This window comes from Leucopleurus acutus (genome assembly GCF_964270905.1).
Source record: "Leucopleurus acutus genome assembly, chromosome: 12".
Lineage (NCBI taxonomy): Eukaryota > Metazoa > Chordata > Mammalia > Artiodactyla > Delphinidae > Leucopleurus > Leucopleurus acutus.
The window spans coordinates 9356-81444 of record NC_139154.1 but is presented as its reverse complement, the minus strand read 5'-3'; the positions used below and the strand labels follow the sequence as shown (position 1 = coordinate 81444).

At 37.3% G+C, this 72089-nt stretch overlaps 1 protein-coding gene across 3 annotated transcripts; it reads right to left on the bottom strand.

Moving 5' to 3' along the window:
- Positions 1-22355: 22355 nt before the first annotated feature.
- Positions 22356-62765, bottom strand: LOC309969710 (uncharacterized protein). 3 transcript variants are annotated; one of them, XM_082851578.1, is made up of 4 exons: positions 60744-62765; positions 59006-59105; positions 37813-37956; positions 22356-23320 (listed from the first exon to the last, which is right to left on the bottom strand). In XM_082851578.1, exons 1-3 carry the CDS (start codon positions 60939-60941, stop codon positions 37859-37861), a joined length of 396 nt encoding a protein of 131 aa, XP_082707704.1. In that variant the 5' UTR covers positions 60942-62765; the 3' UTR covers positions 22356-23320; positions 37813-37858. The 3 variants fall into 3 exon arrangements, with proteins under 3 accessions (XP_082707704.1, XP_082707705.1, XP_082707703.1); XM_082851579.1 differs by lacking the exon at positions 37813-37956; XM_082851577.1 differs by lacking the exon at positions 22356-23320 and having other exon boundaries at positions 37568-37956.
- Between the last annotated feature and the right edge of the window lie 9324 nt (positions 62766-72089).

Sequence of the window (72089 nt, the reverse complement as noted above, 5' to 3'; positions counted from 1 at the left end):
GAGCCTCAGCCAAGAAAGCACAAATATGCCAACAACAGGTCAGTTACCTGGGGTATCTATTAAAAGGGGGACAAAGATGGCTCACGGAGAGCAGAAAGGATACGGTGGCCCAAATTCCGGCTCCCAAAAGCGCCAGGCAGGTTAGAGAATTTTTGGGGACGGCCAGATTCTGTAGACTATGGATTTCAGGGTTTGCTGAGCTGGCAGCCCCATTGTACCCCCTAACCAAAAACAGCACACCTTCCGTTTGGGGCGATAAGGAACAACGGGCTTTTGACCAAATCAAACGAGCTTTACTTTCAGCTCCAGCCCTAGGACTGCCAGATGTAACCAAACCTTTTCATTTATATGTGGCCGAAAATAAGGGCATTGCAAAAGGAGTATTGACTCAGAAATTGGGTCCCTGGAATCGCCCAGTTGCTTATTTGTCAAAAAAATTGGACCCTGTGGCATCAGGATGGCCCACCTGTTTAAAGATAATCGCTGCAGTGGCCGTTCTAGTCAAAGATGCTGACAAACTAACTTTAGGACAAAATCTAACGATAACAGCTCCTCATGCCCTGGAAAATGTAGTCCGTCAACCACCGGATAGGTGGCTAACTAATGCCAGGATGACCCATTACCAAACCCTGTTGCTAAACTCAGATCGCATCAAGTTTGCTCCAGCCACAGGACTCAATCCAGCCACCTTGCTACCTGATCCTGACTTGGAAGGCTCCACCATCATACATGATTGTCAGGAAGTACTGGCCGCAGCACACGGCAGTAGGCCAGATCTGATGGACCTGCCCCTCCCTGATGCTGATTTCACCTGGTTCACGGATGGGAGCAGTTTCCTGGAGGAAGGTAAGCGTCGAACTGGGGCAGCCGTGGTAGACGGAAAACAAGTCATATGGGCAGCGGCGCTACCACAAGCGACCTCAGCCCAACGAGCTGAATTAATTGCCCTGACGAGGGCATTAGAGATGGCAGAGAATAAAAAAGTAAACATCTACACAGACAGTAGATATACGTTTGCTACCGCTCATATCCACGGTGCCATTTACCAACAGAGAGGGCTACTAACTTCAGGTGGCAAAGAAATTAAAAACAAAGACGAAATCATGGCTTTGTTGACTGCACTCATGCTTCCTACTAAAGTCAGTATCATCCACTGCCCTGGACATCAAAAAGGAAATACCCCAATAATTAGGGGAAATAATATGGCTGACCAAGTGGCCCGAGAAATAGCATCGGGAGAAGTCATTCTAGGACTGTCAGATAAAGTTCCTGAAAAACCAGGCCGCGATGAAGAAATCATCCCGGCCACAACAAAAGGAACTTTGTCCCCTCAGCAAGCAGAATCCATGTTACAACAGATGCACAGATGGACACATTTGGGGACTAAAAAGATGGTAGCCTTGTTACAAAAAGTCGGGTACGAAACCCCTGGAATGACAAAATTAGCTGGACAAATTGTGCAGGAATGCGTCCCATGTCAACAGGTAAATACTCACAAAGGGAAACTTGAAACTGGAAAGAGACTCAGGGGGGACCGCCCAGGAACTTACTGGGAGGTGGACTTGACCGAAGTGCGTCCTGGAAGGTACGGTAATAAATACCTTTTAGTTTTTGTAGACACTTTTTCAGGATGGATAGAGGCTTTCCCAACAAAGAAAGAAACGGCTGCTGTAGTAGCCAAGAAGATTTTAGAAGAAATTTTTCCTCGATTTGGAGCACCAAAGATAATAGGGTCCGATAATGGTCCAGCCTTCGTCGCCCAGGTAAGTCAGGATGTGGCCAGATATTTGGGGACTGATTGGAAATTACATTGTGCCTATAGACCCCAAAGTTCAGGTCAGGTAGAAAGAATGAATAGGACTCTAAAAGAGACCCTAACTAAATTGTCCTTGGAGACTGGCGGTACCGATTGGACGGTGCTCCTTCCTTTGGCCCTGTTCCGGGTTAGAAATACACCTTCCCGATACCATCTTACTCTTTTTGAAATATTATATGGTGCCCCGCCTCCCCTCCTCACTTTAGGAAAAGAAATAAAACCTGATTGTCAAAATAACACTGACTTATATGCTAGGCTACTGGGACTCCAATTGGTCCAGAAAGAAATATGGTCCCAACTCGCCGAGGCCTACCAACCAGGAACACCGGGAGAAACTCATCCTTTCCAAGTCGGAGACTCCGTATACGTCCGTCGGCATCGAACCCAGACGTTGAAACCTCGATGGAAAGGACCATACACCGTCCTCCTCACCACCCCAACGGCCATAAAAGTGGACGGCATCGCTGCCTGGATCCATGCTTCACATGTGAAGGCTGCACCAACGACGACATCATCAGGATGGCGGGCCCAAAGGACCGACAACCCGCTCAAACTCAAGCTTCTACGAACCTAAGACTTATAATTTTGGTTTTACTACCTTTACTGACTGTAAGTGATTTTAGCCCTCACCTCCCCCAACGTTTAACTTGGCAGGTAATTTCTCAGACTGGAGATGTAACCTGGTCCATTAGTCATACTGCACCCCCCTGGACCTGGTGGCCAGTTCTTTTTCCTGATGTTTGTAAATTGTCAATAGGAGCACCTTATTGGGGTACAGAAGATTCTCATGATATGAACACTGCCCCTTCCAAAGTTTCGGAAACTGATTGGTTTGGGCCGGGTTGCAAAAATGCAGGCAAAAGAATGATGCTTGGTATCCTCACTTTCTACGTATGCCCCGGGTTCCACCGCCCTCGATCTCTGAATTATAAATGTGGTGGAACTGAAAACTTTTATTGCAAAAGCTGGGGATGTGAAACTACCGGGGATACTAATTGGAAACCCACCTCAACTTGGGATTTTATTACTGTAACGGCTAATTATTCTCATAATGAGGATACTGGACACTGGAGTAAATGTTCAGGATGGTGTCATCCCCTTAAAATTTCCTTTAGTAATCCCGGAAAAAGAGATAAAAAATGGATAAATGATCATTCTTGGGGCGTTAGATTTTACATGAGGGGATATGATTTAGGAATATTAATGACCCTTAAGCTAAAGATTGAGACTCCTGCTCCTATATCAATAGGCCCAAATCCCGTACTTGGCCCCCCTTTGCTTCCCCCGGCCCCTTTAGCTACGTCAACAAAGAATGAGACTAATGAAACCTCTGGATCCAAAGAACCCACAGTTAAGCCTGGGACTCCTCAGGATAGGATGCTTTCTTTGGTGCAGGCAGCCTTTACGGTTCTCAATGCTACAAACCCAGAGGCTACAAAATCATGTTGGCTTTGCTATGCTGCCCCTCCCCCTTATTATGATGCTATAGGATATAGCTCCAACTATACTAATTCTACCTCCTCAGACCAATGTCGATGGAAGCAAGAAGGGAACAGTAAATTAACCCTGTCTTCGGTTTTTGGAAATGGTACTTGTATAGGAACACCTCCCCAGTCCCATAGACACCTTTGTCATGATTTCAGCCTCCCTTCAGGCTCGGGATATCTTGTACCTCCTCAAGATGGATGGTGGGCATGTAACACGGGGCTCACCCCTTGTGTCTCTTTAGAGGTTCTTAATACTTCAGCTGACTTTTGTGTGTTAGTGTAATTAGTCCCTAGACTTATTTACCATTCAGACTCATCCTTTTAAATGAATATGTAGGAAAAACAAAAAACAAAAGAGAACCTGTAACCCTCACATTGGCTGTCCTTCTAGGACTAGGAATATCTGCCGGGATAGGAACAGGAACCACAGCCCTCATACAACAACCCCAGTATTATGCAAGTATTATGCTCGACCTTCGAGCATTAGAAAGTTCCATAACTCAACTAAAGAAATCACTCACCTCACTTTCAGAAATGGTGTTGCAGAATAGAAGAGGCCTAGATTTGCTGTTTCTTAAAGAAGGGGGATTATGCGCCGCTCTAAAAGAAGAATATTGCTTTTATATTGATCATTCAGGAACCATTACCAAAACCATGGATAAACTCAGGGAACGCTTAGATAAAAGGCAAAGGGAGAGAGAAAACGAAAAAGGATGGTTTCAATCATGGTTTGATAAATCCCCCTGGTTTACCACCTTAATCTCTACTCTGTTGGGACCTCTTATTGTTGATTTTAACTTTTGGAACATGTGTTCTAAATCGCTTGATAGCATTTATTAGAGAACGTATCAGTACTGTACAAGTTCTAATGTTAAGACAACAGTACCAAAGTTTACGAACAGAAGGTTGAGATTCCATGATTGGAATCAATAGTCACAAGAAAAAGGGAGGAATGTGGGACTCGAGGGACATTGTTCCAGCTAATGATTAAGAACTCTCCAGACAATAGGGGCTTCTTAGACAATGGGTGAATTTCCAGGATGTCCGGCCCCCTTCCGAGAAGGAGGGAGATAACAAAATGTAAAAAAGGTGTCTGTCAAAGACCAATCAGGCAGCTGGGGACAAGTTCCCTCTCTGGTCCGAGCCTAAGCCGGACCAATCAGCAGGAGAACACAACCAAATCTATAATTTACATACGGGGAAGTGGGTACCTATAAAACTGACATTCGCGCCCAAAAGGGTTCCTTCTTCGACCTCCTACGTGAGGACCAAGGAACCCCGGTGCACCGCCCTTCAATAAACCTCTTGCGTTTTGCATCGGCTTCCGACTCTTGTTTCCTGGGCGAGTCGAAACTCCTAGGAGACCGCGCAGGTCTAACAGATTATCCTAAATGCCATCACATGTATCCCTATAAAAGGGACTCAGATTTTACACAGATGGGGGAGAAGGCAACGTGAAGACGGAGCAGAGAGATACTTAAAGACACTGGAATGATGGGGCCACATTTGATGGGATGCCTGCAGCCACCAGAAACTGGAAAAGTCAAGGAAAAAATTCTCCTATAGAGCCTCTGGGGGGGCCATGACCCTGCCACCACTATGACTCAGATTAAGTAATACTGACAGAACTGTGAGAGAATAAATGCAACACATTTTGCTTGTTTTAAGCCAAGTATCTGCTGAATTGTTACAGAAACTTTTTATGACTTTGAAAAATTATTCTCATGTTATCTTCTTGATTGAGGGCTTACTAATTTATTTCTTGGTTTTTAGTTAGTTCTTGAAACATCAATGTCTTTCTGAGAACTATTTTTATCATATTATATATTCATCAGCCCATAATCCATATGGTTGCCATTTAAGCAAATTTAGTGAGATTTTTCTTAGTGCCCATATTCTATGTCTGTAAAACATTATAGATGTTTGAATAGATTGAATGTTATTCATATCGTAGACACATATATTATAGGTTAATATATAGAGGGGTATGGATAGATACTTTTTAATATCAAGTAAAACCAAGTTTTATTATGATATAAATCCTTCTTTGTTTTCTCCTCTTAGTTTTTTGCTTGCTTTGCTATATTTGAACAAAACTGTTTTCTACTGACTTATTACTTACACATGTCATACAGTTTGTAATGATTTCCTGTGAATTTAAAACATACATTGTTATATCTTTAATTAATAGACCTTTAGTTAACCAGTTTCTACCTATAGGTGATATGTTGTTTCACCTGTCATATAAGGTCTTTAAAACTGGCCTTAAAATGCCCTAAGGCCAACATTGTCACTGTTTTTTTAGCTAAAGACTTTTGTCTTGTGGTGGAAATAAAGGGGAAGCATCAGGATGCATATACTTGTCCCACCCACATGGCTGTGTTCCCCTCTCCAGTCTGCACCACTAATAAGCATTTCTAGTTGATCTTTCAGACCTTTACTGTGAGAGACCAATGGATTTAATGAAGAAAGAGTCCTCCAGGGCACGCAGACTCCCCCAGTTTCTTCAGTGCAGGGTTGTTTCACATGGCATTCCCAGCCTGTAATTAACCTTCCTCAAATGTCTGTCCTTCTAACTAAATTCTTCTTACCAGCTTCCTGCTGTGTCTACCAATTTTGTTTACTTTTGTGTTGTTTTAAGAACTTGTTTTATCTGTATGTAACAGTACTATTGTAACAGTGAAGAGCTAAATTGGACTCCAGGTTAGATCTGTTTCTTTGAATTTAACCTTTGTTTTTCGTTGCTTTTATTATTATATCATACATAATGGCCTGCCTCAAGGAACACTGCCCCTCTGCCTGAATGTTAAACTAAACTGCCTTTGTTCAGCTCACAGGGAGCCGATCTGACCCTGCCCACTTGTGAATGGCTGCAGATAAAGAAGAAATTAACACATCTCCTCCTATTTTGCAAGATAAATGGCCTTTTGTACTTTACTTCTTCACCTTCTCTCCCTCTCTGTTCTGTACAAGAAACTGGCATCCAGACCCCGATAAGATGGTTTTTCTGGAAACCCTAGTGCGACATCTTCTCGGTCTGCCGGCTTTCTGAATGAAATCGCTCTTCCTTGCCTCACCACTTCCTGTCCCGATTTATTGGCCTGTCGTGCCGCGAGCAGAGCGAGCTTGGACTCGGTAACACTAGTGCATTATTTGGAACATTAGTTACCTCTTAGATGTCATTTTCTAAGAAAGACAGCGTCACATCTGACTCTAACAAATTGTAAATTCTTAAGTATGTCTTAACTGCTAGAATTTTCTATTTTCTATTTCTTATTCCACTTTTTAGAGTATTTCCCTCATTCACAAGTGTGTTATATTGTGCAAGTTTTACACACTTGTGATGTTTCTCTGTTCTTGTTTATCATAATTTTTACGGAGATAAAGCAAACCCCTTGATTTTTAAAGCATTTTTACCGTAAATTCTATTTTGACTGAGATTTACATTGAAAATCTTGTTTTAATCTTGCTTAAAATTTCCAGGTCTATAAATGGAGATACTTTTAAATGTCTTAAATTTTGGTTTTGATTTGTCTACTATAGATAATATAGTGATAGAATTTTAAGTAGTCAGTCTAGGAAAATTTGTCTTTTAATGCAAGCTTTATATCAATTCACAATTATTATGATCCATAATATACTTCATCTTATGTCTGGTTTTCATTGACATTCTTTTGCTTTTTCCCTTGTTTCTGCATTTTCTTGTATTCCAATTTAAAAACTTTTCTAGAAATAGTTTGTATTTTATATTTATGGTTCTTATTTTTCTCTAATACTTAAAAATGTCTATCCTCTCTTTATAAATGGTACATGTGAAACCGAGCAGGGCCCTTTTGAGGCTCCCGGGCACGGAGGTGTCTTTTTTGTCCCCTATTTCTTGTCGGCGAGACTCCAGCCTCCTTGACCTTCCCTGAGTTCCAAAGGGCAGATTCAAACAGTTGCTAATCAAGGGAGGAGGAGCCAAAAAACCACTTGAGGCAAGATTAAAGGGAGCAGAGAAGCTCATCTAGATTAGGAGACCCGCCACTGAGACCCTGCACACACCCTAATCTTGTCAGCAACCCCACCCTTGGGAAGCATTGTTATAAAACTCCTTATCAAATCCTCCTGGGTGGGGACACACAGTTTTTTGAGGCAGAAAGCCCCCTGTGTCGCCCTTTGCCTGGCAAAGTTATAAAGCTATCCTCTTCTATCTTATCCAAAGCTCTGTCTCCGAGGTTTGATTCGGCACTGGTGTACAGAGAAGCTGAGCTTTCGACATCACAGGTAACTGAAATGACCGTATCTAAATGTAAAACAACTTTAACTGCAGCATGAACATCTATGTATATATCCCTGGTAAAACAAACAAATAACAAAAATATCACTATGCATAACTTCTCCTATAACATAGCAATACATTTTGCATGGAATTTCTTGATCCTTCTCCCCTCCCTACCTCTAAACCCAAGGGTTGGTCCTACCATCTAAAATATCTCTTCTTGTTTATAAGTTTTTATATATACAAACAAAAACAGCAAACAACATGAACGTTCTTAAATGGTAAAAATGCGGAATAAATGATAGTACATATAAATACAGAAATATTACTGTTTTTATATGTGACTTGTATGTCCGTCCTCACACGATATCTTGATTGATGTTTAAGTGGGAAATGCGGGTTTCAGAGTACTGTGCATAGTTTGCTTCCATTCTTTATAGAAGTAAACAGCAAACACATCTATATATGTGTTTGTGTGTATGTATGTTTTTGTATGGGTGCGTGGTATTGAAGCCGAATCCAGCCTCTGTACCCTGACACCGAATTGAATCTCAGAGACAGAGTTTTGGGTGAAGTAGAAAAGAATAGCTTTATTACTTTGCCAGGCAAAGGGGGACACAGCGATATAATGTCCTCAAAACTGTGTGTCCAAAAAGGGAGGGGGTGTTGTGAAGAGTCTTATAGTCAAGGGGGCAGGGTTGCTGATAAGGATCCGGCTGTGCATTCCTTCAATCCAAATATCATCTGGCATCAGGTGGTGATGGGCAAACTGTTACCTTCTCTGGAATGAGGTGCTTCATCAAGCAGTTAACATCTTCCATTTGGTGAGGGTTTTAGTTCTGCAGAAGAGCTCAAAGATATTGTTATGAATATCCTTTGCGGGGGGGGGGGGGGGACCAGGACCCTGCCCTCAAGGCTGTACTATTGTTTCTAGACTGCTCCTCCTTTGTCTCTGCATCCCCCACCCCCTCTCCTGATTAGCAACTGTTTGAACCTGGCCTTTGGAACTCAGAGAAGGGGATACAGAAAGGCTTTTGTGCCCAGGAGCCCCATAGGGTCCTGCTGGGTTTCAGTATCTTTTTAAATTCATGAGGAAAGATGCAATAAGTTATATATAAAAAAAAACTCATTGCTTGAAGGAGCTAGAAAATGTTTTATGTCTGTGATTGCATTGAACTTGTATTATTTTGCAATACAAATATTTCGTACTTAAATTGCATTACATTCCAAAGTAGTGTTGTCAAAAAGTATTTATGTTTTAGTCAGTTTTCTCCAGAAAAACAGAGCCTGCAGCAGATATAAAGATATGCAGAGAGAATTTTTTTATGAAGGTGACGTGATTATGGAGGCTGAGAAGTTCCGCGATCTGCAGTTGGCTTGCTGGAGGCCCAGAACACTGGTGACGTAGTTCCTCTTCAAACCCAAAGGCTAAGTGGAGGGGAGCCAATGGCGTAGGTCCCAGTCTGAGTCTGAAGGCCTGAGAACCGAAAGCATTGATATCTAAGGGCAGAAGAGGGACCTCCTGGCTCCAACAGAGAGTAAATTCACACTTCCTCTGCCTTCTTGTTCTATTCAGACCCTCAGTGGATTGCGTGATGCCCCCCTCCATTGGTGAGGGCCATCTTCTTGACTCAGCCTACTGATTCAGATGCTAATCTCTTCCAGAAACACCCTCACAGACATACCCAGAAATAATGTTTCACAAGGTATCTGGGCATCCCTCAGCCCAGTCAAGCAAGTTGACACATAAAATTATCTATCACAATTTAACATAAGCTGTGTTTTGCTATTTACATATATATGTACATACATATATAGTTTTTTTATATATAAATTTATTTTCAGTTTTACTGACCTTATCTGTGTGATTAATTTTCTTTTTCTGAAAAAAATATGTATGTACTTTATTTTTTAATTTTTATATTTCTTCAATATATTTGTTTTTTTATACTTACATAATTAGTTACAGAGTTGTTTTTGCAATATCTTTTTTTTGACCACACTTGCACACGTCGCTATATTGTTTTGGAGAATGGGGTCATCTCTCAATACATGTTTTATTACCTCATCAGATAATAAAGAAAATGTGACTTTTAAAGTGTAAATATTCCTTTTCTCTAGGAGTTTGTAGCAATTTATTATTATTTTGTTTGTTCATTAATTTTGTCTGAATGTTTCAGATGAAAGCATCATCAATCTTAACAGGGTTTTTGGGGTTGTTTTTAATTCAGTGATATGTTGTACTATTTATTTATCTAAATACCTTTTTCTCTTATATTCTCTCTATCCCTTAGTAGGATATATGTTACTGAGGTTGCATATGCACTTATTTTAAATTCCTAAGCTCCCTTAAAGAAAAGTTTCATATTCATATTTTGCAGGAATGCTATCTTCTCAAACATTACTAAGCATATTTATTAAGTTATTTGTGTTTATTTTCCCATTAATTTCTTTCCTTAATAGATAGTTCTTTCATTAGCTCCAGTTCTTTCATTAGCTCAACTATGTCCAAGTGTTCCTCTTCTATGTTCCCCTCAGATATTTGGTCATTATGGATTTTTCTGTGTAAATTTATAACAGTAGTTAGCATTGATCAATAGTAGTTGTTTAAGTGGCTTCTTTTTTTTCACTCAGCACAACACTAAACATTTTTCTTTTCCAAACAGCAGATGCACTTTTACTTTATGTGATTTCTAGCTGTGGTTGTAATTATGAACTTGAGTCTGGTCTGGTTTTTCTGTTGAACAGGAAGAAATAGCCTTTTCTATGGTGATGACCAGAAGTTTTCCTCAGCACACCTCTCAGCTTCTCCTTCCAGCTTCAACACTTTGGGAACCTGCCATACTTGATCTCTTTGGAGACGTATTCTGGGACAAATCCTCTAGATACAGAAAATGTTAAGAGGTAACTGGCATAGAATTAACAGTTAACAGAACTAACAGGACAGTCTTCTCTAGTTTCCCATATATTTCTTGACCTGATGCATTTAAGGACGTTTGAAATCACATTATTTTGAAGTGTCTTAATTTTGCTTATATTGGGTTGTGGAAGTTTCAGATTAGGTTTATCCTCTCAAGGCAATCTGATCTTGTTGGCTCTGTATCCTTCAGAAATAACTGAACAATTGATTCTTACTAGGGACTTTTCTTGGTTTTCAGGACCTCCAAGTCTTTAACTGTTTATTTACTATATTTTGTGATTTCTATAATCTCAATGGGATTTTTGAAGGAAGAAGAGATTAAAACATGCCCTTAGTCAGCCATTTTGAAACCCCAAGTGTCTCTTTTTTTTTAGGTAATATCACAGTGAGGGAACAGAAAAAACAGTTAATAACAATCAGAGTTTAATACAGAGTACGGTTCTATGAGTTATACATGGACATATAAACAGCAGTTGAAATCTAATCCCTATTAGAAGGAAATGCACATTCTTAAATGTGATTATTTTAACTTCATTATGATTAATTTTAATGAAATTACATACAGTTTTCTGGAATCCAGTTTATCATTAATTAAAATGAAAGGTATGATTAATACATCCACATTAAAAGTGTTTTTAAAAATTAAGCAAGAAAAAATACACTAATAAAGTAAATGTGAATTTTATTAGTAAATAAGGAAAGTTAATTGGTTTGAAATAATTAGAAATAGACATATCCTAGATTTAAATTGGGTATAGAATAGAAATCCCACAGAGAATGTAAATTTAATTCAAAAGGTAATACAGTGAGTTTTACAAATCATAACTTGAGTGTGGGTGGAAAATCACCTCAGTTTCTTTTTTTGTTTTTGTTCTTTTTTTGCGGTACACGGACCTCTCACTGTTGTGGCCTCTCCCGTTGCGGAGCACAGGCTCTGGACGTGCAGGCTCAGCGGCCATGGCTCACGGGCCCAGCCGCTCCACGGCATGTGGGATCTTCCCGGACCAGGGCACGAACCCGTGTCCCCTGCATCGGCAGGCGGGCTGTCAACCACTGCGCCACCAGGGAAGCCCTCGGTTTCTTTTTAAAGTGTGCATTCCTGGTGCTCATTTCCAAATATCCTAATGAGATTCACAAGAAACTAAATTCTTAACAAGAATCCCCAGGTAATTCTAATGAGAGACACTGTTCCAAGAGAGTATGTACTCATTTTACCACTCAATAAAAGAGCTCAACAGAAATAGTTAATCAGATTTGATAATGCTGCAGCAATGCTAACTATGAGAGTAATAGTAATAATAACAATTACAAGAGCAAACAAATAGCTTTATAGTTGTCGGTCTGCTATGAACTTTCTTTTAATGGTTTCTACTAATCCTTATAAAAATCTGAGTTCCAAAAAAAAAAAAAAATCTGAGTTCCTACAAATTAAGTTTATACTTCTGATAAAGAATTTAGTCTAAGAAAAGAGAAGCTATTTGTCTCTGTCCTGTAAGAAGCAAGCATTAGCACTCTCTGACAGCAGAGACTTCTCCCATAATCCTCCCTGCTAGACACTTCTATTTAAAATCATAATTTTAATAGTGCAAGTTGAAAACAACATATATTTATATAATTACTATGTACCATGTTAATGTATCACATGACTAATAGAAAGACACCTTTCTGATGTTGATTCTTCCCATACAAGAACAAGGTATTTACTTCCATTAGTCATATCTTTTTTGAAGACTCTCCATAATGCTTCACTATTTTATCTATTGAATTTCTAAAATGTATTGAATGAATTATTTCTAAATACGTAAACTTTTGTTCTATTGCAACAGAGTTTTTTTTTTTCTTTCTATGATGTTTCTTATCAATTTTTATTAGGAGAAGTAATTTTGGTATATGATTAGATCACCAATTTAACACATTGCTTATTTTAATTTTTTGTTACATTACTAAAATTTTCTAGGTAATGTATCTGTAAATTGTTAAAATTTTATACCACTTATGCCTCTCATATAATCATACGATAATTGAAAAAATGTATATTAATCAAGAACTGTGTCAAGCACTGCATTGAGTGTTGGAGTGAAAAAAACAAAAAGCAAAACCTTGCCTCATTAAACTTACAATTTACTGGTAATCTCAGGCATTTGCCAAATAATCATACAGAAATATAATTCCAAATTGGATAGGTTCCATTAAGAAAATACAGAAAGTTTTTTTTTCAATAAATTTATTATTTTATTTATTTATTTTTGGCTGCATTGGTATTCGTTGCTGCACACAGGCTTTCTCTAGTTGCACACAGGCTTTCTGTAGTTGTGGCGAGCGGGGACTACTCTTTGTTGCGGTGCGAGGGCTTCTCATTGCAGTGGCTTCTCTTGTTGTGGGGCACAGGCTCTAGGAACGCGGGCTTCAGTAGTTGTGGCTTGCGGGCTCTAGAACGCAGGCTCAGTAGTTGTGGTCCACAGGTTTATTTGCTCCGCATGTGGGGTCTTCCCGAACCAGGGCTCAAACCCGTGTCCCCTGTATTGGCAGGCAGACTCTTAACCACTGTGCCACCAGGGAAGCCCAAGAAAATACAGAAAGCTTTTAATGTATGCCACGGGGCATGTGATTAGCAGTTCAGATTTTAGAGAAATGCTGCAGTTAACTAGAAGTGTTACGGAATATTATTTTACATGGGTGGCACTATTTGAAAGCTCCAGGCATGAGGGAAAACAGGGCACAATGGAGAGCCTAGGGCCTGGTGACTGAGGCAGAGACCACAAAGGGGAATGAGATAGGAGAGTGTATTATCTACTGCTGTGTAAGAAATTACCTAATTTTAATGGTTTCTAACAATAAAAATGTATTTTCTAACAGTTTTTGGGAGTCAGGGATCAGAGTGTGACTTAGTTAAGTGCCTTTGTCTAACATCAATACTGAAATTATAGTCCGTAGGCCACCTGGGGCTCTGATCACACCTATAGACTCAAAGTGAGGAGGGATAAATCCAGTTACAAGTCCATTCATGTGGTTGTTGGCAAGTCTCTGTCCCTCGACACATGAGCCTCCTACAGGGCTGCTCGACAAGGTGGCCTAACATGGTGATCAAATCCAAGAAAGCAGGAGAGAAAGCAGCCAAGATGGAAGCCAGTCTTTTTACAGCCTAATCTTGGAAATGACAAGTCACCCCTTCTGCTATTCTATGTTACAAAGGACTCCATAAGTCCAGCCTCCACCACCTACAGCCCCTCCCTCCACGACCCACACCACCACACACACACATGCACGCTCCATCCTTCCAATCTTCTCCATCTCACTGTCTATTGTTTCTGTTCCCAGGGTGACCATAAACTGGGGCTGAACCATAAAAATCTTCACGTACGCACAAGCTGACAGTGCTTTGCAAAACGCCCATACTGTGCCCCTCTTACTCCCTGTCTGACGACTTCTTTGTTTGAGCTCTTACAGGACTTCTTTTGGCACATTCCTTTGCACAACCTGAAAGTATGTGGGAGTTAATGTCCCAAGGGATAAACTTTGAACAGTAGGATTCAGTAATTTGTGGGTAAATTCAGTCTTATTTATCCCTTCCAATAGAAGGACCCAAAATGAAGCTAGTATGGATTTTTGAGAGTAATCATGGTATTCTGCAATTTGTCTTACTTAGTGGTAGGCAGTTCAATAATCTATACTTGTATCATCTCTCCCTTCCTCCTTGCCACTTTGTCTTTCACTTCTGCTCCCTAGAAATGAACATAACTCCTCTGCCTCAGGCTCAGCTTTCTGGAAAGACTAAGCTACCAGTTTGTACTTAGAATGCTAATCTTCAAGGTGGAATTTCGGAACTGAATTTTACCCTCAACTGAAAGCAATAAGAACACCACAATCACTAAAGATTTTATGTGTCATTTGGATGAGGTATAGGTGGAAGGTGAAGAGTTCAGATTTATAATGGCTAAGGCACTTGAGCAGTATGACAGCAAAAAATAATTATAAGAACTGTGAAGTGGGTTGGCTTTTTATAAACTGTTAACCATAAGAATGTACTGTAAACCGTTGTTATTTTTAACCCAAATTTTAGTATAAAAATATGTGACCTTCAAAAATTAGAAGTTTGCATTCCTATATCCCTTACCTAGAGTTTCCAGGTTTCATTATTTGCTATATATCCTTTATCTCTCACCCTCGGTCTACCTAAACATACACTCACAACAATACACATTTTGATTACATATTTATCAATTATTTAAAACTAAGTTTCTGATACTTCACACAAATATTTTAGCTTGTATTTCATTTTTTTAAAGATATTTTATCTAATTGTAATGTAATTATCACATCCAGAAAATTTAAGCCTGATATACAAAATGTTCTTTAATATTTATGTCATGTGTTCAATATAACAATTTTCCCCAAATATGCCACTGAATATTTTTCTAGTTGTTTTTATTTCTTAGTTCTGATCCAAGATCTAATAAAAGATCACATATTGAATTTTCTGGTCATCTAGAACAACCCATATTCCTTTTATTTTTATAACGACGTTTTCACAGTTGTGACTGAGAATTTTCTTCACTTACTTCCAAATACCAGGAATGAACTTGACTAAGGGCTCCAAATCCACCACTCTGAATTCCAACTCTGTGATAACACTGAGGTCACAGGCTATCTACGGGACTCCTCTTAGAGCCGATGTTGCCAGTAACAATGTCCCTTTATTTTCCATTCTTGATATTGAAATTTTTCATTCTTATAGGAAGCTCTTCTCCCTTTTTTCTTGGTCACTGTAACTAGAAGTTTGTCAATTTTATTGAACTTTTCAAAGAATATGCTTTTATTTGCATTGATTTTTTTTATTTTTCTATTTTCAATTTCATTAATTTCTTCTCCATTCTTTATTACTTCTTTCTACTTGCTTTGGGTTTAGTTTTCTCTATTTTTCTTTAAAAATTTCTTAAGATGGGGCTTCCCTGGTGGCGCAGTGGTTGAGAGTCTGCCTGCCGATGCAGGGCACACGGGTTCGTTCCCTGGTCCGGGAAGATCCCACATGCCGCGGAGCGGCTGGGCCCGTGAGCCATGGCCACTGAGCCTGAGCGTCCAGAGCCTGTGCTCTGCAACGGGAGAGGCCACAACAGTGAGAGGCCCGCGTACCACAAAAAAAAAAAGAAAAAATTTCTTAAGATGAAAAATTAAATTATTGATCTGAGTCATTTCTTCTTTCCTAATATAAGTATTCAATACTATAAATGACCCTGAAAGCACTGTTATAGCTGTATCCCTCATATTTTGATGTGTTGTATTTTTATCTGTATTTCATACAGACTGTTTTTTCATTGGTTTTAGACTTCCCCTTTAACCCTGGGTTATTTAGAAATGGGATGTTTAATATCTAAATATTTGAGAATTTTTTAGATTTATTCCTATTTGACTTATAGCTAAATTCTATTATGCTATTAAAATGTAGCTATGATTTCTACTCTTTTAAATTGTTTGAGATATTTTTATTGGCTTATTATATGGTCTATCTTGTTGAGTATTCATATGTCTTTGAAAATAATGTGTATTCTACTGTTGGGTGAATTTTTCTATAAATGTCAATTAGGACTATTTTTGTTGATAGTGTTCAAATCTTCTATACTCTTACTGTCTTTCTGCCTATTTGTTCTATCAATTACTGGGAAAGGATTTTTGATGTCTCAATTATAATTTTAGAACTGCCAACTTGTTTTACTAACTTCCATTTTTGTCTCATTTATTTTGATGCTCTGTTATCAGTAATATATATATATATATATTTATGGTCATTATGTCTTATTGGAGAATTGACCCTTAATGATGATATACTGTCCCATTTTACTCTGGATCGTATTCCTTGTTCCAAAGCTGGCTTTTTCTGATATTAACATAGCTATTCAAGGTTTTGGGGACTATTTTCTTGGCATATCTTTCTCCATCTTTTTACTTTTAACTTATCTTTATCAGTATATATTAACTGCATTTCTAATAGACACAGTAGAATTGGATCTTGCTGTCTGATCCAATCTGACAATTGCATTCTTAAGAAAGTTATATTTAAGCCATTCATAAGTAACGTGATTATGGATGTCGTTGGATAAAAACTTTACTAAATTGCTAGCTGTTTTGTATTTATTTAATTTATTATACACTCTTGCTCTGCCTTCTTTTGCATTAAATAAACATTATATAGTATATCATTTTACCTCCACTATTGACTTATTACTTATACATCTCTTATAAAGTTTGTAGTAATTTCCTGCTAATTTAAAATATACATTGTTATATTTTTAATGAATATACCTTTAATTAATCAGGTTCTACCCTCAAATGATTGTTTCACCTATCATGTAAGCTCGTTAAAACTGGCCTTAATATACCCTAAGGCCAGTAGTGTCACTGTTCTTTCTGATTAAAACTTTTGTCTTGTGGAAATAAAGAGGAAGCATCAGGATGCAGATACTTGTCCCACCCACATGACTGTGTTCCCCTCTCCAGTCTGTATCACCATAGGCACTTCTTAGTTGATTTTTCAGACCCTTTGCTGTGAGAGGCCAATGGGGTTCATGAAGAAAGAGTCCTTCAGGGCATGCAGACTCCTCCAGTTTCTTCAGTGCAGTGTTGTTTCACATGGCATTGCCAGCCTGCAGTCATCCTTCTTCAAGTATCTGCCCTTCTAGCATCCTACCAATTTTGTTTTGTTTTGTGTTGTTTTAAGAACGTGTTTTTTTTCTGTATATAGCAGTACTATTGTATTATTTGGAACATTAGTCTTCTCTTAGATGTCGCTTTCTAAGAAAGACAACTTCACATCTGACTCTGACAAACTGTAAATTCTTAAGTATGTATTACCTGCTTGAATTGTCACGTAATAGTAAATGTTACACTGAAAATATTTTATGATGAAAGACCTTTGGAATAAAATACCCTTGGAATATTGTAAACAAAGTTTTAACATATTAAACAGGGAAATTTTTAAACAGAAGTACTTAGTAAGTTTCTCACAACTTGACATAACCTTAAATACATACCTTACTTAGAATGATTGCTTCTATCATAGAACAGTCCTATGCTGAGAGCTATACCATTATTGAAATAGCTGAAAATCAATGTGTTATTGGGAGATATATAGCCAGGTGTATATTCACATTGTCAGTATGCTTTATAATAAATGCTCAAGGACTTAAAATTATTATAGCTAAGTGATTTGCCCTTGACATTCAGGGATTACTGTTATGTATTTTGATTCTTGCATTTTATATAATAGTAAGTTCATTTGGTTCAGAGCCCTAAATGTTTCCAAATGACTACAATTTTTTCAATGCCAGCAGTTTGGAAAATAATTGCTTTGAATCTCATTTTTTTTTTATTACCCATCATCTACACTATGCCACCCAGACAAGAGAACAGTGAAGTAAAAACACATTGTTGATTTTTTTGTTACATTACAAAGTCTTCCCATTAACGTATATTGATATGGAGTTTTTTTAAGTGCAAAGACTAAGATCACTGAAAGTACAAAATAACATGCCTTAAATTTTGTTGTTTCTGGTAGATAGGCTCTGCTATAGAAATGCTGATTTGAAGGATAGTCACAAAAAGTCACAAAATCAGATATGTAAATTTTACATGGATTAGAATATATTAGCTCAAATTTAACTTAATCCTAATTTTAGAAAAGCTACAGAACTTAACAGATAGTCAAGTTAAAAGCTTATTATAATTTGTGATAAGACAAAAGATCATATATTCATACCATTCCACACTTCACAATATATAGGGCATGGAATTTCTAACACCCTTGATGTCTTTGGCTTAATCCCATAAAGTTAATATTAAAAACTTCAATATTTTTTGAGAAAGATTAACAATTTAAACAAATATTACATATGGTTTAGGATTTACTAAATGAAAATTGAAATTCCATTCTGAAATTTAGTGATTATTGGTTTCTTCAATCCACATAAAATTAATTTCAGGACACCAAGGCACAGTTCAGTCAGATGAGCACAAATTTCCTTATTTTCTCTGTTCAATGTTAGACAAGAAATATTCAAATATAAACCATACTATCCTCTGTCTGATGATAGTGTGTCAGATACAATGGTGTTCATCAACCCAATCTATTCAGCCCCACTGTTTTCCTAGTCTTCTTTCATCTAAGGAAAGCAATGTAGCATGGTTCCAACAATTAGATGGAAACAAGTCACTGAGTTGAGCTTTGGGGAATGTTTTGAAGAATGGTGAGGCTCCATAGGCAGGCAGTTATGCTTTTGCCCTTAGGCACTTTATGTTTTTTCCACCCTTCTTCTTTATGCTTGGAATAATGGCAGGTTGTTAGAAGATTATCAACCATACTATGAATGGGAGAATGGAATCCACATGCTAAAAATGGCGAAGCAGGAAGATAGAATGTACCTGGGCCTTCAATGGCATTGGTCAGAAGCTGCATGTTTAAGAAAAACTTATAACAGCAACAAAACAACTAAGAGAGAAGAGGAGGATGAGAGAGAATGAGAGAGAGAGAGAGAGAGAGACTCAGAATGAAGAATGTTCTTTTATGTTTTTCTCCCTTGTTTGTACTCTTTCTTTGAAAAAGAAAACCATCATAGGATAAAGTGCTAAAAAAGTTCTCACTATTTACTTAGTTAACTTATTCAATATGCTTTCCAGAAGAAAAAAAATCATTACATGAAATGGTTGACAGAATTGTAAAAATATCTCCCCAAGATTTTTTGTTTCCTAGCTGTTCAGTAAAGCAGTGATACAGGTACTGCTGAGAAGAGTCCTTCACATGGAATTAAGGTTACTAATCAATTGCTTTATATTAGGAAGGTTATCCTGGATTACCTGAGTGGACCTAATGTAATCATATGAGCCCTTAAAAGCTAAAGAGGAAGACAGAATCATCAGTCAAAGAGATGAAGCTTGAGTGACTTGAGGCATGAAAGGGACTTGACCCACTCTTGGTTTGAAGATGGAGGAATGGGGCCAGGAGCCAAGGAAGGCTAGCAGCCTCTAGAAGCTGAGAAAATCCCTGATGTCTAGCCAACCGGCAATACCAGCAAGAAAACAGGGACCTTAGCCTTACAACCACAAGGAAGTGAATCCTACCAATCACTCACACAAGCCAGGATGTGGATTCTGCCTTAAAGCATCAAGAAAGGAACACAGCCATGTAGACACCTTGATTTTAGCCTTCTGAGACCCAAGGAAGCTAGACTTCAGACTGTGAAGGCGCTGTGAGATAATGCCTGTGTTAAGTCTCTGAATTTGTGGCAATTTGTTATGGCAACATTATGAAACTAATAATCATAGTAATACAAGAGAACCTGTTTAGGACATTTGCAAAAAATGTCCTGACATATTAACCTTTCAAAAATTACTTTCATCAAATTATAAGGCACAGATCAGAGATCAAAACCCTGAAAAATTACTACTCAGAAATCAGTGTTTTAGTGGAGGCAGGGAAGTAAGGATCATGAGATGCAATCAGGGTAGATAGTGTGTGGCTCTGTGGATGGTCCTTTGTGATTGAGTTTCCAATTGGAAGTTTGAAAAATAAATGCCAAAAAACTACACTACTTCAGAGTTTTCACTAGTGTCAGTTTCTAAAAAATCTTACATGAATTACTGTAATTTCAACAAAACATTGATTTTACTATCATTTTATACTGTTGTAACTCTAAGATTTGAACAATGTTTACTGTGAAATATAGGAAATTTATAATTATGTGTTTTTAAATTTTTTGCATGTAAAAAGTAGGTTGATTGAGACTATGCAATCCCATCTATTCACTCTTTTTGTGATTATACTGAAGTGCCATTCTCTTCAAAAAAGAAAATATAGAGAGCTCAGCTGAAATGAAAGGATTATAGTAGTATGAATTACTCATTCATATTAGTGATATATTCAACCAATCCAAAATATTAATTGAATAACCATTATATCCAATGCTTTTTATACATAAATTTACCTATATTGCCACAACACAATGCATATTTTGAATGCATTTAAATTATTTTACACACATATACAAAATAAGACTGCTGATGGTTAAATTTCACCTCGAAGTATCTTATTAGGTGATTAAATAGTAGGTGGCACAGAGTACAGTGAATAGTACCAACTATTATTTCATCACTCACTTATAATAAGAAAACATTGAATAAAGAGTCAGTGTTGTATTTATCTGAGTTTCCCAAGCAAACAACAAAATACCTAATACGTAGGAACATAAAAATGCTGTTGGAGTGAACTGTATGTTAATAGTTACACGATTTAAGCAAGAACATGACCAAGGATAAATGTATAACTGAATAGTTATGTTCTGTCATTTTGATAAAAAATTTCAAAATAACACAAAAAAATCAAGTTTTATTCTCAATTATTTGCTATCGTTCATTCTCTAAACAAATATTACATGAGTACTTGCCATGTAGCAAGTATCCAAGACATTTAGGGAATGGAAACGAACAAAGAGAGTCTCTGGCTTTAAGAATTTCCTGGACATGTTAGAATGTTTGCCACATGCGATACCTGAAGATGTTTATCAGAGCTTTATTCGGCATACAGCAAAGGGCAGAGGAGGAAGTGTTTAACTCAAGGTAAGTTGTTTATCTGCTGGGGGAAAATCAGTGAAATCAGCTGAGAAAAACTGTCATGTGATATTATGGTTGAGTTATTCTGAAATGGGAAATAAAAGAATATTTTATACAGAAATATTAAATTATTTTATGGTGTGCAAATTAAATTCTTTGCATTGAGGTTTTTTAAAATGGCAATGTTAATCATGAACTTAAGAAAAAATATAGGCGAAAAAAGAGAAATGAGTTATATTTTTCAGGATTGGGCTGAGGGGAATATATTCCAGGCAGTGGCAACAGAAGATGCAACTTGCAGGGCTGTGAAAACTCATGGAACTTTTGAATGATGACAGGGAGTTCAGAGCCAGAGCAGAGAGGTTTTGTAGGCAGACAGGGATGAGTCTGAGAAGCAAGCAGGAGTAAGATCAAAATAGTTCTCAAATATATTGCCAACAAGTATTTGACTTCAAGCTAGGCTCTGGGAACTCAATGACAGATGTGAATTGCAGAGGAATGACCATATTTCCATTTCAGAACAATCACACTGGCAACAATGTGGAGAGTCAGAAGGGAGGCCGGAATGTGAGCACTCAAATGAAGAAAAAATGAGCATGAGCCCAATGCCAGCAGAAATAGGGTGGAGGAGAGGGCTTCAAGAAAGGTTTAGGACGTAGAGTCTGTAAGACTTTCTGATTGATTTGAAATGAAGGGGAGGAACTGCCAAAGGAAGATTCAAGGACCACCCCAATTTACTGGTTAGCAAAACTTAACTTATCACACATACTTGTGATAACTATAAACTGAGATTTTAAAAAATCTTATTTATACTTGAATTTCAGAGTTAACCTAAACATTTCCTAATAAAACTTGCCTATAATTATGATTCCTTCTATTTTTTTCCTAATACTCAAAAGCAGTGATTTTACATTTCATGTAATCATGGTATAAGTGGCATGAGAAATACTAATTGCAGAATATTTACTTCAATAAGCCTTTTTCTCATGTGTTTGAATATTTCAAAACATAGTTTGTGACATTAAAGATATAGTTAATTCTAAAAGGCACCATGAAATGCAAAAGTGCAACCTATACTTAAAAAAAAATGAAAACATTGAGTATTTGTCCACATACACTGCCCACTGATTTGCAGCAGCAGTAATTCATGTAAAAGCTATCATGTAATATACATGAGGTTGCTTTTCTACAACCTTGCAGAAAGGATACTTGGAAGTATCATTTTGTACCAAAACTGGAATCATTTTTCTGATGATAGGGTAAAGTAAGGTGAAGCTTTGCATTTCATGAGTAGTCAGTAAATGTAGGTGGGTGAAATCATTTATTCCTTTCAAACAGATCACAAAATGTGTTATTCTTGATGATTTCCAACAATATTATAAGTCCTTGAAGTAGCACATGTATTTGCAGAAAAAAAATAATATACACATAAGCAAAGCAGGGTGAAAGAAACAAAAATTTACCCATGATCCCAATAGCGATTATATATATATCTGAAAGAGAGAGAGAGAGGATGCTAGATAACTGACTAGGTAATCAGACTCCCTAAGCAAAGTCTACCATTACAGGGATTCTAGGAATCTAGGGGTGGGCAGGAATATAGTGATTCTAGTACGTCATAGTGCTTAGTCACTGGGGAAGCAGTCTGGCAAGAACACATTGGCCAATCTTGGGGCAGCTGGAGGCTGTCAACCAGCTATCCTTCCTGCAGAAGTCTTCCTTGAATAGAGATGTAAGCAAGACACCTCCCATCCATCCCTTGCTTCATACAGATTCTCTTCTCTGTGCATGAGGTTTGGAAAACAGCTCCTTCATCATTTTCTTTTTAAGCTTTGTATATGCATTTTTCTTTTGAACCAGAATCATTTTTTAAATTAATTTTTAAAAATTTTTGGCCGTGTCCAGTCTTTGTTGCTGTGTGCAGGCTTTCTCTAGATGCGGCGAGTGGGGGCTGCTCTTCATTGTGATGAGCGGGCTTCTCATTGCAGTGGCTTCTCTTGTTGTGGAGCACAGACTCTAGGCACACGGGCTTCAGTAGTTGAGGCATGAGGGCTCAGTAGCTGTCCCTCACGGGCTCTAGAATGCAGGCTCAGTAGTTGTGGCACACGGGCTTAGTTGCCCTGCGGCATGTGGGATCTTTCCGGACCAGGGCTCAAACCCGTGTACCCTGCATTGGCTGGCAGATTCTTAACCACTGTGCCACCAGGGAAGTCCCTCCTCCGTAGTTCTTGTCCGTGTTTCTGAGGAGAAACTTATGAGAGGTTAGTGGGAAAAGGTACAGACACCATTGCTGCAGGTAGATTCAGGGTACCATTAATACTCATCCTCTCCCTCCTCAAACACCTATACTAATTCCCTCCTACCCTGAATTATTACCACAGGATTTGGTAGCTTACCTGGCTTTATGACCCAGGATTAGCTATATAATTTTCTGTGTTCAGTGCAAAATGAAATGTAGGACTCCTTGTTCAAAAGTTACTAAGAATTTCAAAACAGTGACAGCAGAGCAATAGACCAAGCATGAGGTTCTTTTAAGTATGGGGCCCTTCATTTGACCTGTGGGACTGCCCAGGTCAAATGCCCATGAATCTGGCCCTGTTGTGGCCCAAACTTAAATTTCTAAAGGGACTGAGACCTTGGTAATCACCCCTCTGCCTGGCTGGGGTTGCTGCATCCATCCACTCACAGGTACAACTGGGTAAGTTCCAAATTTCATAATGAGAATGCATAATCATTACTGAACTGAGTATGAGGAATTGGATTAATATCAAGATTTTAGGTGTGGAAATGGTAAATAGGAGCTTAGAATTCACTAAATTATAAAACTGAAGAATGTTTCAATGTTTATGCCAGTTGAATGGTATTCTTTTAACAATGTTACTTTGTTTTCATATGTGATGGGAACCTCCTAATTCCTGAAAAGACCTGTGACTTCTGAAAAAAATAAACAATATCTTGAAGTTTTGTGACTTCACACCTACTTTGTAAACTCATTGAGCTGAAGATTGGTGTTTAAAATTCTTGTGTTCTCGAGTGGACAGCTTGTGAAAAAAATTGAGGAAAAAATAATACTTACTGGAAAATAAGAAATTTATTTGGTAAAGTATAAAAATATTCTATTGGAGAAGTGAATATGGCCTGTGCATTACTTATTAATAATAATAAATATTTACAAAGCACCTTCTAGGCACTAGGAAAAGTTCTAATTGCTTTACATTTTTTTTATTATATGATAAATGCCCCCATTTTATGGATAAGGAAACAGAATAAGTAAATATAGGTAAAAATTTAAGAGTTACAGTCTTAATCAGTTTTTAAAATTAATTACAAATTAATAAAATTCATGTTCTGGTATAAATTAAATTGTGTTTTGAATCATTTACTTTTAAAAATTTTGTTTTAATTTTACTCAAAGAGAAAAAGTATACTCCTGAGCTTGATTAGAGAGAAAAGTGGTCACATTTCAGGAACTAGGTAATATATGATCTTTATATACAATGCCAGCACCCAGGAAGAGACTGCCTATCATAAGTTGTTTTTTCTCAAAATAACAGCTTTATGGAAATATAGTTTACTTACCATACATTTTACCACTTTAAAGTGTGCAATGTTTAGCATTAGTGGTTAAGTGTTCATTGTTTGGTGTATTCACAGAGTTCTGCAAGCATCACCACTATCTCATTTTGGAATATTTGCATCACCCCAGGAAGAAATTCTTTAGCAATCTCTCCCCTGTCCTTCCTCTTCTTAACTCCTATTAAATTCATAAGTTTTTCAAAATTGAAAAAAGTCACATTGAATTCTAACCTGAGGCACCATTTTTTGTTTGTTTTTAAGCTGTGAGAGACTGATTTGTTTGAAGTTTATGATAATTTTGTTTTTAAGAGATTTACAATGCCAAATTACTGAGTGTTTGATAGTAATGTTAATTTAAATGTGTTACACTAGATATAACAAAATTCAGATTTTTCCTTATGTAGTATGTTTAAGATGGGTTGCTTGTATATTTTAACCCCTTAACATGACTCTGCATTGAATTTCTATGGTAACTGCATTTCTGCAAAAACATAAAAACATTCAGAGGCTGTGCCCTCTCTCTCCTTTTCCTGTTGCCTTTCAGATCAGGAGAACATGTCTCTCCAGAAGTCACTGGAATGCCCTACATACATTTATTATTATTGCTATTTCCATCCCCCAAATTAATATCAAAACTACCATGACAGATTTGTAAAGAAACCATTTAGGACTACTCATGAGAAAGAAAATTATCTTGGATAATGACAGAAAAGAAAAAAAAAAGTACAGTTAGAAGATAGGAAGTCAAATTCAAACTGTTTGGCCTAATCCTGAATGTATCATTTTCATTATATAGTCAACTTCTGCTGTGCCCACTTGACTTTATGGCTTAATGATATGATTATGCCCAGTTGATGATGAGTAGCTCTGGTCATAGGATCACCCAAAATCCTAGTCATGTTTAAATAGAACATAGTGGTATGTGAGAAGCTCTTACTCAAACTAAGAGTAATTTACTGTCACAGCAACCAAGACTTTGTCCCCCAACTTCAATTAGGCTATGATGTTTTATCATAATATTTCATTCCTCTCAGATTTCCCATCTTTGGTTATAGGACCAGATGGTTTCACTGGTGAATTCTACCAAATATTACAAGAAGTCATACCATTCCCTCTCAAACTTCTCCAAAACACAGATGAGGAAAGAACACTTTGAAATTCATCTTACAAGGCCATCATTACCTGATACAAAAGCCAGACAAGGATATACAAAAAAATTAAATTACAGGTCAATATATGTGATGAACATAAATGCAAAATTACCCAATAAAATATTAGTAAATCAAATTCAACAGTACATTAAAAGGATCATACACCATGATCAAGTGGGCTTTGCTTCTGGGATGCAAGGATGGGTCAACACTTGCAAATTAATCAATGTGATTCACCACATTACAAAATAAAGGATAAAATCCTGTGATTATCTTGATAGATGCAGAAAAAGCATTTGACAAATTCAACATCTTTTCCTAATAAAAAATTCTTAACAAAGTGGATATAGAAGAAATTTATCTCAACATAATAAAGGCCCTATATAACAAGCCCACAGCTAACATCATAATGAGTGATGAAAAGCTGAAAGCTATTGCTCTAAGATCAGGAACATGACAAGAATGCCTGTTCTCACTATTATTTAACACAATACTGGCAGTCCTAGTCAGAGCAATTAGTCAAGAAAAAGAAATAAAAAGCATTCAAATCAGAAAATAATAATTTAAATTGTCTCTGCTTGCAGATGATATAATATTTATAATAGACTTCACCAAAAGACTGTTATAACTAATAAACAGTTTCAGTAAAGTTGCAAGATACAAAATCAATATACAAAGGTCAGTTGTGTTTCTATACACTAATAATACCTATCAGAAAGAAATTAAGAAAACGATCTCATTTACAATTGCATTAAAAAGAATAAAATACTTGGTAATAAGTTTGATCAAGGAGGTGAAGGATTTGTACACTCAAGAATTGTTCCAGATTGAATGTTGAGCATCTTTTCATGTACCTGTTGGCCACTTGGGTGTCTTCTTAGGAAAATGTCTACTTAGTTCTTCTACCCATTTTTTAGTTGGATTATTTTGTATTGAGTTGTATGAGTTCCTTATATATTTTGGACATTAACCCTTTACTCTGTATATGGTTTGCAAAAATTTTCTCCCATTCTGTAGGTAGCCTTTTCATTTTGTTGATTGCTTCTTTAGCTGTGAAGAAGCTTTTTGGTTTGATATAGTCCCACTTGTTGATTTCTGCTTTTGTTGCTTGTGTTTTTGGTGTCAAATCCAAAAAATCATTGCCAAGATCAATGTTAAGGAGCTTTCCAAAGGAGAAACTAACGCACCTTTGTAAGTAATTATACTCCAATAAAGATGTTAAAAAGAAAAAAACCAAACAAACAAAAAAAGAAACATCCTCACAGATACACCCAGAGTAATGTTTGACCAAATATCTGGCCACCCTGTGGCCCAGTCAAGTTGACGCATAAAATAAACCATCACACCTTCCATAAAACTCATTTCTTTGAAAAACAATTAGCAGAACAGGAATGTTTTTGAAACCCATATACACTGGCAGAAATATATAATAATAATTTATTCTAGTGACAAGACCAGTGATATTCTCAGGATGGAAGCTATTCAAAATAGTTAACTTGTTACCAGGTAGATAGTAAATCTCAAGAAATTATGTAATTTTGGAGCTTGGTTTTGGTCTCTTTTTCTTACAGGTTGGACATTTGGCAGTAGCAGTAGCTAGATTAGCCTTAGTTAGTGAGAATCCATGCTGTTGGTCTCTCTCTCTGCCATCATGACCACTCCATCCTCTAAACAGGGTCTCATGAAGGCCTTCATAGTACTAACTATTTGAAGAGATTAACATGCTATCCTGAAAGCAATGGATTCATGTGCTGCGCTCTGCAATGTTTAGATAGTCCGAGATCCCTTTGGATTACATTAGAGCAGAGGAAAAGGAATTACAGCTCAACAGCAAAATTTGCAAGTGTTTATTACACATTTGAAGTGAGCAAAAACTCTCCCTGATCCTCTTTTCTTACTGAAATAGAAAAGAATGCATATGCCAAAACAATGTCCATATACCAGAACCTGAGGCTCTATCTGTTCTAACAAAGTTACCACATCCATCATGGCAACTTCAAGCAGGGCAACTACTGGGCTGAGCTTGCAGCGGTCTACAGTCACCTTCCAGGATCCATCTGGTTTTTGCAAGATCATTGCTAGGTAACTTAACTGGGGATGTGATAAGGACCACCATCCTTGCATTTGTTAGAAACTCATGGCTGATATAAATCTCCTAAACTCTATATAATACATATATTTTTATTTTTATTTTTTATTTATATATTTTTATTTATATATTTTTACTTACTTTCTCATGACAGGAACAGTTTCAGAGGCTTCCATGTGGCTTTCCCTATTTTGGTAGTTATCTACAACCAAGGACCCAATCTGGAGGTTGTACTAACTTCCAAGTATGTTAATACCAATTAAACATTCAGGGTCCAGGGAAATGACCATCAGGTGGTCTATGTAAGTGATTTATTACCTGTCTCCCATATGCCCCCATACATATAGGAAGGCCACAATAATGTTTCAAAGTATTCGTAGTTCAATATCACAGAAACCCTATAACCTATACCAACAGTGCTAAAAATATGAGTAATCCCCATCTCCCAATTTATAGTCAAGTGAGTAAATGGCCATAATTTTCTTGGGGAAAAATGCAGCAAATCATTGCTTTGTATACATGCTATGGTACAGCAATTGTTCCACTTGGAACCACTGTTTAGTGGGCTCTGATTTTGAACAATGGTCCCCAGTCTGAAACCTATGCAAGGAATCATGACATATTTATTAGGGTGGCTATCCTCAGACGCCCACTCACCAAACCTTGATTTCTTCTGCTGGTTCAAGCTGAGTAGTGACTTTGTCAGCCACCAATCTATTTTGCCCCTAGGGAGGTCATATTCTATTAACCATCCTTGTAAGTCCCTGTGTATCTGGTTCCCAGGGCTATTACTCCAACTTTGCTAGTGATCACAACATATGTGGTTAAGTACCACCTGGTTACTGACAGTTAACTGCTGCCACCTAGACTCTACTATTTTAAAGTCCATTCATGGACATTGTTTTCAGCTAGCTAAATTCTGTAACAGTATTTTCTATCTCCAGCCCTAAAATGAAAAGTAGAGACACTACTGAATTTTTTTTTTTTTCTGTACACGGGCCTCTCCCGTTGCGGAGCACAGGCTCCGGACACACAGGCCCAGCGGCCATGGCTCACGGGCCCAGCTGCTCCACGGCATGTGGGATCCTCCCAGACCGGGGCACGAACCCGCGTCCCCTGCATCAGCAGGCAGACTCTCAACCACTGCGCCACCAGGGAAGCCCCTGAGCTTTTTAATGATGCTGCTTTCTGTCTCACCAGGCCATTCATATGGCCTTGATAAATTTTGTGTCCTTGGGCCTTCCCAAGGAACATAACCATCATGCTTATCTTCTGACTGTACATATTACATCCATTCTAGCATGTCTACTTCTCTGAACTTTTTAATTTCTTTATCCATCATCTGACATTGCAGTTCATGCATTTCAGTTTTGCTCAGCTTGGCCACTGTGTGTACCATGCTATGTACTGGGAGCCACCTTATTAGTTTGTACAATCTCCTGAGGTTCTTTCCAGGACACTAAATTCTTTATCTCCAAAGAATATTCTCAGGTGAATAAATTCTTCCTTTTCCAATTCTATGTTCCAGTCCCTTTGATAAAGAATCTTCTAACACAGTGCCACTCATACATCCCAGATGGCTACTGATACATGTCAGATAGATTTGCAGCATCTTTAACTTACAGTACCTTGTTTATGAAGCCAAGTGCATCCTCAGTTGCTTGATATTGTGACTTAAAACCTAGGTATAAGCCAAGTGGCCAGGAGGGAAAGTGAGGGCAGATCTTGAGTGGTATATCGGCTGCCTTTCAGGATTATTGAGATGACTGCTCTTAGCAAAAAGGAATGGAACACTTCTGCAGGCTTAGAAGGTTCAGAAGAGTCAGAGAAATCAAAATCTTCAGGAGCAATCATCCGCATGTCTAGATTCTGTGTGTTAAAGCTTCAGATTTTCCCAATGGGGGCAATGCCCTTCGTATAACAAATCTGCCAAGTTTAACCTCCTTTGAAGTTAGTCGCACAGACTAATAAATCTCAGGCCTCATGTTTGGCTTTCTCTGCACTCCTGCTGCAAAACGAGGGCTTCTTTGCCTCTACCAAGGTGTCCCTTTGGCTTTCACATCTCATTTTTAATTCATTCTTATTTTCTTTATCATTCTGTAGAGAAATTATAGCCCATAAGAGTGTGACAGAGAGGGGACTGGAATTATAGAAATTGAGGAAGGTATTAATGGTCTCCTTGCTCCTGGATGAATTCATGTCCATGTTCATAAGAGTGCACTCTCACTTGTGAATCCCATCATATCACTTCCTTTCCCTAATCTCTTCAGGATAAACCATATATATATATAACAAGACTGTATTATCTATTCCCCACCGAAATAGTAAACTCATTTCCTGTTGCTCCCTTTTGTGGCATTTTAAATTCTCAAAAAATATGTAAATATAGAGAAGATCAATAATTATCAACATATGTCCAATCGTGTTTTGGCTCTGCCCAAAACACGATTACTTTAAGGTTACTTTAGGATTACTTCAGAGTTACTTTAACCCCTGAATAGTATACGTGAAAATCCTAAACATAACATTTCATCGGGGAAAAAATAGCATAAGGACTAAAAAAATACAAAATAAGACAAAAGCTTTTCCAGCTATCCACCCACAAATTTAACAATAAACCCTTAATATTAAAAAATCTAGTCAGTGTATATATCTGCATGATGTATCATAATTTATTTCCAAAGTTGTTTTATTGAAATCAGAATCCCAACAGGGCTCAGAATATTGATAGCTTGGTTGATTATTCTCTTGTCTTTAAATCTATATGTTGTCCCTCTCTCTTTTTTCCATGAAGTTTATTCTTCCTTGTGGGTGGTCATTTGCCTTGTAGAGTTAACAAAATTTTGCATTTTTCTGTGTATATTCCTGTTTTATTTTTAACATATTTCTCCGATTTTCATGTTTTTCTTTTTTAACAAATTAGTGATCGGGACCTACAGTTTTGATTCAGATTTGATTGGTAAGAGTTCTTCATAGTTGATGTGCTACACTTCTTATTTCTTCACATTAGGGAGCACATAATATCTGGCTGTCTCAAGTTTTATGTTCTTAATCACTAGGTTCATTCACTTAAAATCCCCCTCGATGTGTTATGATTCTTAAACACTAATACATTTAGATGTACTGTTTTCTCTATGGTTTTGAGTGCCCACAGCATACTTTACTTATATAGCATTATAATAATTATTTTAAAGAAATAAAGTAATTAACAAGGATTAATGTGCAAGAATGCTTATTATAGAATGTTAGGGGATAGAAGAAATTAGAAACACATTTAATATCAAGTAATAAAGGCACAGATAAATTATGTGGTACTTGCATAAGATGGAATGTTTTGTAGGTATTAACATGCTTTCAAAAAATATTTAATAACATGGAAAATGTTCTTAATGTAATGCTACATCAAAAAGTGCTGAAGACACAGATTGTTCCTTAAGAAAATACAAAAGTTTATCAAATGTAATTTCAAGAGCAAAGAAATAATATGTAATTTTAACTTCCTAGTGTTTCTGAGCGTCTGTAAATATACTAAATTTTAATTTAGGATAATAAGAACCAATATTACTAAATATCAACAAACTGATTTGTAATTATATATGGCTGAATAAAGTTGTTTCTTTTGCCCTTTTCTCAGTAATTTGGTGCCAACAACAAAAGTTAATGAAAAATATTTTAAGTGCATCTTCAGTAAGAATAAAAAATATTTTTTTACCTCTCAAAAGAAGATTTTGTTAGCATAAGGAAATATGACCAAACTGAGGAAGAACCGTGAGATCATAAGATTAACAATACAGACCTCAATAACACAAAACAAAGTTCTAAAATTAGGTGACTATCCTTGTGTTTCCTGAATTAAAGTTTGGGAAAAGGAGCAGGTTTCTTCAGGAGAATTAATGAGTGCTAAGAAAACACATCGAAACCAAATTGTATGGATAAGGTTTTTTCGTATAGAATTGCTGGCATAGCAACCAAGTGAGGACAATTCGAAATCCCCATAAGAATGACAAATAAATTATGAAGAATCCAGAATATGTGCTATGAAGGTATTTTGAAAAAGTTATAAATCTATAAACAGACATGAAAAAGTCTCTAAATCTTACCATCAAATAGAAAGCAAAATCCAAAACAATACAGAATATTAGTCCAATGTTTATATTTCCATCAATTTGAATAGTTTACATTTAACAAATTTCATGAATTAAACATATAGACAAAACATTCATATTATTTTTATTTTAAATTTTGTTTTGTTGAACACTGGTTAGTTTGAGCATTTCATTGTATTTATCACATTTTTTATATTTGCTTTCCTGAATTTCTTCTTCCTGGCATTTATTCAATATAATATTTACCTTTATTTTTTAATGAAATCTCTTGCCCCATATTGATTATTTTGCATTGCAGAAGTTATTTCTCTATTTTGAGATTTGTTTAAACTTTTTGAAGCTTTTGGTGTTTAACCAAATCATTATGTCTGCTTTTATTGTGTAGCTCAGAGTTTGTTATCTCCTGTATTATTTCAGTAATTTTATGCTCTATATATTTAAGTCCTTATTCCATCTGAATTTTATTTTGATTTGTATTTTAAAATCTATATAAGGAGACCATCTGCTAACTAAAATGTACATATGTATTTTACATTATCATATCATGATATTTGTGCCCTACAGAAATCTCTGAATAAAGCATACTACTGTAGTTGAGGGGACGGGCAGGGGGACAGCGTGTCCTTAAAGAGAATAACTTACCATCAAGAGAAGAGTAGGTCCTTCGAGAGAAAACAGAAACCTAACAGAAAATGTTAACTTGCTGGACAAGAGAAAACACATTTCAAGTTTCTCCTTAACCACTATTCTACAGAATGCCAAGCACTTGAGAGTATTCACTTTTGACATTAGGGGATAGAGTGTATTAAATAATTTTGATACTCACTAGCTGATCCCTAGAAGATGGGCTGCTGCTTCGGTTGCTTTGGAAAACCATAAATATCTATTTAAAACTCAGTTTGTGAACATCTGTGGTTAAGTTAATCAAATATTTTATCAACGTTTCTTCATGCATTCTCAGTTCCATGAGGTGAAAACGTGCTTCATTTTTCCCCCCTCAGTCCACCATTCACCAGAGGAAAGTTCTCCTTCGTTTGCAGCATTATGTTTTTATCAGATCAAATGTTGGGCAATTATCAGCTTCATCTTGACTTGTGTCTTCAGAAATGTTGAAAGGAATCTGAAACTAGTAACTGATAAATAACTATGTCACTTTCTGGATTAAAAAAAATCTTGTAATTTGTAAAAGTGACTGTTTCATGAAGTTACAATTTTCTGTAGATTGGATTTTATTTTCCACCTTCTTTCACTTAACTATTTTCTCATCACACCTAGTTTCTATTATTTTCTTCTGAATTCTGAGAAAAATTGAGTATGTATGTATGCCGAGTATGTATTTCATTGCATTGATTTTCTAAGGAATATAACTTGCTGCTTACTGCTATCACAATGATTTTAAATTTGATAATTCTGTTTTTAATCAGGAATAATAATTTCTTTATAGTCTCTAGAATAATAAAGAGGCAATGATAGCTTTGAATCAGGTCGAAAATGGAGTGGTGGTTAGACTGTGGGTTTCTGGGGTTCTAGGTATGTCCCAACAACATCTGGGGCTTCCCATGTCTAGAGGTGCCTCAAGCAAGGAGGGCTTAGCTCACACTTGGAAGGCCCCTATTTACTTTGTCATGTTCCCCAGGGTGGGAGTCAGCTTGCTGAATGCCTTCCTGTTTGCACCAGAGAAAACATAAGAACCCAAGTTTTTGTCTATCCCCATCTCTGCGTCAGGTCCAAGCACTTTTCCTAGAGATATGGTAACCATTCTTTATTCCATAACCCTCATTTGAAGCCACTTCTGACCTGCAATGAAGATGAATAAAGAAAACCTGGACCATTGTTCTACATCATGGACCACAGCTCAGATCTGGACTATTCTTGCACATGGACCAGTAAAATGTATAGGACCTTAAGCCCATGTTGTTTATTTGCATCAAATGATGATCAGTAGACTGATTTTCCATCACTTTTCTTGTAGCAGGAGATGAATTAAATAAATAACTTAGGTAAAAAAAGAAAAGGAGAGAAAAAAAGGTAAAGTTAAGAGGAAGACCATGTATCACTCCCCCTTTTCTTGTTGCCCTAGATTCCATCCTTCCAAGCAAGGAATCATAACATTTATATATATATATATATATATATATATATATACACACACACACACACACACACACATATATAACATATACATGCACATATATATATATACACACGTTATTTATGTTTTGTGCAAATATTCTGCACACTATATAAAAGACAAAAGTTGATCAGTTACAATTAAAGTTCCCACTACTCAGCACTGTGCAAAGAGAAAATTGGAAAAATCAGTTTGAGATTAGTTCTCACTTTGATGCAGTGGTCTCAGCAGAGGTGGATCTAGAGGAAGTGTAAGGTGGCAGGTCTTCTATGATGAATGGCTTATTAGAGGAGAGTATGAATTGGTAATAAAAAACATGGGATTTCAGTTCACAATACTGAAATAATTTGTGAGGTGAAAATAGCTAAGAATTTTTCAAAAATAATGACAGACACCAAACCATAGATCAAGGACTCAGAGGAGTCCAAGTGGGATAAATAATAAAAAAACTTTCACCTGGCATGTTGTGTTCAAACTACAGAAAATCAAAGAAAAAGTCTTGAAACACACACACAGAAAAACAACACCTTACCTATGAAGAAAGAAGTATAAGATTTATAGCAGACTTCTTGTCATCAACAATGCAAGCAAAAAGAGAGTGGAGAGAAGTATTTAAAATGTTGAAATAAAGGAATCACCAAGCTAGAATTCTGTATTAAGGAAAATTGTTCCTCAAAAATGAAGGAGAAATGAAGACTTTCTCAAATGAACAAAAATGAGGAATTTTTCACCAGTAGATCTGCCTTTCAAAAAATGTTTAAAGAAGTTTAATTTTTTTAAAGTTTAGAGAAAGAAAATGATGCAGGTTAGAAACTGAGATCTATGTAAAGAAATGAAGGGCATTAGAGAGGGAACACATAAAGGTAAAATAAACCCTTTTCTTTTTCTTTTTCTTACTTGATTTAACATAAGTGTTCAAACTAACAACAGCAACAATATATTGGATGAGTATAGCTTATTGATAAGTGAAATGAGTGACATCAATGTTAGAAGGGATGAATACGAAATATTTTAAGGTACCTACACACTCATAAAATAATATAGACCTATTTAGAAGTGGACTTGTAAATACATGTTGTAAATACATGTTGCCATCCTTAGGGCAACCACTAAAATCATTTTTTAAAAAGAAGTATAACTGATTTGTTAAGAAATGAGAGAAAACAGAATCATATAAAATGCCTAATTAAACCAGATAAGGCAGAAAAGGGTAGAATATTAAAAAATAAGAAATAAGAAGTGCAATGAATAGAGAACAGTACAGAAAGGGGAGAGATTAATCCAACTATACACATAATCACTTTAAATGTGAATGGATTAAATGCAACTATAAAAATTAAAAACAGAAAATGACAGAGGGGATTAAAAAAACAACTGACTATATGTTGTCTGCAAGAAACCCACTTTAAAAAGAAAGACATAGATTATAAGTAAAGTGATGAAGAAAACTATACCACAGTAACACTAATGAAGGGAAAGCTGGAGTAGCTATATTAATGTCAGGCAAAGCAGACTTCAAACAAGGAAAATTATCAGGGATAGAGAGAGGCATTACATAACGATAAGGGGGTCAATTTTCTAAGAAGACTTAATCCTTAATGTGTATGTGCATAACAGCAAAGTACCAAAATAAGTGAGGCAAAAACAGATAGAATGGCAAGATGAAATAAACAACTCTATTATTATAGTTGGAGACCTCAACAGACCTCTATCAGTACTTGACAGATTCTGCTTACAGAAAATCAGTGAGCATACAGTTGAACTGAACCACCATCATTATCAACTGTATCAAATTGACATTTATAAAATACTTATCCAACAGCAGAAGATTACAGTCATCCCTTGGTATCTGAGGGGGATTGGTCCAGGAGCCCCTGCATATACCAAAATCTGCTGATGCTCAAGTCCCTCATATAAAATGTAGTAGTAAAATGAATGGAAGTTTCAATCCAAGTTGATTGAATCCACAGATGCAAAACCCAAGAATTTGAAGGGCTAATTAAAATCACAATAAATACATTAAACGTAAGATTTAATTTAGCTAAATAGACAATTATTATTTATTTATGACATACCCAATTTAACAGGACATAGAAAGTCTGAAGTATAAGTGACAGAAAGAATCTAAGGGGAGAATACTGATCAAAAAGAAATGGATTTAGTTATAATAATATCAGAAAAAGAAGTCAAAAATACTATCAGGGATTAAAAGATATTTACTATGATAAAATGTATGAATCATTAAGACCTAGTAACTCCAGCTTCTCAAGCTTCTATAAATATAGCAACTCAGTCTTCACAAGGGAAAATTGAAAATCCACAAACTGGGAAATGTTCTCACACTTCTTTCACTTAATGCTATGTGAAAAAATATTTATAGATATAGATAGGTAGATGACAGATAGATGGATGAATGGATGTGTGTGTGTGTGTGCACGTGCACATGCATATGTGTATCTTATAAGAGTCTTGAATCAGCAACTGAATTATTGAATCTGACACTGACCTGGGTTAACATTCAGACACTTCAAAAACATCTAGATAAGTGGTCTGAGGTATCAATAACATCTATTAAACAGAAATGATACCCTCTCAAGTTGTTAGCATGAGAGATATGGAGGTCAGGTGATAAGCTGAGTTCTGACCCAAGCCCAACTCACAGTGTGCTCACCGGTTCATAATGAAATTTGTGGATATTTATCCCATTCCTGATATATAAGTGGAAAAAACACAGTTAGTGATAGAACACCCCTTGTCTTGCTTTTCAAATTTGTGTAGGAAAGCCAAATGAAACTGAACTGAACTTGTCTCCCATTCCAACAAGCTTGAAATCAACAGCAATACTGCATTTCTGGAATTATTGAAGAGGTATGTATTACTGTCAAAGATATGAAAAATGTAGTAGTTGTGATTCCTAGATATCCCCATTTAATTTGCTTACATGGCTTTAGCACAACAGTGATGGATCATGGCACATAAACATGGACTCCTGTATATTTAACAGGTGGCAGCCTGATTTTGAATTGAAACTGCTATGTCTACATATGATACCCTGACTAAAAAAGCTTATCATAGACATTACCATTGGAGATTTAGGTGTGCATCTATTGGTTTGGAAAATAATAAATAAATTTTCAATCTCCATTAAGTGTGTGTGTGTCTATGTGTGTATGTTTATATGGTAAGGACCAAGGACGATAGTTCCACCTTCACGGTTTTATATAAGTATTATATCAACTCTCTTGCTTTCTACATAATACTGTATATAGGGCATTTATGATCTCAATAATCCATAGAAGATACCAGTAATTTGCTATATTGATTACATCAGAGTGCTCATTTAACCCCTTTGGGCCCCCACGGGAGTGGAGGAAGATTGGACAGAGAGGGAGAAGGGGACATTTACTATGGGATTTAACTCCTCAAAGGCCTCCCAGTAGCTTCAGATCTGCTCAAGAATCCTTCATGTCCTGCTGGTTTGCAGCGAGTGGCTCACAGCTTCAAGGCCTCCTCTGCCAGATGGAGAACTATTTCAAACATCCTGCCTCTCTTTTGTACTGTAGCAATGCAGACAGGAGACCTGACCCCATCTTCAGGTTCTAAAGAGAAATTCTAAGTACCTGAAAGACTGAGGAACATGGTGGTTTTTATTTAAGATGTGGAGATAGAGAGCACATACCTGGACTTGGGCCTGCAGCAGCACCAAATTGCACCAAGAGTTCCCTTTATTTTCTCTCGCATCTCTGTTTCTCCTTTTCTCTCTGCTGGATTAGCCACGGGGACTCCAAGTTCTTCATTGTGTGGTCCTGGTACCAAGATTCTCCTGGGAATTATAAAGCTATTCACCTTCTACATCGAGCACTTCTTATTTTTTCCCCAGCAACATAAGTCATCCTTAAGAGGGGTCAGGGTGCTAGCTTTTAAATATATTTGTCATCCCTTTGTACATTAAATTCTCTTTCTTGGAGACTGCGCCTGACATGGTGTTCACCGTGCTCTCAGCTGGCCTCCTGAAGTTCTGCCCTGCCTTCCCCACCAGGTACAGTTCAGGAGCTGCCTACCTCAGGGTGATAGGTTATCTTCTAGTTGCTTTATTCCTTTCCGTTTTACATTTAGAGAGTATAATTGGAATACATAAACTTCTCTGTGACCACAGCTTTATTTGCAACCCACAGGTTTTGTTATGGCATATTTTCATTATCATTCAATTAATAAAATTCTAATTCCCATTGTGACTTTATCTTTGACCTACATAATGATCAGAAGTATGTTTTTAATATCCAACTATTTGGTAAAATATTGGTTATATAGGTTTAAATTTCTTGCTTATTCAGAGCCTTGTTTTATAACCAGAATATAGTCAATTTTATAAATGTGCCATGTGCACCTAAAAATTTCTGCATAATATATATAGTCCATCATTGTTGGTGCAGTGTTTTATGTAAATTTAGGCCAAAGTTTTTAATGATGGTATTCAGATCTTCTATAATCTGCTGATTTGTTGTTGTGGTTCTATGTTACTGATCTAGGTAATTTAGATTTTTCTATTTCTACTTAGATTTTTGGAATTTCCCTTCATATATTGCATTGAAGTTTAGACTTATATTCCTTGTAAAGTAACAGTGGGTTTTATTATCCTGCCTTATCGCCAGTGATACTTTTTGCTTTCAAATCTATGTTAACATTAAAAAATCTTCTTCAATTTTACTTATTGTTGTTATGACATAATTTTTGAATCCTTTCATTTTCAATCTGACTCTTGTCTCTCGTAGGTGGCACAGAATTAGGTTTTTGGTTTGTTTCAATAATCCTTGTCCTTTAATTTCAGTATTTACAGTTAATGTATTTTCTTATAGACGGTTTACTCCTTGTTTAATATTTGTCCCACCTCGTTATGTTCCTTTTGCTCTTCTTTCTTCCTTTGAGATTTCTTCAAATTCCATTTTCCCTTGTATTAGCTTGTTATTTTTACATAAGTAGCAGTTACACGTGTACCATGACTTATTAGCTCTTTTACTGCTTCTCAAGCAATGCTGAGATCTTAAATTTCTTTTACTACTTTTTCCTCTTCCATTTGTTTTAATGCATTCTAATTTTTGATATATTTTATTATTACTCTTGTGTGCTGTTAGATTTTACTTAGGTTTATCCACTTATTTATCCTTTCTGTTATACACAATTCTTTATAAAGTCCTTGTTTTCATCTGTGATAATCTTCCTTCTGCCTGCAGGTCTCCCTTTAGAATTTAATTCAGTCAGTTCTGATGAGAACGTATTTTCTAAATTTTGTTTGTCTGCAAATTTCCTTATTTCATCTTTCCTTCCAAACAACATTTTCTCTGTCTCTAGAATTCCCAATGGGCAGTTCTTTTCTTTAGCACTTAAAAATGTTATTCCATTATTTTCTAATATCCAGTCAGTTTCGCTGAGAAGTAAGCTGTAATCTTAATCCTATTGTTCCTTTGAAAGTAATCTCTCTCTTTTTCCTCGGGCTGCTTTTAAGATGTCATGTTTTTCTTTGCTGTTCATGAATTGTACTGTGGTGATCTTAGGTGTGGTTTTCTTTGTATTTGTTCTTGTTGCTTTTTTTTTTTAGTGCTTATTGAATTTAAGGCTCCATATATTCTTTTTAGTTTTAGAGAACTCTCAGCTGTTAATATTTCTGAAATATTGTTTTCATCCCAATCTCTCTCTCCTTTTTTCTTTGGACTCCAGTTTACACATATGATAAAAATGTTTACTGTGGCCGATATGTCTCAAATGCGCTTGTGTGTATTTTTTATTCTTTTCGTTTCCCATGCTTTAGTCTTAATATTGTTACTACTCTATCTTCCAGTTCACTTACCTCTCTTTACCTGTGTCCAATCCACTACTGAGTTTTAAATTTCGTATAATTTTTAATTCTATCAGTTCAACTTCAATCAGTTTATAGTTACTAGTTGTCAAGTTAAATTCTTCACCTTGTCATCTATTTTCTTGAACTTGATAATATTTACCGAAGTATGTATGAACTTGAACGTTTAGGTCATCTATGATTCTGATTCTTTTTGTTTTTTATTCTAATTCTCCTTTTCTTGGTAGTCTTGGTGGTTCTTCAGTGAATACCAGACTTGGGATATGACAAGTTGTAGAGAATCTGAATGACATTACAGTTGTCCTTTGAACAACCTGGGTTTGAACTGCACAGATCCACTTATGCATGGATTTTTTTTCAATAAGTAATACAGCACTACACGATCTGTGGTTGGTTGAATCCTCAGATTCAGAACCACAGATAAGAAGGGCCGACCATAAAGTTATATGTGGACTTTTGACTGCACGGGGAGTCAGCGTCTCTAACCCCTACATTGTTCCAGGGTCAACTGTATTTTCTTGAGGAGAGAATTTCCTATTCTTAGGTAGGGAACAGAGGGGAAGATCACCTCAGTCACTGGACCAACTTCATACTCATTTTCCTTCTTTATAAGGTTCAATGTAGATGTTGCATCAACCTTCCTAACACACAGACACACACACACACATATGTAGAGACTTCCAATGTCCTAATTCATATCATTAGTTTTCCATTGGGCCACAAATCTTTCATAGGTTCTGAACCCCAATTTTGTCTCTTCAGCATTATGAGCCAACTAAGTCTTTTCTTTGACTTCAGTTAGCTTTTGTTTGACTTCTTAGCATCTTGTCTTGTCTACCTATTATACATGGAAAATACTGCAAGGGAACACTGTTGCTGAATCCAGCTCCGTTCTCTGAATCTTTACTCTCTCTGTGATTTTGGTCCTTAAAATTCTAGCTGCCTTGTTATTTCTCAATTCCAACTCTGGTTTCCTTAGTCCTATGACATTGTCCTAAGATCTACTGGCTTTTCTACCTCTTAGGAGCCACATTTGGTTTCTCAGACTTTTGCTCTTCATCAGTAGTTTCTAAATGACTGGGCTAGAAACGCATGTGCAGAATATTGTTCTCACTTCAGTGAATTTCTTTCTCTATTTTACTTTTCTAGGTCATGGCTACCTCAGTAGCTTTCTAACACTCACGGTCAAATGTTTCTTATGATTTATCTGGCCTTTCTAGTTCTGGGGTAAACATTTTCATACCTTCCAATCCAATTTGAGTAATGTATTTTTTTTACAGTGCATTAGTGGAAATTAAATGGTAAATTCAGTCAGTCATTTCATACATCAAAAAGGAAAATCAGTCAACACAACTGTCTGACTGAAATGAATGAAGAAAACAATTCAAGGTAAACAACTGTCCCAGTAGACTTGTATAAATACAGTAGTGGTGTCAGGTGCAGAATTAATCTTTCCTCACCCTTAACTGCAGAACACTCTGCCAGCCAATTCAGTCACTCAAATGATACTGAATTATAATATTCCAGTTTCATTTACTCTCAGTTACTGGTGACTGCTCTTCCTTCTCCTTCATCTGTCCATCAGTGGAGAATGTCAGAGCAGGAGAATAGTAATATTGGCATATTGTAATGCACTGTCTTGAATTCTACAGCTTCAAAATTCTTAGGCTAATTCAATGATCTTAAAGAGCCTGGTGCAGAAAGGAAATGTGAATTAAATCCCAGACCACTGGCTGACCCTTCCAGCACTAACATCCCTTATTCCTGGTTCTAATATATCACAGAATACTCAAGAGGAAAGTTTTGAGTGGTCAGCAGAAATATGGCTCCAAAGCAGGCACACAGAAAAGAAATGTTGTCATCTATGAACCACTTTAAAGTTGACTTGTCTTTTACTCATAAACCAGATTCAGTGTGAATTCTGTTCTGCTAACTGTTAGAGAATCTGTTGGAGGAGTGTGGGCAATTCTTTTGAATTTTTTACTATCTAACTTTTTGGTTTTTTAACATCTTTATTGGAGTATAATTGCTTTACAATGCTGTGTTAGTTTCTGCTTTATAACAAAGTGAATCAGCTATACATATACATATATCCCCATATCTCTTCCCTCTTGCGTCTCCCTCCCTCCCACCCTCCCTACCCCACCCCTCTAGGTGGTCACAGAGCACGGAGCTGATCTCCCTGTGCTATGTGGCTGCTTCCCACTAGTATCTATTTTACATTTGGTAGTGTATATATGTCCAAGCCACTCTGTCACTTCATCCCAGCTTACCCTTCCCCCTCCCCGTGTCCTCAAGTCCATTCTCTACATCTGCGTCTTTATTCCTGTCCTGCCCCTAGGTTCTTCAGAACAATTTTTTTTTAGATTCCATATATCTGCGTTAGCGTACGGTATTTGTTTTTCTCTTTCTGACTTATTTCACTCTGTATGACAGTCTCTAGGCCCATCCACCTCACTGCAAATAACTCAATTTCATTTCTTTTTATGGCTGAGTAATATTCCATTGTATATATGTGCCACATCTTCTTCATCATTCATCTGTCGATGGACACTTAGGTTGCTTCCATGTCCTGGCGATTGTAGATAGTGCTGCAGTGAACATGGTGGTACATGTCTCTTTTCGAATTATGGTTTTTTTAGGGTATATGCCCAGTAGTGGGATTGCTGGGTCGTATGGTAGTTTTATTTTTAGTTTTTTAGGGAACCTCCATACTGTACTCCATAGTGGCTGTATCAATGTATATTCCCACCAACAGTGCAAGAGGGTTCCCTTTTCTCCACACCCTCTCCAGCATTTATTGTTTGTAGATTTTTTAATGATGGCCATTCTGACTGGTCACACAAAAAACTCTGGCATGGTGTTCACCATCTAGCTAATCCTAACATGCAGACATTTATGAGAGTAAAGTCAGGTCTTTGCCAGAGTGGGTTGCGTATTTGGGCAACTGGGTCAAATCAAGAAGGGCAAATGTAGGCTGCCAGAGTAAATAAGGAGAGGAAAAACAAAAAGAGCGAGACATATCATTCATCAGTGATTTCCCCCCCAATATTCTTAGCCTCCACCTATCTCCATCTTACTGGTAACACAGGAAATAGACTGAAGAATCAGGTAAAAGGTCTCTACAGAAACTGAGGTAATATAGAAAATAAAAAAATAAAACATAAAATTGTAAATTTTCTTCCTAGGGATAATTGAGATGATACTTCAATAATAACATAAGATCAGGTGAAGTCTAAAGAAATTTTAGAAAACCCGGATAAAGTAAGAAGACATCTCTTCGCCAGCATCCGAATGTTAGAGAGACACCGAGACATGTGGGCCAAGTTCTGGAGAGAAGGGAAACACAGACGCAAGCTTGACATTTGGTGCAGCTTTTCTCCTTGGGGCATTTGCTGATTCAACTCATACAACCTAGGAGCTGAAAAGCCAAGGAGTTCAAAAGAGTCTAACCACAGAAGCCAAACGGCAAGAGCTCAAGCTAAAGGCAACAACTAATGGAATGACAAGCTACACGTATCCTTAGTCTCACAGGGCTGGGGGAACCATTACATTTAAAGCCTAACAAATACAAGGGTAGTTGGAAATAGGGAGAATCTAAACGTTCACATGGTAATCCCAAAGGGCAACACCCGTAGAGGAAGGACAAGACAGAAATAGAGCAACCTTCACACAGAGTGAAAAACGGTTTTGAATGAGCTCAAACTGAGAATGGACTAAGGTTTCCAGTCCCTATAGTAACTGTCTGCCATGGGCAAAAGGAAATCTTTTCAAGAGAACGATAACAACATCCTGAATGTGGAGGTATCTTTATAGTTTCCTAAAATAAGTTAAGTCCAATTTTAATATAAAAATAATTGGACATACCAGGAAAAAGACTAAATGATCAAAAGCTCAAAAAGAAAAAAAAACAGAAAGAAGGAAAAAAGAAAATATAAATAGACACAGGAGGACAAGAGTTAATAGGCCTTGGTTAAAAAACAAAACAACTATGATTAAACAAAGAAAATAGACACATGGCAAATAAGTGTATGAAAAGATGCTACACATTCCATGTCATCAGGGAATTTTAAATTAGAATAATGAGATATCACTACACACCTATTCAAATGTCTAAAATCCAAATACTGAAATACCAAAGTGTTGACAATGCAGAACAACTGGAATTCTCATTTGTTGCTAGGAAGATACTTGGCAGTTTCTTACAAAACTAAACATACTTTTACCATACAGTGATCTAGTAATCATGCTATTTGGTATTTACCCATAGGAACTGAAAAGTTACATCCACATAAAAACCTGCACATGGATGTTTATAACAGTTTTTTTCATAATTGCCAAAACTTGAAATCAACCAAGATGTTTTTCAATAGGTGAATGCATAAACGAACTATGGTATATCGGTACAAAGGAATAGCATTCAGCAATAAAGAGAAAAGGCTATGTAGCCATGAGAAGACATGGAAGAAGCTTAAATGCGTCTTGCTAAGTGAAGAAAAGCCAATCTGCAAAGGCTACATGCATATTATATGATTGCAGCTATATGAAATTTAGGAAAAGGCAAAAGTGTGGAGACAGTCAAAAGATCAGTGGTTGCCAGAGGTTGTGGGGAGGGAGAAAAGGATGGGTGAAGCCCGGAATTTTAAAGGCAGAGAAACTCCTGTGTATGGTTCTGTAATGGTGGATACAGGCTATTGCACATTTGTCAAAAATCATATAATGTACAAAACAAAGAGTGAAGTCTAAAGTAAACCATGGACATTAGTTAGCAATAATGTGTCAATATTGGTTCATTAACTATAACAAATGTATTACGCTAATGTAAGATATTAATAATAGGGGAAACTGGGTAGAGAGGTAAGGAGGTATGAGAACTCTGTCCTTTCTGCTTAATTTTTCTGTAAACCAGAAACGGCTCCGAAATAGTCTGTTAATTTAAAAAACAAATCTAGACCTGCATACAAAACTTGCAGTAAATCCAACCACAGCAGCATTATTCATAAGAGCCCCAAAGTGGAAATACCCCAAATGGCCATTTACTGTGAATGGATAGATGAAACATAGTAATATCTAGACCATGGAATATTATTCAGCCATAAAAAGAAATCAAGTACTGATGCATGCTACAACATGGATGAACCTTGAAAATATGCTAAGTAATTGTATGATTCCATTTGTATGCAATGTCCAGTCTAGACAAATCTGTAGAGACAAAGTATATTAGTGGCTGCCTAGGGTTTGGAGAAATGGGGGAGTGAGTGACCTATAATGGATTCTTTTTCTTTTGGGGGGTGGATGAAAGTTCTAAAATTGATTGTGGTGGTAGATGCATAACACATTAAATGGTACACTTTAAATAATATGGAAAGTAAATTATATCTCAATGAAACTATTATTTAAAATTATGATTAATGTATTAAAAAAGGAGAACATGTACAATTTAAGCAAAACTTGTCTGTGAAATGCAACCAAAAGAAACTTCTAGAATTAAAAATGCTGAAATTAAGCACTCAGAAGATCGGTTGAACAGTACTTTAGTCAAACAAAAGAAAGGATTACAAATGTCAATTAAAAAATAACTACACTAAAATGTGGAGGGAAAATGACGGAAAACAGAGAAATAAGTACTTAAGACATACAGAGTATATATAAAACACTGTGTCTAGCCAGCCCCAAGTCACACAGCCTAGGGAGGAGACACACAGCCTACCTGAATCACAAGGACTTCTCCAAAGGAAAAATGAGGTTCTGATGCCAGAAGTGGATGGAATGAATTGCAAAGAAAAAGAACAATGGTAAAGTATAATCTAGATATACATCGGTAAATACATAGGTTCCCTGGGGTTGTGATCTGGTACAAACAATAAAAAAAAAAAAGGTAAGACTCATAGTAGAGGCTGCTAGATTCTGCTGAGGAAAATGTCCAGGGAGGGAAGAGTTGATTTATTTCATTATTTTTTTAGAGTCCACATATAAGTGACATCATGCACTATTTGTCTTTGTCTTATTTCACTTAGCATAGTGTCCTCCAGTTTTATCCATGTTGACTTAAATGACAGGATTTTCTTCTTTTTTAAGGTTGAATAATATTCCATTGTGTATATATATGCCATATTTCCTTTATCCATTAATCTACTATGGACACTTAGGTTGTTTCCATACCTTGGCTCTTGTGAATAATGCTACAATGAACATGGGAGTACAGATATCTCTTCTAATAATGATGATGTTTCCTTTGGATATATACTCAGAAGTGGGAGTGAGGAAGAACTTATGACACAAATCGACCATGTGTAAAAGATGTTGTAGGAATGAAAAAGTCTGAACACCTAAGCAGAGTGTGGAGTATTTGGAAAGGTCATTGTTCAAGGTCATACATAGTTTAAAATATTTCAGTGAGCCTGTGTGCATGAAGGCTTGCTTATATTTTGGGATTTGAATATAGTGCAAAGAAGTGTTGCTAAATTTTCGATCAACATCAAAAACAGGGTGGAAATGTTTTTTCTTTTATTATGAAACTGCAGGAAAGGCAAGCCTAGAATCCTAGGCCCACTAGAATCTTCCCTGATGATAGTGCTAATTTAGAAGAAGAAGGATCCAAGGCCATAGAACAATTTTGAAAGCAAAATAAGACTGCTGAGCCTTCACCCAGTGTATGAGATTAAGTTTTAATGGCATATGATGAAGTGTCCATGACACAGCCAGCAGAGCTCGTTGAGTTGTTGAAAATGGCTCTTGAAGCTACAGGAAATGAACAGTAGACATAGAAAAAGAACAAGGTAAATCCCAAAGAGTGGAAGGACAAAATTAATCAAGAGAAAAGTCAAAAATAGAGAAGAAAAGCAGTAAACTTGACAAATAAAACCAAAAGCTTGTTCTTTAGAAAGACCAATAAAATAAGCAATATTTGGCAAATATGATAGTGATGGGACTAGCTATAAAACAGAGAGTTTTTTTTTAATTACAAAAGAATACCATGGTAGCTTTATACCAACACATTTGAAAATCTGGACAAAATGGCTGATTATTGACTAGTTATGTGCAGCCATTATTTACTCCTGTTTCGAGTAGAGAATACAAGTAGCTTTATGAAAATAGAAAATATAATCAAAGATATACACCTTAGAAAGACATCAGTTATTTTCCAATGTATTAAAAAATTAGAAGAGTCCTAATACAAAAATCAGATATGGAAAATTTACCCAAAAGTAACTAGAAGCACATTTCTTTTAAGATCTTAAGTTCTACCTCATATTAGCAAATAGATTCCAGCAACATATTTTTAAAAAGTCATTATGATCAAGAGGGATTTATCACCATAAAGCAGATTTTTTCCCTAATTGGGATTCGGGCAGATGAGCTATGGGACTTTTCAAATCTCCAAAAATAATGACAAGAATAGTGACAGAAAAATAGGAGGCTGCAAGCAAAAACATTCAGGAAATGAGGAGAAATGAATGAGATTTAATAGATGATTATGACAGCCAGGATAGTACAGTTTGTTGGCACATACTTCATACAAGCTGAGGCTTTGGTTTTTTTGTTGTTGTTTTGTTTTTGTTTTTCTTAATTAGGAGAAATGTCTTAGAAGCAGCACTGTGGGGGGGAAGAGAATGACAATCTAGTCTCTAAGCTCTACAACAGAGTTGTCCTTCTCTGAGGATACAGTAAGGAAAGCTGTGTCATCAGGGGAAGTCAGTTTTTTTTTTTTTTTTTTTGGCGGTACGCGGGCCACTGTTGTGGCCTCTCCCTTTGCGGAGCACAGGCTCCGGATGCGCAGGCTCAGCGGCCATGGCTCACGGGCCCAGCCGCTCCGCGGCACGTGGGATCTTCCCGGACTAGGGCACAAACCCGTGTCCCCTGCATCGGCAGGCGGACTCTCAATCACTGCGCCACCAGGGAAGGCCGGAAATCAGTTTTTTATTCAAGTCAGAAGATAAAGGAAACATTAAAGGAAAATACTGAAGATTGGGAATTTTGGTAATGACAGACTATATATTCTAAAGGATACACAGAAACTATTTGGGGAGTGAGAGATTGGAAAGAGACGGGAGATTAGATCAGATCAAGAGATGTAAGAGGTTATGGGGATAAAAATTAGTATTTAAATATCTTGAATGCTTGGACTTTTGGTAGTTACAGAGTAAAATGGGAATAAAAGCATGATGAGATTAATCCTGCTGGTCTTCTGGGGGAAGGTAAGTGGTGAAAACAGAGATATGGAGACACGCTGACTGCACTGGTGGGGAGTACTGGTTATACACCATACTGGTGGGCTTTCAAAACGCTAAATGGAGGTGGGGTCCTGGCTAGGGAAGGGGAAGTCTATATCGACTTGGACAACAGAATTTGGGGGGGTGGTGATTTATTAAATCCAAGAGAGTAAAATATATCAAAAACAGTGGAGGTCGGGAATCAGACAATGTGAAGAAGTTGGGGAGAGAGGAGGAATTGATTGGGGGTGGGCTGTCCCTGAGTCATTACCTGGTAGTGAGCACTCCAGAGTAGAGGTTAAAAGACAGAGCTGGGGAGTAGAGGTTTACCTAATGCAGCGCTGGAATTAATTAGTTGAGGTAAAATATGTTTAGGAACATAGGAGTCTATCACTCACAAGTGTGGAAAAAAATTTCATCTCCCAGTAGAGACACTGCATTTTACACTTGCCATAAGGAAGATGAGTGTTGATGGGGGTCTGTATGATCATGGGCTGATGATCCATAACACATATAGTCATAAAGATAAATGGGTTCTAAGTGGATCTGGTGATAGATTCTATTCACACTTCTGGTACTTCTTATTAAAATGACAAACTCATTCCAGGGATGTATGTTCTTTGCAATTAAAGATGAAAACCAGGCCCCTTAATGAGCCCGTATAGGGTAATACATTGTCTAGTATTAGCATCATGCTATTGACACTTTTCAGGAAGCACTGTTCGCTAGAGTCTTTTCGTAATTTTACAGATAATCATGAAGTGTAATGTAATCATGGGAAAGCATTTACAGGAAAACTTCATTTATTTGGCATGACTGGGAAATAAATGTTCCTACCTTATTATTTTAGATAACTCAAACATCCCCCTGGAGAATCCAAAATTTAAAGAAAAAAATCTGCTCTCAATGAACTTCTTTTACAATTTGTTGTTTCTTTAAATACGGTAAAAGAACATAATTTAATCCTTTCTTGACTACTTAGACTAAGCAGGCTAGAGTCATATCTGAAAGCTAGGTAGCCAAGGCCAAGATATTTAACTTCTCTCAACTTTCCTTTTCTCTTCTATAAAGTCAATACCTATTTTATAGGGTCATTATGAGAATTTAATGAGATAATGCAAAGAGAGCTTAGCTCCATTTCTGTCACACAGAACACAATCAAGCGTACCTATGATTATCAGTAGCCTCATCAGATCAGCACCTTAATTAGTAACATCAAAATCTGCCTCCACTCCAATCAAATGATGGCATCAGATCATATGACCCTCGACAAAATGACCCTAGACTACTGAGGTTTTGAATTACAGTTCCGTGTTTTTCAGTATCTTCACTCTTTGCTGCAGTGTGTGTGCCTATACACAACTGCATTAATTTTTCTCTTCAACCACTGGAGTTTCTGTTTCTAATATATTCTGGTATAACAAACTTGATACCTGAATTTACTAGGACTGTGTAGACTAAGTATAAAATTAATTTTGAATGAGAGCCAGAGGGCCTCTGTCATAAGCAAAGTCATGGATATTAGTGTATGAAATTGGTGACATCCACGTTGGTTATTGAGAAACATTTCTTGAATTCATCTCAACTTTTCAAATATTTGTCAGGCATCTGTTATATAAAGTCTAGATCACTGTCATAGCCTTTTATTTCATGATCAAATGCATTAGAGCACTTAATATGTTCAAGATGTGCTGCTGTACTAGGTATTAGGAATGCAAAAGTGATGAGCTAGGCCCTACTTTTAATTAGGGAGGCTGACCAGAATCTTCGCCATTGTAATATCTTAAGATTGGTACGGAGGATCAGGCTTAAGTTATTTTACCTAGACCTGAGTTTTCTAGGGGAAATGATATTTAACTTGGTTAAGTAAGAGTCAGACAAATAAATGAAGAGAAAGGCAGGGACATTGGAAGTGTAAAGGTCCAGAGGTAATAAAGAACTTGGAAAAGTTGATGACCTGAATAAAGCTCACTGTAGGCGAAACATAAAATGGAACCGGAGGATAATACTGAGTTGTAACGCTGAGTACGTACATTAAGCAGGGACATGGATATGCAGACTGTGTAAACCATGGTAAAGATTTTGGGCTTTTTTCCAAGGATTATGAAGGGCTGTTTAAAGGTTTAATCTGTGAAGTGATATACTCAGGCTTATGCTGAGTATATCATGTTTCAAAGGTCATTTTATGTTAACCACAGATAATGGATGGAGAGTACAAGTCAAGGGATGGGGGACGATGAGCATGCTGCCCAGTGGTCCGGCGGGGAGACTGCAGTGACCCACACTAGAGCGTGGGCAGTACAAATGGTAGGGATTTTCACGAGGGAAAAACGGTAGGACTTGAAGACCAATAGAATAAAGGGAGTGAAAGAGAGGTAGGTGTCAAGGCTGACTTTGTGTTGCCCAACTTCACAGATGGTGGTACAATTTACTGAACAAAGGAATACTGACAAGGGACCACACTTGAAAAAGAAGGTCGAGAACTGAGACTCAAAACTTGGCAAATTTGAGGTACCTTTGAAGTATATACTTATCCCCTGGGAAGGGGCCAAAAGGTACCCCAACTCTCCTCCTTCAAAGATTCATTACTGTGTGTATTCCAACCTCTTATGCTGTTCCATCAGTCAAAAGTCCTGATAGTATGTCCCAGCAAGGCCACTTCTAAATTTTTACCAAGAGGAAATGAAAGTATATCATCCACACAAAGACTTGTAGACAAATATTCCTAACAGATTTAGTTATAAAAGACAAGACTGGAAACAACCCAAATGCCCATCAGGGAGTGCAAAGTTAAATTGTGGTATATTCTTGTAGTGGAATACTATTCAGCCATAAATAAGTAAGTGAATAAATGGAGTAAGCTATTGATATGTTCAATGACATGAATGTATCTCAAAATCATTATGCTGAGTAAAATAACCCAGACCAAGAAAAAAAAAAGCATAATGCCATTTTTATAAAATTCTAGAAAATGTAAACTAATATATAGTGAGTAAAGCATAGAGAGAAGAAAGAATTGCAAAGCTGCACAAGAAAACACTGGGAATTATAACATATTTGGTATTTTGATTGGGATGATGGGTTTGTGGGTCTACGCATATATTAAAACTCACAGTATTTAGTATACTTTAAATATGAACAATGTATTGTGTGTAAATTGTACCTCAATAAAGTTATTAAAAAGTCAACCCCCTGATCACCTGCTTCTAACCAGGTGAGCTCTCATTCCCTGTTCTATGTCCCATCATAACAACCTGTTTGACAATTAGCAGCATACCTGTTTGCTCCTTCTCTCCCTGTGGATTTCCAGCTGGGCGCCAAAAGAGATTAAGCCCCTTTTGTTCCATGTGTCTCTTACAAACCTAACACAGTGAATGAAAGGATGAAGCATTGGTAGTCTCACTCATGCTGGTAAATATCTGAGAATGAACACCTTTTCCTATCAAATCAGGTCCTACGAGGACAGGGCAATAGGGGATGGATCAATGGTGGATACTAGGAAAGGTGTCTGCTTACTGTGCTCTCATATACAAGTGAGGGACGGGAGGGTAAACAGGAGAGGGAGTGAGATAGTTAGGAAACAATGCTTTAACTTGAGGCACATGTAGAAACCAGTAAAGAAAAATCTACGTGGAGGTGGAACACAATACAAAAACTATCCCATTTAATTTATGCTACCTAGGAGACACCAAAGAACAATGCTTACATTTTAGGAATGGTGTTGGAAGTGCAAATCGAGAGGGAGATTTTGTGCATATGTTAGATGCAGCTGTCGGGGAACACCCATTCTGGAATGAAGCGATGTCACGTCACTTGGGGTTTCACTGTCATTCAGCTTCACTCTGAGCTCACTGCCCTCAGGAAGCTAGCAGGTTAGACGCTTTAACTGAGAAGGCAAAGCTTTGAGTCCTGGGAGATATTCCTGTAGCTGAGAGTTTAATTTTAACTAAATGGAAACGGCTCATGACATAAAAGCAAGATTGAGCCTTTATGGAACATTTTAGGATTGTACATGGCGGCAGTCCCAAGATGAAAAACCAGGGTACAAAGGTAATCTTAAAAAGATGCCTGTAGGGTCACATAAAGCATCTGAAATGACCTACCATGGAAAATAAAATCCTAATGGGCAAATCCTTGTGCTTTATCTATACATACAAATGGAAAGTTAAATACTTATCTAGCTGTTTTTAGATATTCAGTTTTATGCAAACGATGTTATTCTTAACGGCATTTTTGTAAGGCCCTCATTGCATACCATTTTAATTAAATTTTTATTTATTTAGCCACTGTGTTCACTGCCACGGAGCTGTAAATTCTAATTTAAGATATAATTATTTCCTGATTTCAAGGATTAGCCTCTCCCTGCGCTACTTAAATAATACTTAAATAATATGATAGAAATTCTGTGATTCAACACTCAACTGAAAGACAAGAACAGTGTTTCAAGGGGGTTGGAAGCAGAGAGATCTATGTAAGCAATATGGAACAAGTAACTTTGCAAAGAAAAGATGGGCTTTGAGGCTACTCTTGAAGGATTCTTGAACTGGGGAAGTGATATAAGATAGAGAAGGGCATCCACATGGGAGAACAGGAGGAGTACAAGAGAGATACCACAGAAAGCTCTCAGGTTTCCCTCCGTGTTAAAAAAAAAAAATCTTATGGTGTCTGAGTTTGTTCAAAGTCTAAGGAAAATATTAGCATAGCAGGGCTTCTCTATAATGGTGTAATGATCGAACCTGAAATAGAAACCACCTCAGGACAGAGGGAGGGTAAAAAGGCGTCAATTTCTCATTGTCTCCCATCAACACCCACTGTAGACATAGTTCATAGATTAAAATCTTTTTTGACTGTGGACCTCAGATTGGACTGCCTGGGAATATGGTGTTCCACAGCACAGGCTAGTTTTATCTGTTTCTGGATTTATTTTTATGCTTATTTTAAACTTCTGTAGTGAGAGATACTCTAGCAGGGTACTAAATATCAAAATGGAATTCGTCTTTACTAATGGCTTTAAAGTTAATCTGGGTTAGTGATTATAAAATTATAGATATTAGTATTTCCCTACTGTGTGATGAAAGCAACCCATGCTATACCATGCATTTAAGAAATGTCACCACACAAATCCCAAGATGGTCTTCCTCCACAATTCCAATGGCCAAATCCTTCAGGAACAGAATGCCATCCTCTTCTTAAATAATAATGTTAGATATAGTACTATTTTTAGAGTTGCTTGAGGGTTTGTTTTCTTGGTTTTTTTTTTTTTTTTTTTTTTTGCCGTACGCGGGCCTCTCACTGTCGTGGCCTCTCCCATTGCGGAGCACAGGCTCCGGACGCACAGGCTCAGCAGCCATGGCTCACGGGCCCAGCCGCTCCACGGCATGTGGGATCTTCCCGGACCGGGGCACGAACCCGTGTCCCCTGCATCGGCAGGCAGACTCTCAGCCACTGTGCCACCAGGGAAACCCTGGTGTTTTTTTTGATGTTAACTATAACAGGCCAAGTAGGAGGCATAACCAATATGAGAGGCAGATCAACTTGCCTAGGGCCACAGATACCGCAAATAAAAGAAAATAATTTTAACATGTATTTAATATTTTATAGGTTCTAGGCAAGATTCTATGAACTTTCACATACGTTAAGATCACCGTAACAACTGTGTGAAGAGAATATTATTAGCCCAATTTTATGGATGAGGAGACCGAGGCTCAGTAAGATTAAAAGCTACAGAACACAGATATAAACTCAGGTCATCTGACCCCAATCCCAATATTCTGTGTAATCATCATGATTAAAGTAACATGTATTAGGTACTTGCTCTATGCCATCTTCTCTGCTAAGTGTTTTATATAAATCATCTCATTCCCAGCATAATGTCCCTAGAAAGGAACTGGCTAACATTCACAGATTCAGAAACAGGCTGATCAAGGTCACGCAGCTGATAAGTAACCCAGCTAGAACTTGAAATCTGAGTTTAGAACTAACACTCTTTATTAATATATTTTGCTGCCTCTTAAAGGATAGTGCAATCCTAAAAGTGAATTCAGTTACAGGTATTAGAACCTTATTCAGGCAATATCTATGTGATAAAGTGAGGGAGAAAATCCATTCTCTTGGGGAATCAGACAGCAAGCACACATTGAAATCTCATTCGAAATTAGTTGCAGCAAATAATACGTTTAAATGTTTCAGTATATCATCCTCCTCCACAAAAAGGACACTTCCACTTTTGCTTAATATCCTATCCTTAATTAGCAATGACAAGAGCCTCAATTATGGATTGCTTTCTATATGTGCCTAAAGCCATGCTTAGCAATTTATATAAAATATCTCATTTAATCCTCACAACCAGACTATTAAGTCTATGATTTCTTCCTGTCAATCAAGGGAACAGTACACAAAGCTCAAAGAACTCGAACAGGTACTAACCTACCTAGTTAAGGGAAGCAGAGCAATTCTGGCCCACAAACACCTTGGAAGCTAATCATCTCTGCCTTTCACATGGAAGCCACAGTTGTGAGATTATTCAGCAGTCACCTGGTGAGATGTAATGCATTTTATCTGATACGACTGTGGGAAATGTGCTATAAAAATAAACCCAGTGTGCCTTGCTTGTTGTGCCAAAGAAACCTCCCTGGACAGTGTGAGTGGATAAAATATTGAAGAAATATTGCTGCCCATGATTAGAGTTAGAGGGATGGAAAACAATGAAGCATATATTTGAGAAGGGGATAAACAGCCACAGACTTCCTTACTTTTGTCCAGAGAATGTGAGCAATTCAGCAAAGAGCTCCTAGCCTTCGTCTGTGTAAAACTATTGCTAGATGTTAACTTGCCAGGGCTGCAGGACCCAGCACCTCCTGCATGTATACCCTGTCAATGGAATGTGAGCAAAGGTAATGAATGTCACTTCTGGGATGGAGTGATTAAGAGCAGAGCCTCTACACCCTTTTCTCCTCTGTCTTCCAACTACATTCCAAAGGCTTTGAGGCCCTAGGAAATAGAGTCAGGACATAGAGGAAGCCTGGGCTCCTAATTCACTTCATGGAGAAAAGATCTCAGCAAATAAAAAATATCATGTTGGATTATGTCCTTAAAAGTACAAACTCTATTAGATAGATTTCCATCTTGGGCAGGTGAATACTCAAATACATAATAAGACTAAATAAAATATTTTTCTCCTGATATTCTGTTCATAAGACTATAATGATACTTGTCCAACTGTACAATAATTATGTGTTAACCTCTATGACTCCCCTCAAGACTGGGAGACCCTCCAAGGTAATGATAATGACTTTTTCACCTTTCCAGCTCAGCACCTAGATCAATACCAGGTATAGTATCCACAGTAACAAATATTTTGTGAATATATGAATGATGTGTAAATAGATGAATACAAGTATGAATAAATGAGTGGAGAGACTGGAGTATACAGAGAATAAAACTATTTTCATAACAAGACCACACAAATTACTTTCCATTTGACTTTAGAATGCATTTTTGAACTTATATTTAAATGTGGGTGTGTCCAAATCAATTCAAAATCATTCAAATAATAGAATTAAGTCAAACCATGAGAGGTTAAAAAAAAGAAAAGGAAAAAGCTTGTCTCTTTTGTTCTTCATCCTCAATTTCTCTCCCTAAACCTTTCTGGCTTAGGCAAAGCACCAACCTAACTTGAATTGTCCTTTTTCATTCAAAGTGTGTTACCTTCCTGCTGAGCGTCTTAAGTAAAAGATAAAGAATAAATATGTTCTCAGCTCCTGTGAGGCTGCAGGTTTAGTCTAGGTAAAGAAAGGGTAAAATAGAGAAGTTTGCCATTTTTTATATTACTTTCAAAGTTCTTCAAGGCTGTTTTAAGTCACATACCTGAATCAGAGGGTACCAAGCAGTCTGCTTAGGTATACAGTTCTGAATCTAATGTTTGTAAGTGGGACATGAGATAATGATCCCCTCAACACTTGGGGCTGCCTGGTACAGCCTGGGTTACCCAGAACCCTGGAACTATTCACATTCAGCCACAAATAGCTTCTCTAGGGTCTCCCAGGAAGGTTACCCGAGAGAGAGAGTCAGACAAAAGGTCAAAAGTGGTCTCGGATGGCAGACACAGTGAGAAACGCCACACCCATGGGTCCATCAAAGTTCTCTCGCCATTCAACCAGCGGGCATCAACTTGTGCAACAGCCAGCGGCGAGTATGCCAATGCTCATGGTGAACAAGAGATTGCTAGGACTGCTACAAGAACTAATGATCCAGAGCAAAGATACAGCAGGTCAGGGGCGGGAGTCCCAGGAGACCTTGTCAGCGTGGGTTTAGGTGGTTACCCGCCCATCTCTATCTTCACGTAAAGATGATATGACCGCCTAGTGGATGTGAAGGCTCTACCAGTCTGTGCCTTCTACCATCATTATTGGGACATACCTTACAAAAGCAACCACCAACTTGGAACGAAATCAGTCTCATACACATCATCAGATGATACTGCAATGAGTTTTTGTGTGCCAAAGAAAGAAGAAACTAGATTCTTTGAAAAACACTGGCTTAAAATTTTTGATCGTAAAAATGATTAAAATTTTGTCTAATGTGACGATCAAAAATAGAGAGATGTTATTAAAACATTGATTAGAATTACAGTCACAACTTCAAGAATAAGACCTGGTAAACAAAACAAAACAAACAGAAAAACCAAAAAACACTTATGTTTGTGGAAGCAACTACAAGTTTCTCAGTAAAAATCCTGAAAAGCATTACTTGAAAATTATGTAAATTAAGTATTTGATATCTTTCCCAATACTTTATACTTTATTATGGCTTGTTATTTTAAATTTTTATTTATATTAGTTGTTTTACTTTATCATTGTTTAATATAAAGGCTATACAATTTTTACCAAGCTCCATTTAGATCCCCTCTAGTTTATTCTAGTATAGCATACAAGTATCATTTAATAAGTGTGCCATGAAGTGAAAACAGTAAGCAGTAGTACCTACCTATATAAGCAGCATATTAATATTCACAACTAGACAACGCCTTCTAGAGTCGAAGGGGGCAGAACCCAGAAGGTACCCTTAGCCTACTGATTAGGTAAATATTCAATTTAAGATGATATATTCCCTAGACCACACAAAAAATAGATACCAGTGTAATCATAAGATTTGAGGTCTGTAATTTTAGCTAGCAATGTAGCCCTTAAGGCAGCAATTGCTGGTGTTTCATGAATTAATTGCCTACCGTGGAGCTTTTCAACATAGAATACAAATTTAATCCCACACACCTTACTATTATAAAATTTACTTACATTTTTCATGACACATGCAGAATCTAAAGATTTATAAATATGGAGTAGATAATGCTTTCCATTTAAATTTGGCATCAAGCCATCGCTCTGAGACCAAAATAACAATGCAGACAACGCTGGTTTAAAAAAAATCCCAGATTTACTTAATTTTGGCTGTTTGTTCCTTTGCCTAAGTGTTTGTTTTTTCTTTTTTTTTTAATCTTACTCTCTAAAGCCAAGCCAAAGTTCTTTCTTCGAAGAATCAGATTTTTTGACTGATGGTGAAGCAGATGGATCACAAAATTAGGAGGTAGGACAACTGGATATTTCTGATTACAACTCTTTTACAGATTTGTTTGCTTGAGTATGGTTTTTTGCTTCTTATTTGAGCTAGAGTTTCCTCATCACTAGAATGAAGGTTTTCATTAAATATTTCTGAGTGTTCTTTTGAGCATCATGTGAATTTGTGATCCTGTCTAACTTGTTGCAGAAAAAATTTAAATGTATATAATCTTAGAAGTATTTATACTAGTTATAAATTCAAACAAAGTAGGGATTTTAAACGCTGAATTATCCTGATTTTATGCCATGCTGCCACTAATAAACAAACAGCAAGTTCCCTGATAGTGATTCTCTATTATGGGATATTGATATATTTTGGGATTTGGAGGTTGGATTGACCTCCCCCTGTTTACAAGACACAACTTTCTGATTTGCCACCTGCTATGTCTCCTATTCATCTTTTTGTAAGACTTTTTAAACATTCAGCAAAACCCTCATGGTACAGAATTTCCCCCAAGTGGCCCACATTTGAACAGTAGAATTCAACTGAGACTTGAAGATGGGCCACACGCAGCACACCCTGCTGACATGTTCCTCTACCCACGTCCCTCCTTTTCTCACTGCCTGGTAATTGAAGTGTATTTTTGTCATTGGTGTCAAAGCCTGTCTCCTAGGCTGTCTTATTATTTTTAAATCCCCGACAAGTCCACCACAGTGATCCAGCTCCTTGCACTTTATAGGTGCTCAAGATCTATTGGCCAAGCCAACACGTCTCTCTCAGTTTCTCTAGACTTGCAGGTCCTTAACTGCGGACCCTAGGGTGACTGGGAGACACAGCAGCTGGCCTGGAAGAAACTGTGCATAAACCACAGATTTTTACTTATGCAGCTTTGTGCATTAATTCTGGATAAGCACATGATAGAATGTCATATGTGTGAATTTTATTTTTCAGGTGTAGTGATGGTGGGAAAGAGGCTGGCAACAGCTATTGTAGACCACACTGCATTATAAAAAAATCTGATAAATCCAAGCAATTCAATTCAAAATGGTCAATTAAGGGGAAAAATGCAGTCATTTAACTTGATAATTCTACATGATACATTAAGTCTCTCACAGACTCCACCACAATGAAAGCGAAAAGAGTTGAATGAAGGTAGAGGAAGATTTTCTTTAAGGTCCACTACTTGATTTCTTTTAGCTCCTAAATATGTGGGAAGCAGTAAAGCATGGTGCTCAGGCCATTGTACTCACCTGATCTTGGAGTTGGGCAGTGTAATTTGTGCACTGGCTGAACAGATGGATAACTAATCATAGGCAAATTCTTAACTTTTCTCTTCCTCAGTGTCTTCATCTGTAAAATGGGGATATTATTGGTACTTACTTCTTAAGAGCTTTGTGAGGATTAACTACACTAATCCATGGACAAGAGACATGTTGTCTACATAACGGGTGCCCAATAAGTTACAGTGACTGTGTTGAGTTTTTGATACTGCCCATGACAACAATGATGGCATATGTCTATTTTTATCATTATAGTGTGATTACACGTCATATATGTTGTATCTCCTTGTTCTGAGATTAACATAGCCTCTTTTAGAAACCACCAAAAGGCTCAACAGTATTGGTGAGAAACATCTGTGAACAACAAACATTCAGACACAAACATTCAATTAAGACGACCGCTTCCAGAAGCAGTCTCTGAAGCATGTCTGATCTAGAAGGGATGCCCCCATGCACTTCCTGCTAGGAGAGAATCTTCTATTGTTGCCAGTCAGGATCATTCCCTGTTGGTTTAAATTAACCTGAAAAATCCTCAGCAGTTTAGGTACGTTTAGCTCAACATCGCAGATTGTTTATACCTGTGATGCAGGCACGTCAAAAAAACAACCACTGAGCCACTGGCTTAGGGTTTCCAGCTGAAGCTACAGCGGTTCTTTTCTGTAAGCACAGGAAATCAGCCAAGCTCAGTTTGCTTAAGACATTCAGGTAAACCGTTTGCTTTGTCAGAGCGCTCTCCCAGGAACGACCAAGATATTCCGAATCATTTACTTCTTTCCCATTCTTTTCATGAGGTGGATTCCCCAATCGTAAACACAAAGAAAGTGTTTAATCAGAAGCAGCCAGAAGTGATTGGTGATAACTGGGATTTAATGGCTCAATCTCAAATCTAGTTTCAGTTGTGTTTCACCAGAGATTTTTCAGATTCTTGCTATGAGAGTTTGGCAGAAGACAATAAAAATCATGATTTCCTCATTTTTTTCTGATGTTTTGCTACGGTGCTAAGTAATATGTTCAGTATTCCCCTGGAAATATATAAAGCACTTGACGTGGTGTGTTCATCACTTGCCTCTGACTAAAATGTCCAAATGACTGAGAATTAATGAAAATCATTATGGATAGGAGCAAAGGATGTGTACCAAGATGTTCACTAAAGCATTGTCTACAATTGTGAAAATGAAAACATATATTATAAACTGTATAACAATAGGCATGAAGTATTTACTACTACATGGACTACTATGAAACCATTAAAATAATGATGTAGAAACAAAAAAATGTGAAAAATGGGTTTTAAAATTAAACAATAACACACTAATATTAGATTATTTAGTTATTATTCTGGCTCCAACCAGAAGAAAAACAAACAGTAATTTGAGCATGGAAAGTGTAATGAAAAAACTATTAATTATGAAAGACGATTAGAGTAAGGAAGGAATGGCCAGCGACAAGTAAAGAGAACGCCAAAACACACAGTTAGCAGAAATAAGGAGAGCCGCTAACCCTCCAGTTGAAAAGAAGACCTCCTCCTCCCTGCCCACAGGACTGAGGTCCAGACCCGGTTGAAAAGAGCATGACTGTGGCTCACTGGATGGTAAAGAAGCTGCTGTGGTGTCTCCTGGTGGAACTTTCTGGAAATATGCCCTCTGTAAGTTGCTGGAAATCCACATTCTAGGGTTCCAGTAAAACTATGCACGGGGAGATTTCTCACCTGAGGCGCTACTCCAAAACTGCTTGATAGAAGATGCTGACGGAAGCTGTCGTCCACTGCTCTCTCTGCGCACTGCTGAAGCCGACTACCGGAGAAGTTGTGAGCCCCGGGAGCAGGGCTGAGGACGCCCTCGGAGCTGCAGGAGTGAGTGGGTGCTGAAGACGCCACCAAGAGCCTTCCCAGCAAGCACCGGGGCATCACGAAGCAACACCTTCCTCAGGTGCCATCAATTAGGAAAGCCTAACATCACACGAGCTGGCCAAGGAAAAACTATTTAAAGGACCCATAGCACTTTTCACAGAGCAAGTAACAAAAGAGTGAATTTCGAGCTGAGAGGCGGTAACCAATGTTACCTCAAGAAAAATTAAATTAAAACGGAGTTTTCTTTTTTTTTTTTTTTTTGCGGTACACGGGCCTCTCACTGTTGTGGCCTCTCCCGTTGCGGAGCACAGGCTCCGGACGCGCAGGCTCAGCGGCCATGGCTCACGGGCCCAGCCGCTCCACGGCATGTGGGATCTTCCCGGACCGGGGCACGAATCCGCGTCCCCTGCATCGGCAGGCAGACTCTCAACCACTGCGCCACCAGGGAAGCCCTAAAAAGGAGTTTTTATCACATAATCAGTGAAATGCAAATTCAAGCAATAAGATGCCATTTTTGACTAAAAAACAAACTGACACAAAGAGTATATAATATTAAAACGTTAACAATGGCTCTCTTTGGGTGGGAAATTACCAGAGAATTTCTCATTTTTCTTGGAGCATTGCCATATTCCTACAATATAAATGTACATAGATTTCCAATGCACAAAAATAAAATACAATTATCAACTCAGCTACCCAATAAACTTAATATTCACTCAATAACTTTTACTCTGTATTTAATTACAGCATAAAATGTAAGAACAAATGCAATATGGATGCTGCATATTAAAGGGACTCGATCAGTCTTACTCATTTTGTGGAATCAAGGAAAGGACCATTCAAGCGTTTCCATGAGTTTCTCTTCCATTCTACCTAAAACTCCCTCTTGCTGGAGGAATTCTGTCGATCAAATTCTAGTTATCCAAATCAACACATTTAATATATCTTACAGGAGTATTAGTGCTTTGTGTGGGGGGGGGAGGGGTGGTGGGTACAGGTGAAATAAGTTTAGGAAATGATCAATGTACCAAAGGTGAACAGGTTTACATATTACTGTTTCTATCTGTACATACCACACAGGTTTGTACAGAACTGCAATAGTGTTTGGATCTAGCTAGAGCCTGGATATGATTCTGCTTTACCAACCCAACAAGGAACTTCTTCTGTGCACATGATTGAATCAAGGTGAATGAACATGTTTGGGGGAAGTTTTAAAGGCTTACACAAAGAACTACAGCTCTGTCAAGTGATGTAATATAATTATAAAAGTTCTTTTAAAAAAATTTACTGTTGCCTTTCAGTCTACCTTCCTGTATTTTACTACACTCTACCTTATTTTAAATGTGATTTAAGGAAATGTTTTGCTCCATACTTCCTTAGTCTATCCCTCCCTTTCTTCCTCTTTGCCTTATAAAAGAATAAATATATAATCGAGCCAAAAAAAAAAAAACCCTCCAGCTTATTTGTACAAAAAAGCTTCAACTAGCAACCTAACTGTCCATCAACGGATGAATGGATAAAGATGTGGCACATATATGCAATGGAATATTACTCAGCCATAAAAAGAAATGAAATTGCGTTATTTGTAGTGAGGTGGATGGACCTAGAGTCTGTCACACAGAGTGAAGTAAGTCAGAAAGAGAAAAACAAATACTGTATGCTAACACATATATATGGAATCTAAAAAAAAAAAGGCTCTGAAGAACCTAGGGGCAGGACAGGAATAAAGACGCAGATGTAGAGAATGGACTTGAGGACACGGGGAGGGGGAAGGGTAAGCTGGGACGTAGTGAGAGAGTGGCATGGACATATATACACTACCAAATGTAAAATAGATAGCTAGTGGGAAGCAGCTGCATAGCACAGGGAGATCAGCTCGGTGCTTTGTGACCACTTAGAGGGGTGGTATAGGGAGGGTGGGAGGGAGGAAGACGCAAGAGGGAGGAGATATGGGGATATATGTATGTGTATAGCTGATTCACTTTGTTATAAAGCAGAAACTAACACACCATTGTAAAACAATTATACTCCAATAAAGATGTTAAAAAAAAATAAGCTTTAAAAAAAGCTTCAACTACAAAGGGACATGTTACCGCCTGCTACCATCAATATAATACCTAACAATTTATCATTGATGCTGTAAGAAAGTTAGTGGTGTACCTAAAACCATCTTTTATTTTAAATATCCCTTGTGCTAGTAATGATTTTCCTTTATTATCCCCAAGTCATATATTTAAACCTAAAGAGACAGACCCAATTTCACTTCTCTAAATTATTCTACTGTAACCACATGTACCCTAACTGTAGGAGATGCTTGAGCCATTTTCTACTTAAAATTCTGAAAGACTCGTGCTCACATAATCCCCACTGACACTTTTGCAAATGACCAAAAATTTCATCAAGGCCACTGGATCAGAACAATTAGTGGGTACATCAAGTAAAAAGCAATATAAAGGGTTAACACTAAGAATACCTTGAGGGAAAAGCCTAATTGTGTGCCTCTGTAGGTAAGACATCCATATTTCTTTTAAAATGCTGTTAGGGCAATACTACAGATGCATGTTAATATACCCTGCTTGATTTAAAAAAAAAACTTTAATGGTGGAACATATCAAATTCAAATTGCACAAGTTGCAGCGCTTGATTTTTCTTAAAAGGTCCATTTTTACTCCTTACTCTTCAATCTTGACATCACTTTTGGAATGCATCCCCAACACCTTCCCCCTGATCCAGGCAGCAGTGATATTTCCTTACATCTATGTTTCTTTTATCACACTGCATCATAATCATTTACTTAATCAACTTTCTGCTTCACTACAATATGAGTTCTGTGAAGCCAGGATCCATGTTTTATTAAGTTTGAATCTCCAAAGTTTAGTGGATTTGCTGTTTCAACAAATATTTATTAAATGTCTACTCTTTCCCAGATGTGTGTGCCGGGTATAAATAAGGTGGCTTGTCAAAAAGAGAGATGCGGTTCTTGGGCTCATGGAATTTAGAGTTCAGTGAGGGAAACAGTAAATTAACAAGAAAACATTCTAACAAATGATTACAAATTCATACAAGTTCTATAGTATAAAATAGAAAGACGTTGCGACACATATTAACCTGGGGGAATTTCTCGGGATAAACAGGACAAGGCCACCCTTGGAGGCTACTTGGAAGCCACTTGGAAGCATGTGAGGCTCAACATAAGGGAATAGAGTGTGTGAAGTTTCTGAGTCCAGGAGAACTCAGCAGGAATAAATGGAGGAGTGAAGAAATAAATGATTTGGAAATGAACACTGTGGCAACATGATGGAAAGTTGAAACATTACCTGTGTCTCTAAGAAGCTTATAAACAGCAAGGAAATTGAGCCCGAGAATCCCCATCCTTTCCGTCCTGCAAGTCACTCAACCTATTTCTATTCTTTTTTCTTTTAACCAAGGCAGACATTGCTAATCAATCACGGCATTCTTCCCCCCTAAGGCTGGACAGAGCTTAAATGTTTTTCTTAATTCAGTGCTTCTGCCAACAATTACCACTCATTCAAAATGGGCACTCAAGATGATACCCTTTTGCCCTTCCTGATGTAAGTGGTTAATACCATTTTTACCTAATTAATAAACATTTGATATTGGCTTGAGGGGGACAAGAGGTAGCAAACTGAGCTAATATATATAAAAAACAGTGAAGATTGTAAATGGATAAGCAGCCTGGCTCATTACAGGTGCTGAACTGATAGGAGTGATTATAATGATGCTGGGAAAATATGGGGCATCCAGTAATTGATGGGAGCTAGCATTTGAGGCTACTCCTGAGGGTGAGAGAAATTACCAAGTGGGAAGCACTGAGTCACTGAAGTCACTCTTTCATAACGCCATAGTTTTTAGCTAACATAACGTCATATGTTAGCTTGGGACAGCCAAGCTAATATTTTCTCAAAAATACAGAGAAAAGAATATCTTTACACTCAAGCAAAAAAAAAAAAAAAAAAAAGATAATCATCAGAAAGGATATATGCAGTTGGAAACTAGCATCTTGACCTAGTCCTAGTACATTTAGAAATGAAACCTCATCAGCTTTACTGACTTCACCACTTAGTCCATGTACCAGAACTTCAGCAAGCCAGAGTTAGCCAGTTTAAAACATTCAGTTTTCCCCCACCTGCACTGAGTGAACCATGCATCTTAGGTATAAAATGATAGCATTTATAATTCAGTAAGAGCTAAACCCAGAAGTACTCTAACATATTATTAAGGTTGAAAATTTCTTATAAACCAAAGAAATACAGAGGTTTAGTTCTTATGATGATATTAATTGGAAATACGTTGCATCTACTACATGTTGAGAATCTCCTTGGATATGAATTGATGCACTGAGACCTAGCCATAGGATATAGCTACCCAATCCACTGCCTACTTATAAGTTCTTCTGAATAAGATTTTATTATATATTGTTTCACTTTAGAACTGCCTATGTTGGGCAGAGTAGTCTTCCTGAGTTATAGTAATAGTTACCACTTTGAGTGTCTGTTTTATGTCAGTGCCATGCTAGACCTTTTATATATATTATTTATAATGCATACAATAACCCAGTAAAGACTGACCTGATTTCTACCTCACAGACAAGGCAACTGCAGTTCAGAGAATTTAAGGAACTTGTTCAATTTATGCAACTAAATCAATGTTAGGGATGGGATCTGGATGCAGTTCTGTCTCACTCCAGAGCTCATGTCATTTTCACTACCCTTTGTTTGCACGTTAGCTCTATCTCATTCCACAGCCACACACAGATTACGGAAAATTAGAGGACCACCCCAGACACCACATTTGTAAGGGCCTGCCTTTAGGAAGGGGGAAAGCGGGCTAGCTTGTGGGGGAGAGAGTTGTTCCCATCTGATGCTAGGGCTTGTATAGCCTCCATCAGCCCCGGAATCTCTCTGACAGCACCTGAGCAATGTATGTGATCAGCACTTTCCATCTTCCTTATGGTTACATATGCTGATTAATTTTTCCTGGTATAGATGCTCATTTGAACAAGTCACTCGTAAACAAGGCCAGGTGTAGGGCCCATTTCCTGCTCCACCCACTTTATTGAAGCCAAATACTCCATCTATATCCTTCCCGAGTTGTATCTCACAGTTATAGACAATAGGCACTGTGAGTCTTAAGCATGAATAGATTGACATAAAAGCATTCTCTTCACTAAAAGGAAAAAAAAAAGTACACTTACTGGGTGATAATATGGCAGGAAGTCTGCTATATATCTTTATAAACAGGGTACCAAGGTATAATTATTCCACTTTAGCTCACAGATGCTTTCACTCGTTTCCTGATTTTTGTTTTGTTTTGTGCGGCTCACGACAGACCAATTCATTTTTGCAGAGATCAGTCCCTGCAGCTCAGGGCCAACTCTCATAGATACTCTGAATCAAGTACAGGGATGAGCAGCTGGGAAGATGGGGGAGGCGGTCAGGGAGGCAGGGAGACCTGAACAGATGAGTAACGGGGACCAGGAAGGAGGACAGAGGCTCCATACATGATTAAACATGAATATGGGCCCTCTTGCCAACCAGATGCATCATCTTTATGCAACTGGAATGACCCCTTTTCCCACACCTCCCTACGCTACACAGAATGCTTTGACTGATTTTTATTGACAGCTCAGCAGTAGCACACCGAGTAGAACAGGTTGACAGTGTGGCAGATACCGCCATCCCTTTCCAATGTTTGTAGGCTTTCTGAGCAGGCCGTGGGCGTCCCGTGCACCTCACTCCTCTTCTAGCAGAGGCCAAGCGATGCAGACATTAACTATGCACCTAAATGAGACTCCTAATGAGACAGAGCAGGACCCTATGATCCTTTCCCCTAACCATGTCCTCTGCCTGCTTTTTGTCTGTGGAAATACTTTAGCCCAAAATTAAGTTTAATCAGAGAAGTGAGAAAATGCAGAAGCAAAAAATAAAAGCAAACAGGACAAAACAATAATAATTTATCAGTAAGCAAAGTTAAGGACATTTAGTTCCTCCTCAATGGCTATAGATAATATTCTGAGCCATATCCTGTGAGCTGTGTGAAACCCCACTAGGTGAAGAAGTTAAGTACGTGATGACCAGACTGTAGGCATGACATAAGCTGCCACAATTCACAATTCTGAGAACGGGCCTCAAAGAAATGAGAACGAACCGACCCTGGAACTGAAGACTAACTGTACTTAAAACAATCAAGATGACACTGGTCAGACCACCGATGACCAATTTCAAGATGACGGTCAGAGCTGACTGTGCTGTTTCTGCGTGTAGCCCCCCTCCCTCCGTCTATAAAAGCTCTTGCCCCCTCATTGGGTGGGTGTGGGGAGTTGGCCTTCGGACAGGCGTCCTCCCTCCCACACCCCCTGGTCGCCGGCACCCAAAACAAAGTAAACTTTCCTTTCCACCAACCTTGCCTCTTTACTTGCTTTTGAGCGGCGAGCAGCTAGACCCCACCTCCGGTTACACTAACAGGAAAGGCAAAGAGAAAAAATCATTTAAAAACATGATGTAGAGAACACAGATGTAGAGAACAAATGTATGGACACCAAGGGGGGAAAGTGGCGAGGGGAGGGTGGTGGTGGGATGAATTGGGAGATTGGGATTGACATATATACACTAATATGTATAAAATGGATAACTAATGAGAACCTGCTGTATAAAATAATAAATAAAATTAAATTAAAAAAAAAAACGTAAGTGGCATTTTATGCACCAGTTCAAATAAAGGGGAACCTAATCATTGTGAATGATAAACCAGTTTGTGAAAAACCCACTGCTTATTAGAACAGCATGCTCCATGTAAAAAGAAATTTTCTAATGGTAAATATAGCAGAAGGCTACAATTACAACCGTTCAATGATTGCAATCCACAGAAAAGCCATTTAGTGATCAATTGGAGAGCAAGAGGAGATTATCACCTGTTTAAGCTTCCACTGATTCTATCAAGTTGTTTGCCTGGCAGTAGCTAGGCTATGATGGAAAAGCTGAGAAAAACTCATTTTTCCCCTATCTAAATATTAGTAATTGCAAGCATTCATTTTGAAAGATTTGTGGCTCTTTGGGAGAAAAGGATCTGCTTGACAACTACTAATTATACTTAATAATAAATAATACTTATCATTTACATAATTATTTTCATATTTAAATCCTTTCACAGATTTTGTTTCCTCATATGGAATATCAGTGCAACTTGACTGCATATAATGTTATGATATTTCTGTGAAACCAGCCCCAAGTAGTAAGCTTTCATAAGAAAATTGGGGCCTTAATCTTATCTATATTAACAAGTGTTAACAAATCATTAGAATTTCCTTGTTCAGCACCTGAAGAGGCGGGCAGTATTGAACAACTATCTGAGGAACACTGAACTGACTTTTTGGCAAAACACCCAGTTAACGCCAAAACTGTGCAAAAATATTTAGAAGAGGCAGAGACATGAGGCAATAAGATCAATGAGAGACGTATTAAATTAAAAGAAATGCCTCTCTCTCTCTCTATCTGCCTACCTATCTATCAACAGGGTGAAAACAAAAGAGCGAAACAAATGAAATCAATATACTTAATATAGTTGTGAATGTAAAGGTCTGAATATAGATTTTTTAAAAATTGTCTGCATGAGTTGGATATTTGACCTAGTGAGTACATGTGTAGAAATTTATTCTAAGGATTTCACAGAAATCTAGGTACCATGGCATTAACTGGAATACTATTTGTAAAAAAGAAAAACTTGGAAATAATTTGTTTCCAACAATAGGGCATTGTTTAAATAAGTGATATCATATGTTGAAATATTAAATAATTTTTAAATTTTCTAAATGAGGAATATTAGATCATGTGGGAAATTGTCATGATAACATTAGGTGAAAAGGTACTGGAAATAAAAATTATATAAACAGTATATCTTATCCTTATTAAATAATGTATGTATAAAATATGTAAATATATATGTTTATATAAATATATATGCACATATAAGTGGGAAAATGCAAAAATGGAAAAGATAATATTTATCTCAGAGTTCTGCAAGTGTATTTTTCCTTTACATTTTTCTGTATTTTATAATTTTTCTACCATATTAACTTAATTACTATGTATTTTTGAACAACTATTTTTTAAAATTGTTTTTACATATAGAGTGGTCACGTGTTTGCTTAACAGAGTGCAAGTGAAAAATAAAGGCTGTTTTTGTGGTTCTCATGATGTTTAAAAGACTAAAACAAGTTCTGAGACCGCGAAGTCTACTTTGGCCACACAATTCCACAGCTAGTCTGGGAGCTCATCATAAGACTATCAAGCAACTGGGTGAAAAAGATATATGCTGCAACACTATTTATAATAGGAGAAACAAGGAACCAACATTAAGGTCTACCGAAAGGGGATTTATGAAATGAATGGTGGTACAACCACTGCCTAGAGCTACAGCTATTAAAATGATCATGTTCCGGGAACACAAATTCACCCAGGAGGGGCTGTTCTTGCAGGCTGTTTGTATCAAACAGGAAACGCTGACGATGAAGCTCTCATTGGAGAACACCTCCCAGGGCATCAGATGTACCTGCGCTTCAACTTCCCCCACATCCAGGTAAGGCTGCACACCAAGTATCACCAGACTGTCCACTTTTCAGGAGAAGCTGCAACATGCCTAGGCTTTTCAGATGTTGTGCAGGCCCGGGGGTGGGACTGGGGGGTGGGAAATAAAATGTCTATGGGCTGAATTTAACTAGTCAGCCAAGAGTTTGCAAACTTTGATGCAGAATTAAATTTATAACTATGTAATAATGTCCAATGCTTACATTAAATTTTAAAACGGGTTTAAAACATTATGTTTTTATTTAGGTTAAACTATGTGTATATATTAGTATGTTTGTGTGATGTTCACACAAATGAACATACACACAATATAGGGAGATAAAAAGCAGAGATGAATGGATCTGAAAGTACTTTTCTTTGGGTAATGGGTTATTTTGAATGACTTCAGGGGTTTTTTTCCATACTACTCTATATCTATATTCTATTATATAAAATATTGTATATTTATACTATTCTGTATTTTTATTTTTGAAACAAACACATGCAGATTTTATGATATAAGAATTAGACAATTATACTTAATAGAAATATAGATTTCCTTTTTTGCATATGTTGTCTCATTCTGTCTCAAAAGGACCATGTCAGAAGCACTAGATCCAGTTCTGAGCATTGCCTTTTTGGGAGTATTTTAGAAAACAAAAGCAAGTACAAACATCAATAAACAAGATGGGGAAGGGCCTAGACATACTTTCACAGGATTTTTAGGAAAAAACATTAGATGGTTTCCTGAAGAAAAGTAGACTTCAGTTGTGTGATAATGGACTACAAAGATGTGAAGTGCAAACATGGGTATTTGAAACTCAAATATTTTTCTCTGTAGTTCCATCAGGTCAAGCTAAGACCAATGGGTGACATGCTTCAGGAAGGCAACTATAAGGAAGTACTTTGTAGAAATTATAGCTGTTCGTATGCTGGATGACTTAACTCACCAAGTAGAGCATTCAAGATACGAGGAGAGCTCAAACAGAGGCCAGATTACCAGTACTTTTATAGCATGAACTCTTACACTGGATGAGGTGATAAAACAGATGACGTCAACTTCTAAAATCGAGATCATATTTCCCTTTGAGTCCTAACACTATGATAATATAATCTCAGTTATGGTATAAAGCAGGTAACTGATTTGAGAAGGGTACTGAGTTTGAGGACATATTGACTGATTCATTCCACAGATACTTTACTAAGGGACTATGCTAAGGGCCTGGGATCCCATGAAACAAAATGCCAGCAGGAGTGAATCTCTTTAATGAAGCAAAGTATGTGGAAGACAAATCATTAAATGCTTACTTACAGTAAAGCATGCAATGTATCCTGAAATAGGATATATAAATGACTATATGTCCAGGGCTTGCCCCAAGAGCAAGTCTTCTCTAAATGGATTCTTTTCTTTTCTCTTTCTTTACCTTGTCTTCCCCACTTATACCTCTACTCTCTGCTTCAGTGAAAGATATTTCTCCTTTCCACTTCTAGCTGAAAAAAAAAACAAGTCTCAGGTGTCAATTTACTATGTAACTGTGGGCCCTTCTCTGTATTACAAAACAAGACTCAGGGGACAGTGAGTCCTGATATCATGACCTCCAAAAGGGTCACAAGGGATCTCTGAAAATTTCAATCGTTTTAGAGTCTTTTCTACATCTTTTCCAATGATTCAGGTATGGAGGTTTCTATATCTTGGGCCTAGAATTCCTTCTACTGAGTGGCGAGTCGATGTGGTTTTAGTGCTTATATCCTATAAGTTCTTTTAATTAGTGTCTTATAGCCTCCCAAAGTGTTTATATATATATGACTGGCCACCATTTAAAATGAAAAAAATAATTTACATTGCTACTTATCCTCATTGAGTTGCCCATTTAAGAAGCAGAACTGCACTGTCAGGGCATCCACTTTTGTAATACCTTAGCCATAGTATTTTAACATATATAGTAGTTCTCAATATTTACAGTGTATTGGAAGCACCATATTAGTCAGGGTACTCCAGAGAAACAGAACCAATAGGAGATATATAATAAATATAATGTAATCTATGTAATTGCTTTAACATATGTAATTGATATTAAACATATTAAATATATTGTATATTAAATAGAAGCTGGAAACTAGGAAATCCAGGGGTGTAGTTTTCAGAACTGACGTAAGCCACAGTCAGAGGGCAGGGGATCAGATCAAACACTCAGGCAGAGAGAGCAAATTCTCCTTTCCTCTGACTTTTTATTCTTTTGGGGCCCTCAAGAGATTGGATGAGGCCCACCTACACTGGAGAGGGAAATCTGCTTTACTCCATCTACCAATTCAAATGCTAATCTCATCTGGGAACACCCTCACAGACCCACCCAGAAATAATGTTTAGCAAAATATCTGTGTATCTCAGGATATAGTTGAGAGTTGACACTTAAAATTAACCATTACATTCTGCAAACCTTAAAATATACCAATGCCTCAGTCCAACCTCCAGAAATTCATATTTAATTGGTAAAAATTACAGGCTGGGCTTTAAGATTATCAAAAGCTCCCCAGGAGATTTCAATGAATCACCAAAAGTTAAGAACCATTAACATCATAGAACATTTCTTTCTTGATGAGAAATCAAAATGCTTCTCACTTT

Coding starts and splice junctions, on each gene's coding strand:
- LOC309969710 (XM_082851578.1), bottom strand. CDS start 60,941: ATGCCCCGGTGCTTGCTGGGAAGGCTCTTGGTGGCGTCTTCAGCACCC. Junction 59,106..60,743: donor GTTTTGGAGTAGCGCCTCAG/GTGAGAAATCTC, acceptor CCCATTTTACAG/ATGAAGACACTGAGGAAGAG. Junction 37,957..59,005: donor CTGCCCAACTCCAAGATCAG/GTGAGTACAATG, acceptor TATAATTCCCAG/GAGAATCTTGGTACCAGGAC.